Source organism: Magnolia sinica, chromosome 3, assembly GCF_029962835.1.
Source record: "Magnolia sinica isolate HGM2019 chromosome 3, MsV1, whole genome shotgun sequence".
Lineage (NCBI taxonomy): Eukaryota > Viridiplantae > Streptophyta > Magnoliopsida > Magnoliales > Magnoliaceae > Magnolia > Magnolia sinica.
In genome coordinates, this window is record NC_080575.1 from 33,884,171 (window position 1) to 33,956,259 (window position 72,089).

The 72,089-nt window shown below is 39.9% G+C and overlaps 1 protein-coding gene and 2 non-coding genes across 3 annotated transcripts; 2 read left to right on the plus strand and 1 right to left on the minus strand.

The window, feature by feature from the left end:
- The first annotated feature begins 3,702 nt into the window (after positions 1–3,702).
- On the plus strand, positions 3,703–3,811 carry LOC131241781 (small nucleolar RNA R71). Its single transcript, XR_009169347.1, has one exon. It is a non-coding gene; the product is annotated as a small nucleolar RNA R71 (small nucleolar RNA).
- A 5,667-nt stretch (positions 3,812–9,478) lies between these two features.
- LOC131239802 (amine oxidase [copper-containing] zeta, peroxisomal) lies at positions 9,479–48,572 on the minus strand. The gene is made up of 12 exons (XM_058237674.1): positions 48,192–48,572; positions 39,439–39,548; positions 38,985–39,290; positions 34,786–34,898; positions 34,361–34,691; positions 34,031–34,246; positions 33,697–33,933; positions 28,217–28,402; positions 24,047–24,187; positions 16,046–16,314; positions 14,843–14,924; positions 9,479–9,796 (listed from the first exon to the last, which is right to left on the minus strand). The coding sequence occupies exons 1-12, from the start codon at positions 48,412–48,414 to the stop codon at positions 9,677–9,679; spliced, it is 2,334 nt and encodes a 777-aa protein (XP_058093657.1). The 5' UTR covers positions 48,415–48,572; the 3' UTR covers positions 9,479–9,676.
- Positions 48,573–54,964: 6,392 nt separating this feature from the next.
- On the plus strand, positions 54,965–55,071 carry LOC131241600 (small nucleolar RNA R71). The gene has a single exon (XR_009169161.1). It is a non-coding gene; the product is annotated as a small nucleolar RNA R71 (small nucleolar RNA).
- The last annotated feature ends 17,018 nt before the right edge of the window (positions 55,072–72,089 follow it).

Sequence of the window (72,089 nt, forward strand, 5' to 3'; positions counted from 1 at the left end):
TTCTAAGGGACAATCCTCCCATTTTTTTTACAAAGCTCACAAGCTTTGCAAAACTCATAAGTGTCTCTGAACATAGTGGGCCAATAAAAACCTCACCACGGGATTTTGGTCGTGGTCTTTTTTGGCACAAAAGTGACCACCACAGGCCTGAGAGTGACAAAAGGAGATTATGATATGATATTCATTGTCCAGCACACGTCTCCTCAGAATTTGATATGGGCAGTATTTGAATAAATATGGGTTGTTCTAGATGGCATAGAATTTCTTTTTATCTTGTGCAGTCCAATGTATCGGCGTGAAACATGTGGCAAGATAATTTGCAATATCAACAAACTAAGGTAATTGAGAGATTTTAAACAATTGTTCATCTGAGAACATGTTGTTTATTGGTGTCGGCTCGAGGGAATCGGATATGACAAGTCGAGAGAGATGGTTAGCCACTACATTCTCTACTCCCTTTTTATCGCGTGTTTCAATGTTAAAGTCTTGGAGTAGAAGGATCCATCTTATCAAATGAGATTTAACATCCTTCTTAGAAAGAAAGTACTTAAGCGTCGCATAATCAGAATAGATAATGATCTTGGATCTGATCAAGTATGACCTAAATTTGTCTAAGGCGAACACTATGGCTAAGAGTTCCTTTTCTATAGTAGAGTAATTCATTTAGGCAAAATTTAGAGTTCTTCTCGCATAATAATTCACATAAGGCTTCTTCTCATTTCTTTGGCCTAACACTGCCCCAATAGCATAGTCGGATGCATCGTACATAATCTCAAGAGGAATGCTCCAATTGGGTGGTTGCATGATAGGAGTGATGGTCAATATATCCTTGAACTTAGAGAAAGTTTTCTGGCATTCTTTGCGCCATGCATATGGAACATCCTTTTGGAGGAGATTAAATAAAGGATGAGTGAAATGACTAAAGTCCTTAATAAATCTCCTATAAAATTAAGAGTGTCTTCAGAAGGAACACACATTACATATACTTTTGGGTGGAAGTAGGTTAGAGATTAAGTCAATTTTAGCATTGTCTATCTCGATTTCTGTGGATGAAATTATGTGTCTAAGAACTATTCCCTTGGGAATTATGAAATGGCATTTCTCTCAATTCAGCACAAGATTTTTTCTTCACATCTCTTCAGTACATGTTTAAGATTTTCAAGGCAATCGCTGAAGGATGGATCGAAGACAAAGAAATCATCCATAAATACCTTTAGATATTTTCCCACCATGTCAGAAAAATGCTCAACATACATCGTTGAAATGTAGCAGGGGCATTACACAGTCCGAATGGCATCCTTCGGTAAGCAAAGGTGTCAAAGGGGCATATGAACGTGGTCTTCTCTTGATCTTCAAGGGTTATCTCTATCTGGTTATAGCTCGAATACCCGTCCAGGAAATAGTAGTAAGAGTGACCATCTAACCTTTCTAGTATTTTATCAATGAAAGGTAAAGGAAAGTGCTCTTTCCTTATAACGAATTCAATTTCATGTAGTTAATGCACATCCTCCAACCAGTAGTGATTCGAGTTGGTACAACTTCATTATCGGCATTGGCTAAGATGGCGATTCTGAACTTCTTAGGAACCACATGTGTTGGACTCAACCATTGATTGTTGGATATAGGGAATATAATACCCACACCCAAAAATTTCAAAACATCACCCTTAACCACTTCCTTCATGTTTGGATTTAAATAGCGTTGTGGTTGTCAAGAGGTTTTCATATTATCCTCAAGATGAATACGGTGAGTATAAATTAAGGGGTCAATTCCCTTAAGGTCCGCAATCAACCATCCAAGGGCTCCCTTATGCTCTTTGAGAGTAGCAATAAGCATATTCTCTTACTCTTTCTCAAGGTGGAAAGAAATCACCACCGAATATATCTCATCTTGACCTAATTACATATATTTAAGATCAGTGGACAAAGACTTTATGTCAAGCTTCGGTGCTTTGAAATTAGATGGTAGAGGCATCATATCAATTCGAGGAAAATTCTCAAATTGGGGCATCCACCAGTTAATTTCACGTACCAGGGTCTCATTAAGCAAGCTATCCATCTCCTTAATCATGTCATTATCCAAATCAGGGGAGAGGGCCAAGCATGTCTCCAAAGTGTCAGAGTATAGAGTCAAAAGTGTTCTATCTTCTACAAATGAATCGATCATGTTAACATGTGGGTATCTTCAACATCCTCTGGTTCTTTGCTCATATTATAAAAAAATATTCAATTCTAATGTTATTTTCCTGAAAGATAATTTCATAATTACATTCCTACTATTGATTATAGTGTTTGATGTAGCTAGGAATGGATGACCAAGAATGACTTATCGACCTAGCCAAGCACGTCCTCGATCATTCCTCTCGATACATAGATTAAACAATCAGCAAGTTGAAGTGTGGTCCTGGTGGGTTTTAATTCACCAAACCCAAGTTGTTCGTATGCCGAGTAAGGGATTAAATTCACTCTCACTCCTAAATCAAGAATTGTGTGCTCAATCCGTTGGTCCCCGATTGCACAAGAGCCCGTCGGGCTACCCGGATCTTCATACTTTTATGGCACATCTTACTTTAAGATGGCACTCACTTTTTCAGTCAAAAATATTTTTCTTTATATATTTTGTCATCTTTTGGTAGTGCATAGATCTTTCAAGAACTTGACATATGAGTCAATTTGCTTGATAGATTCTAAGAGAGGAATATTAACTTTCACCTATTTAAGCACCTCAAAAATATATTGAGTGTTGCTCAGAGGTTTATGTGAAATCAACCGGTATGGGAATGGTGCAACTAGCTTATACTCTCCCTCCGATTCTTTCTCATGTGAGACGTCACTAATTCTATCATCTTTCTTAAACTCTTTCAAGTCCTTAGGCTTCTCAACCCTCGTCGAGATGGTTTTGTCAATCATTTTTTCACTTCTAAGAGTAGTGATAGATTTAGCTTGTTCCACATATTGGTCTGAAGAGCTTGGGTCACTTATTTCATATTGTGGTTTCGGATTAGATAAAGGTTGGGCTGGAAAAGTCTCTATCTCTCTAATCATTAAGTGTGACTCAATCCTTTGAATGGATTTGTTAAGGTCCTGGAATGCTTGTAAAGTATTATGATTGAAGAGCTCTTGATTTTGAATGTGTTTGAGAACCGAATCCTCTTAGGATCTGTGCTAATTTTTATTGGCCGATTGAACATTCCTCCAATTGAAGTCGTGATGGTTCTTCCAACTAGAGTTGTATGTATTTGAGATAGGGGTGATGAACGGCCTTTGATAGTTGTTCATGGCATTTTATTGCTCATGTGATAACTCTTGAAAAGCAGGAATGGTAGGACAGTTCTGTGTCAAGTGTATGTTACTAGCACAATTACCACATACAACTTCAATGGTCTCTTTAGGCTTGACCATCTCTACTTTCTTTAGTTCCATGGCCTCGATTTTTCTTGTAAGATTTGCCACCCTTGCACTTATGTTGTCCTCTTCCCGTAAGACGTATATTCCTCTCTTTCCTCTTGATTGATTGGGCATAGAAGTCGAGGCTTTTGAGGAGGTGTCCCATGACTGTGCATTCTCGGTAAGTAGATCGAAATAGTCCCATGTGTTATCGGCCTCTTTATTCATAAACTCCCCATTGCATATCATCTCTACGAATTGGCGCATGAGCAAAGTCAGTCCATCATAGAAAAAGTTTATGACCCACCATATGTCATAGCCATGATGTGGGCAAGAGTTTATAAGATCCTTGAATCTCTCCCAACATTAGAAGAAGGTCTCTTCCTCTTTTTGGGAGAAGTTCATGATCACTCTCCTCAAAGTGCTGGTCATGTGAACTGGGAAGAACTTTTTAAGGAACTCTCAGGTCATCTCAGGCCAAGTCCCTATTGATCTTACTCGAAGGGCATGTAACCATGACTTGACCTTCTCTTTCAAAGAGAGGGGAAATAATTTAAGCCTCACAATATCATCGGACACATTCGAGAAGTGCTAAGTCGCTACAATCTCATCGAACTCTTTGACATGTAGGTATGGACTTTCATAATCAAGTCCATGAAACTTCAGAACAAGCTGGATCACTCCCGATTTAAAGCCCACATTTCCTACATTGTGTGGAAACACTATGCAGGAAGGTGTACTTGCCCTCCCTAGTTGGATATAATCTCTCAATGTTCTTGGCATAGGAGCACTATGCACCTCATTCTCATCTTAGTGTTCCTCAACTGGTTGGTGCGGTTGATTCGCAGCCATTGTTTCTATCAATTCAGGTGATCTTAGATGATGTTTAATCCAGTGATAGATAAGCAATCCTTCGACCAATCCTCATTCACTTTAAGAGTTATAGAGTGTTGTCACGAACCCACTTGGGCATAAAACACTCTCAGTCCTCAAGTTCCAAAACTAAAAGCTAAGAAGAAACTATAGAAATAAGAAATCAAAAAAGAGAAGTTGGAAAGAAGTTACTGAATCAGGAGTGTTGTGTTAGTTGCTACAAAACAGAAAAACATACTAGTTCTAAACATGCAGCAGAAACAAATCATAACCCTAGACTAATTCCAACACTAATCAATTTCAGAAAAATGCAATTGAAGTCCCCAGTAACAGTGCCAAAAACTTGTTCACAACCCTAAGTGTAGGGTTGCATTGTACTAATAACTCGATGAGGCCAAGGTCGAATCCACAGGGACTTACCTTATACGTATTCTGAAAATAACTAAAACTAGTAATCGAAAATCTGAAAATTTAGAGAGAAATTGTTGTGAATTAAATCTATAAAGTAATAGAAACTAGAGGGCTAAGGATCCACTTGTAGCTATTTTGATTCTACTCTACTTGATTCAATCAAACACAACTAGAATCAAAGTCTTATTCTATCGAGTTGGAAGATAGAGCAGTTAAATTATAATATGGTGCTGAACTTCATTGAATTAGTTCACACATGAAGCACCAACCATGCCCATAGACGATGCTGGATGATGAATTTTATGAATCACGAATTTTACAGATCACACGATTACAAAATAGATAAGAAGATATCAAAAGCTTCCCAAGAATCTACTGTAATTTCAGACACAATAAATCATAGAAAACTGAAAATATTCATTCATTCAAAATAGAAATCAATGAAAGTTCAACATAAACTTGAATCAAAATAGAATAAGCATCAAAATAAACTACAAGCTTCACAACCAACCAAAAACATGATTAAGCTAAAACTCTTAAAGAAAAATATGAAAAATTAAGGAAAAAGAAGGAACTCCTTGGAAGATACTACGCCATTTGCTCTACTCCTCTAATCATAATTCGTGTTTAGAATCCCTTGGAGAGCCTAAATATATAGGCTTTATTCGACCAACTTTAGAAACTGTCTCAATTTTATGCACGCTATGCACATTCAATGGCACTTCGATATCATCGAAGGTTGGAGTTCAAGTTGAATTTGAATTGGAAACTTCGCATTGTTCGCACTTCTTAAGTCTTCGATGTCATCTCTCGATCTTCAATGTCATTGAAAATCTCCTCGATGCAATCGAAATTGGTCCAGAACTGTCCAGTGAGTTGAGCTTGAAAATTCAGAAATTCTCTATGTCATCGAACTGACTTCGATGACATCGAAACTTGCCTTCGATGGAATCGAAGGGTATTTGATGGAATCGAACTTTGCACCCAATTGTCAAGCAACAAACTTGAATTTTTACTAAAATCTCGATGTGATCAATCGTTCTTCAATGACATCGTACACTTACTTTGATATAATCAAAGTGTGGTCGATAACATCGAATAGTCAAGTTCAGCAACTCGTGAATTTCTGTACTTTGCAAATTTGATTTTCTTCCTTCTTCACTTAGTTTTCTTGGATTTTTGACTTTTAAAATCTTTAATCTTGGCCTCCAAATATGCAATCCTTGCTTTGGCCAATCTTGAGCATCAAATCCATGCTTTTAGCATCCGTTTCACCTAAAGCTCTGGAAATCACCTGGCAAGACAAACGTGCATAAATATATCAATTAAGCGCTATTATGTTCATAAAACTAAGATATAGGCAAGGAAAAATATGCAATATTTGACACTCACCAATACCACACAAACTGAAAGGAAATTTTTATAAGATACCTATAAGACTAACCATACTTTATAGAATAAGATGTTCAGTAGTTAAGGAACAATATGTTTATTTACTAAAAGCATTGGAAAGATTATTTTATTTTTATTTAGAAAAAAATTATAATAAATCATCAAAAACATTAATTGATTTTAATGTTGTACTAAAAAATAACCTGTAATATGAGCTACACTATATGTAGCGTATCCAAATTATCATGTAGCATAAGCTACATGCGACTTAAGCTATTTTCATGAGCCATGTAGCGATTAAGGCTAAGCTACTAGCTATATAATATAGCCATTTAAAACCTACCTGGGAGTAACACTAGTAGTTAACAAGATGAGGGAAAGTAAACTTGAATGGACATAACTCAATGCACTCTACATTGTATTATGAGAACAACATATGATTGCATATTGAACACAATAATCCATTTTTCTCGTAAGTTATCATACTTTGGTAGGCTTCTCGGCCATCTATGAAATAGAGTAATTTGGTAGGACTCCATGCATTTGATCAAAATACCTAAGTACACCTCACAACTTTGAAACTTTTCATCAAGACAAATAAGCCAAGATTCACTTTCAATGGATAAAATGATGGACACTTAAAAGGTGCTTGGATCATAAGTTACTTTACATAAGCTACTTATGCCTCGAGTAGCTTATCTTGTTTCTATTTATTCAGCAAATAAGTACATTTAGTAAAACACATACATATTAGCTAAAAGGTAGAAAAGTTCGTTTGATTTCCAACATCACATAAGTACTTACTCCTCAAGTTTGTTCGATCCAACCTTAATATCCACCATCCATCATGTAGGCCCCACCTTTGATGTGAATGTTCATTATGTTGGGCCCACTTTGGCCTTGCCTTCAATGTGAACCGTCCACTATATGCACCCTACCTTCAATATGGACCATCCACCTTGCGAGGCCCACCTTTTATGTGGGCTATCCATCAAGCGAGGCCCACCTTCGATGTAGGCCATCCATTATGCGGGCCCATCTTTAATGTGGACCATCCATCATATAGGGCCCAAATTTGAAGTGGGTCGCCCATTAAACAATGCCCGCCTTGGATGTGGGTCATTCATCATTAGGGGCCAACTCTCGATGTAAACTGAATTTAACAACAAAATTCGTTGGATTATGGAATCGTGAAGCATAATTTTTTTTTTCAAGTTCGAGTATGTAAGATGAAGATAAAGATTTCAAGATGACAATAATATTCCAAATGATTGTGTGCTGATCTGAGATGTTTATTTTGATTTTCTGTCCTCATGTGCGGACTACTTTAATATGGGTCATATATCATGTGGGGCCCACCATCAATGTTATTGTCATCATGTGAGGCCCAACTTTAATATCAACCACCCATCATGTGGAGCCCACTTTGGATGTGGACCGTCCATCATGTGGGGCTCACCTTGGTGTAGCCCATTCATCATCAATACCTTTGATGTGGATCGTCCATTATGTGGGGCCCACCATCAAAATAAATTATCCATCATGTGTGGCCCACCTTCAATGTCCACCACCTGTCGTGTAGAGCCCACCCTTGATGTGGACCTTTGGGGCACACCTTCGATGTGGGCCATTCATCATCAGGGTCCAACCTTTGATGTGGACCATCCATTATGAGGGCCCACTTTCAATGTTATTGTCCATAATGTAGGGCCACCTTATATATCCACCTCGCCTCATGTGGAGCCCACCTTTGATATGGACCATCCATTGTGTGGGCCCCACTTTTAATATGGGTCATCCATCGTGTAGGGCCCCACTTTAGATGTGGATCATTCATCATTAAGGGCCTACCTTTGATGTGGACAATCCATTATGTGGGCGCACCTTAACGTGGGTCATCCATAATGTGGAGCCCACCTTTGACGTGGACTGTCCATCATGTGCGCCCACCTTTGAATCATGCGAGGCCTCCTTTGATATGGACCATCCATCACATGGGGGAGAGAGAGAGGATAAAAGAAACTGATGGAGATAACTTTCATCACGTTACTTTATTTGCTTACCAAACTAACTTCAAAAAAAAAAAAAAAAAAAAAAAGAAAAAAAAAAAAAGAAAAGAAAAAGAAAGAAGAGTGTTACTTATTAGGTGGTATTCATACGGGGATTTGTGTAGTTTATGTCCATAGAAGGTGAGTCTTTGTTGGGCGTACAGCCCGAGAATAATTCCCCACAGCACAATGCAACTTAATTCTTGAGTCACAATACTATTCCTACCATATTTGTAGCCAGAGGTTACAGGAATATCCCCCATAACCCCCACATCGGTCCTTGCTGTATCAACTATGTCCTTCCGTGTTCCCAGCTCATTTACGAGGAAACAGCAGGGTTTAGCAACCGAGGCCACCGCTGGAACCTTCCTAAACCCCACCATCATGTTTACATGCCACCCGTTGACAAAGATGTAAAGAAAACACAACAAATATTCACCCTCATCTGAAACATGTTTCTTGTGGTCTGGCCCACTTCGATTTCGAATCTGCCTGATTTTTTACATCACTGCTGGCACAGCCATTGGACTAAAGTGGACAGACATAACACAGACATCAGTGGGCCCCCCCTTGCAGCTTAGGGCTTCAAGTTATGACCTTTCACCCAAACATTGTAGACTTAAAAGCTTTTTAAGGGCCCCTTTGGTTACCACCAAATAAGTTAGTAGATAACTAACTTATTTGAGATAAGTTTAGTTTATGATCAATAATAAGAACCTTTTTTTAAATAATTTTTTTATTTAAAGTTACTTCAAGTAAAAATCAAGATAAGCTACTTAAGGCTCAAGTAACTTACGGATCCAAACGCCTGTACGTTGGTAAAAGTAGAACAACCGACCACCCATCAGGCAAAAGTCCTGTTCTCCCGGTTCTTGTAACCAGAAGCGGATTGCCTGGTGACCCTGCTATCGCCTACCACCAGGTGGGTCCACCTGGATGTTGGTGTTTTATTCACACCATCCATCTGTTTTGCCAGCTCAATTCAAGTCATGAGCCCAAAATTGAAGCATATCCAAAGCACAGGTGGACCAGACCACAGGAAACGGTGGGGCCGTTGAAACCTTCCTAGGGCTCACAGTAATGACTTCTGTAGCCTCAAAGAAGTTTTCAACACTATGCGTTCAATCTCCACTGTTTCCTGTGGTGTGGTCCACTTGAACTTCCGATATTCTTCAATTTGGGGCTCATGGCCTAAAATGAGCTGGCAAACCAGACATCATAGTAGGCCCTACAAAGCCCTGCCAACATGGATCATCCCTCATAACCTAGCTTTAGCAGAGGCTAATCACGTGCCAACACAGTCCCACCCAGAGTATTGATCCCCAACCCAAATCAGCAAGCAACCCATGTGATGTCACAGAGGAGCAATTGCTAGGCAAACAACTAAAGCATGAAGCATCAATCCAAGTAGTTGGTTACACAAAATAACATGGAGCCACCATTACTAAGACGCAACCATCAGTGCTAAAACTTGCCAACATGCAAACCAATCTGTCCAAATTATTCTTACATGTACCAATGTTTAACGCAAAGGGAGCAACAAAGAGATATAATGTCGATTGATCCTCAAAGTTTTGCAATCAAACCATTCTGTATAGGCTTCGTTATCACGCTGTCCTTGATATCTATCTCACTGGCACTGGGTGGAACATCCACTGCTGGGGAGCAGTTGAAGAAACCATGAGGCTGCACAAGCAAAACCAAACATGTAACATGATTGTAGATTTTTCTCCATTTCACTTCTTATGCATGTCTACATGTATAGCGGAGCATGTGATGTTCACGCATAAGATGCAAACATCATGCCGCATGACATACCGTGTACAATGAAATGTTGAAAACAGATATGCAAAGAAGAAAGATAAATGCTTTGCAGGCAGAGATAAATTGCGGGAGGAATGTCCACAAAAGGCTCACACACCATAATCAAGAAGCCTCTTGGATTGAGAATAGAAGCAAGTGCACCAATATTCACGAAAGGGAATAAAGGCTAGAGAATAGTTGCTAGATTCTGGTCAATATTTGCCTCTTGGACAGATGGTTATGGGGTTCTTTTAAGGGTGTTAGCCTTTCCTCTGTGCAATATGACCATAAAAAGATGTTCCTCATCATGCAAGAACAGTTTAAATATATTTCTTTGTAGGTTGGCATTAGAGAGGCATTGAAGTTAAACTATATTCCTCATCATGCTTAATCCAAATTATATTAAACTATTGCATTTTGAATATTTTCATTGAAAGAAATTTTGTTATGAATACATAAATAGAAGAACAAACAAGACAAACAAATCATATCAGCAAGATCATGGATTGACCATTAGTTGAAGGATTCTTCCATGTATTAAAATCTCCTGCTTCAGAATCATGGATTTGTATTTCATCTTGGATTCTTGTTGGATCCATCATTCCCCCTCTAAAGATTCACAGTTCCAAATCCTAGGAACCGCACCAGGGATTGGCATTAAGCCTATATCTTCTGGCATTTGTTATAGACAAGGCATATACAAGAAGAGGTCCCTATTGCGTATGTTGTTTGCAGATATTAGTTTTGATTGACAAGATGAGGAAGGCATGCATGCAACTAGAACTATGAAGGGATGCTTAAGAATCTAAAGGTTTTTAAATTAGTTGGACTAAAACAGAGTATATGGAATGCAATTATAGTAACAATGGGAGTAGAAACAAGGAATTAGTTGAGATGCTGACCAAGAACCCCAAAATGACCATGTTTATCTTGGGTCGGTAATTGATGAAGAATGGAGAGATCAAGAAGGATGTTGCTCATAGTTGGGTGGAAAAAGTGAAGATGGGCCTCCGGAGGTTTGTGATTGTCATGTATCAATCAAACTAAAGCAGAAGTTCTATAGGATAGCTATAAGACCGTCCATGCTTTATGGAGCAGAATGTTGAGCACTTAGGAATAACATGTTCCTATGATGAGCATTGCCGAAACAAGTTGAGAAGGATGAATGGCAAGACGAGGAAGGATAGAACTAGAAATGAATGCATAAGGGGGGACTTAGAAGTAGCATCTATAGCAGCAAGGGAAAGTAGACTCAGATGATTTGGTCATGTTCAACAGAGACCAGGAACTGTACTGGTTACAAGTGAGTGAGTTCAAGTTGGAAGGTTCTAAAAGGCAAGAGGGAGGCCCAAAAGGATGTCGGTTGAGGTAGTAAGAAAAAACTTAATGACTTTTGATATGGTCCTTGAAAGAGTGAAATGGTGGAACAGGATTCATGTTGGTGTACCTGACCCCAATTAGTTGAGATAAGGCTTAAATGGTGATGCAGTGGTGTGCCATTATGGCCATTACAAAAAATTGATCCGTAAAAGCTATTACGGCCCCCGTAATGGCCCATTACGCCCCTCGTAAAGGCGTAATAGCCTCGTAATTGAATTATGGGGCCGGTATAGGTTTTTCGGATTTTTTTTTCATTGAAAAAAGAGGTTTTTACTTACAGCCCCCGTAACGGTTGTTACACCCCGTATTGTAAAGGTAACGTTGGTGGCCATTACAGCCACCGTTACCATTATGGAATACCTTAGATGCAGCCACACACCTCCTTCCTAATGCAGGGGCATTTTCACACTGGGCTCAAGTGGGGTCGCTTGTTGGATGCAGGAGCACACTTGGGGTGGGTGACCCATGCGATTTGGGGCCCACGGGAGAGGTCTCGTGTTCGAGACTCCTTACTAGGGGTGATTAATGCGCATTTCACGCCGGGCTCGAGTGGGGTAGCCCGTGGGATGCGGGGACACACTCAGGGTCAGCGGCCCATGTGATTTGGGGCCCACGAAGGGGGTTCGGCCGAGGTCCTAAAACCCATGAGATGTGGGGCCTGGGCTATAAGATAAATGGATTAATTCACCATACTCTAACAGTTCGAGCTTTTAGAGCAAGTGGTTAATTGTCCTGCATCAAATTGGTATCAAAGCGGGAGGTCTCGTGTTCGAGACTCCTCACCGGGGGTGATTAATGCACGGGCATTTTCACACTGGGCTCAAGTGGGGTTGCCTGTTGGATGTGAGGGCACACTTGGGGTGGGTGACCCATGCGATTTGGGGCGCACGGGGAAGGTCTCGTGTTCGAGACTCCTTACCAGGGGTGATTGATGCGCCTGGGCTATAAGATAAATGGATTAATTCACCATACTCTAACAGTTCGAGCTTTTAGAGCGAGTGGTTAATTGTCCTACATCACTTCCTCCCTCTGTGTGGGCGCGCGCGTGTCTGTGTGTATGTGCGTGTGAAGGTCTCAAGTCCAACCAGTTGGACTATTAAGTTACAGGCCGGCCAGCAAATAACTTTTAACCTTTCATGGATGTACTACATCCAACTTGTCCAATAGGTTGGCCCCATCATAAGGATCGCCTTTTGGAAAAGTCAACAATGGACACTTATTGAGTGGACAATATTTGTGTTTTTCTATTTAGCAATGGCTGGGAATTTTTTGTATGGTGAGCCACTTGTGGTCCCTCCCTCCATCCCTACACACATACACAAACCCACACAGTCGATTAGGTCAACCTCCCGAGAGCTCACACAAGGTCAAGCTCTGTGCTCTATGGGCCCCATAGCGATGTGTGTCAGACATCCACACCATGTATTTGGTAGGTCCCCTCTAGCCAATGTTTTAAGCATCAACGATATCGGCTGATATATCCCATGATATATCTCGTGTCCCACCTGTGCAATACGAAACGCTCTAGTAGTGGGATATATCCCACATGTTCGATCCAGTGAGCATTTTCAATTTTTGATCCTTTTTTTTTCTATAAATCATACGTTAAATCAATGTTAAATTGTTACAAAACCAGGATTTTCATGTTTTGCATGAAAAATCATGGATTGGAAGCTTCGATTTCGGGATTTGGAAGAGAAAGGCTGAGTCACAGAAACTTGAAAAAAAAAAAAATCCTAAATTTCTCAATTTTTCACAAATCGGTTGCAATTTGTGTCCAAACAAAAAATCAAACATGTATGTAACCTGATCTAGTGATTCTTCTTTTGCTTTTGAATATATTGCTTGTATTTCCACGTCTTCTTAAATTTATAAATTATATGAATAGACTTTAAATATACTTGCATGAATTCAGTTAGACAACAAATAGATTGGGACCGCATATAAAGAAAACATATTATGTGCACTTGTTTTTTATAATGTTTTTATTTATAAGTGTGTATTGATGTTTTTTTTAATAATCACTTGAGTTTCATTGAAAAATTCGACCAATTTCCCTATATTTCTAACAACAACGACCGACATAACTGATATATCCCATGTGCTAACCGATACATATCTATATCCCAAGGGTGCGATACATAACGCGATACCGATATTTCGAACATTGCCTCTTAACTTATAGGATTATCCCAAAAATCAGCTATATCTAGAACTCATGTGGGTCACACCATCTGAAATCATGTAAAATCAAGCCTAAAACATCTAAAAGCACTTGGTGAGGCCCACCTGAGTTTTAGAATGGCCTGAAATTTAGTGACCACTTATACAAGTGGGACACACAACAGATGGGTTGGATGAATGAACCTCATCTCAGTGGACCCTATAAACAATCAAGAAGGTTTCGATGGGTGGGGATCCACTCTCAACTTCTATTTGCGGTGTGACCCACCTAAGTCATGGATGGGCCTGATTTTGAGGCCCATGGCCCAACATGGAAGAGTGCATCTGATTGATGGGGTGGATGTCCGACACACATCACAAGGGCCCACAAATCTAGACCTCATGGGAAGCTCCCATAAGATCGACCTCATAGTGCCTTTTTCCCTATATATAGATGGATGGATGGAGAAGGGGGGGTTCTGCTGCAAACCAGATTGTTATTCATGTTATGTGCAAGCAAATACCATAGGGTTGGGTGGGCCCCACCATAATGTGTATGTGAAATCCACTCCAACATCAGATGCGTCAGCCAACCTTAGGCCTGGAGCCCAAAATTCAGCCACATCCATGATCCAGGTGGACCACATGAATGAAAATAGCATGCAGGGGGAGACCCACCCTCCAAACTGTTTCCTTTGGCGTGGCCCACATAAATCATGGATAGGTCTAACGATGGGGATCCCAAGCATAACTTTTCACAAGGCAGCTGATGGTAGTGGATTTCACATAATCATTACAGTGGGCCTTGTACCTCTCCCAACTGTTTCCTTTGGTGTGCTGCACCTGAATCATGGGTCAGCCTGATTTTTGGTCCATAGGCCTAAAGATGGATGATGCAACTGATGGTCGGAGTGGATTGTACATACGCATCATGGTGGGCCCCATAAAAAACCAAGCCCTCAATTGTTTCCCTTGGTGTGGCCCACCTGAATCACAAATCTGCCTGGTTTTTTTAGTACAACCTAAAACGCGATTAGGCACCTGACGGTTAGAGTGGATTTTGGAAACACATCACGGCGGGACACACCCAAGCCACCACTCCTTTGCTCGCAGAATCCCTATTTTTGCAGTCTCGCTCGCAGAAGACTGCTGGGCTATTTCTGTCTACACACACACACATCCACCATAACCAGCAGGTGTGCCCGACCCTCTGTGGGACCCACCATGCTGTACATGACATCCGTTCCAACCAGTATAGTGTTATGAAATTGACCGTGTTCTTTTTATCAATTATCAACATATGGATTTATTTGCTAAAACTTATGTAACCATTCATATAGAGCATATGAGTGAAATCCAGATATGAAACTGAAGAGAGAAAAATACCATAAGCATAAATCCAATGCGCTCTACTGGCATGACTGGCCAGTCTTCCAAACGAGGAATGTGTGTAATTCCAAAGACATACCTGCAATGAAAGGCAAGTCATGAATAACATAAACTTGCATGAAAGGGCACGAATTCCAAGCGGTAAAAGTCAATTTAGAGTGAATTCAATATTACATGAACTTGAAAACAGATCTTTCTTGTTAATTTACAAATGCTATTAAAAGGTACAAGGAATTGCTAGATGCACAAATCGCACAGCCCGAAAGCTCATAGAAGAGGATATGAAACTAACTTACAGAAAAACAGTAGCAGAAAATAGATTCTACAAGCCTGAGAATCAGCCTAGAACAGCAAGATAAGTACTGAAATTTTCATATTTCAACGTGCGCAGGCGCACATGCGCGCGCGTGTGTCCGTGTGTGTGTCTATAAAGGTTGGTCATCATGATGTCCTTAGCATGGTCATACAAATGCCGAAATTTTCTTTGGTCCCTCTCTTGATATTTTATGTTCCTCTCAGTTTTCCCTCCCTTTTGAAGGAAACTAAACCTCGAGTTCTTTATCACAATCCCAAGAATTAGGTCACATAGGCATCAATTGGCCAATATGGTCACTTTGCCATTGGATATTTACTCCATAATGACTGTTCTTGAGAGAAGACACAAACCCATCAATTAAAATAACAATACCAACTTCGCCATTACTCTATCGTTTCTTTTTTTTTTTCAATTCCTTTTGTTCAAGAAGACGGTGAAAAGAAAATTGTTGTTGCAGAAACACAAAGCAACATACTGCACAACATCATTTGGATGATTTATGAACATATGGTGATTCCAACTAGATTGATAATGTTGGAATGTGCAAAGTTGAACATTAAACTCATCGATAATAGTCCCTGCAAGCTATAAAAACTTTGCCTTGTCATGGGACAAACCTACATTTATAGGCCAAAAACCACCAGGGTACTATTCATAAGTTTCTCTTAATCGAAGAGTGACATTTGTGTTCCCAAATGGGATTATTCGAATTCACATCATGAACAACATCAAAGAAACAAGAATCAGAATTAAACTAAAATAAAATTAATAAAAATAAAACCAAGAATAAAAAAAGACATAAATGTTGCAAACATCACAAGGCAATTGAGTGAAATAAATTACAATCTGATAATAATTAATGGAAACAGAAAAGTGGAACTAACCAAAGAACAACATCAGATTCCTCAAGAGGCCGATTCTGCTTAACCCAGGTAGTGAGTCCCTCATTGACCCGTGGATTTTGATTAGGAAACTCTCCTCCAGGAAACTTCTCATCACGTGAATACGCTGTGACCCAAAGATTGTGCTTCAAGAAAGCAGCTCTCCTCAGAAAAAAGGCCTCTGGACCAGCTAATGGCAAGCAATTTGAACCAGGAACAAGTTTATAGCCTGTTAGCTGACCGGTTCTATTGACAGCTCTTGTGTTCCTGATCTGAATATATAAATTCCAGGTATTTTGGATCAATCATTACACTCCAAATGTATAAAGTATAAAGTCATAAAGATAAACATTCTCCATTTTAATTCACTGATGTCAAATAAAAGATAAAAAAAGCACAAGATCAAGCATACTTTTAATCATGAATATAATAATCATGAACTAACAGAAAAATAAGGAACACCATACTGGTTTGAATGATGAAATAATACCAAAATTCAAGATGTGTAACTGACTAGAAATAGAGACTGGCATTCCAATCATTGAACCAGTCTCACAAATACACACAGTCACACACACACACCCTTAACAAATGCATGCTAAGTGTCCATTTGTTTTCAAAACATAATTGTCCACTACTTTGGGACATTTCTACATTATTTATGCTTGAAAATACCTAGACATGGAACAAAAAAAAATATTAATAGAATGAAGCATAGAACACTTTTGAGAGATACACAATAGTATACAGTAAGTTAACCAGTCTCACACACACACACCCCCTTAACAAATGCATGCGAAGTGTCCATTTGTTTTCAAAACATTATTGTCCACTACTTTGGGACATTTCTACATTATCTATGCTTGAAAATACCTAGACATGGAACAAAAAAAATATTAATAGATTGAAGCATAGAACACTTTTGAGAGATACACAATAGTATACAGTAAGTTCACTCATCTTTTCTTTCACTGCATCTCTATTTTTTTTTCCCTTTTCGATCTCAGAAGTTTCAACTGAGGCTTTCCCCTGTACTGGGCTTATGGTCAATATGGGCTAACAGAACAACAGAACTTTTCATGATGTGCCCAGTCATCCGACAGAGGTGTTTATGAGAGCTACTTTGAATTTGTTGCTTTGGCCAACACTTTATAGACTTTATAGACCTTTGTACATTGTCCTCTTAAGCATTTTGACTTCTTGGAGAGTAGAGTCCTTGTATTGGGAGTGATAATTCCTCATCATTACCCTCTTTGTAGTTTGTCTTTTTCTTTTCGGAAGGTCTCTCTGTGTAATTTCTTTTGGAGAGTAGAGTGACCCCTCCTCCGTCAACTCGCACATCCCAGCCATCTTTTTGCAGGCCTCTCCTCCCAGCATTCAGACTCTTCTGCCAATTATTCAGCCTCCCATGTCAGTCCAGAATCAGGCCTCCCTTCATCCTCCTCTGCACTCCGAGACAATCCCTCTCTCAGCCAACCTGCTGCTGAACTCTCTCCCCAATGTTCAGCCTTATGAGTGACCTGCCCAGTCTCCTGCGTCAGGCCATCATCTAGACTTCCCTCATTTTTCGCTGCAAGCTGGGACTGGCTCTTTTCTCAGCCTCCCCCCAGGTCAGCACATTGCTGCTGGCATCTCTCCTCTCTCCCAGGCCCTCCCCCTGCTATCAGACACTAGTGCTGCCCCTCCATCCACCCACGCTGCCAGCTGCAGTAGGCCCTTCCCTGGGACTGTTCCAACCCCATCGCCCTATCTCCCCTCTCATGCGTCCCCTGCTGCCACCTCTGCTCAGGCTTCCCTTCATCCAGATCCACAAGTCGAAGATTTAAATCATCTTTTATGCCACGGGAGCATTGCCACCTCAGTCTGGAGCCACTTCGCCCGTCTTTTTCGGTTGCCCCTCAAGCAGGATCAATCTATTCAAGCCAGAATCCAGCAATGGACGCTAGCAGCCTCCTCATCTTCCCTTCGCCTTCTCCTTAGGGGCTCGATCCCTCCAATTTTAATTTGGGAAATCTGGATGGGCAAAACGGGGCTAGATTCGAGAACCGGATCTTCAGGGCAGCAAACACCATCCAGAGGATTTCCACCTGGCTTATCGAGATTGGCTCTCTACTCTCAGACGTGGATCAATCGGTGTGGCATGATCTCGTTTACCGAGGCTTTGGTGCTACTCATTATGCCCCCTCGCTTCCTGTCAAGGCCATCATTATCAGATGGATAAGACCTCCAGATCAGTGGGTCAAGCTGAATATCGACGGTTCTGCTAAGGGCAACCTAGGTGCCGGTGGTGGGGGCGGCATATGCTAGGATAACTTAGGGAACATGCTCTTTGCATTTCACAACCAATACGGGGTGGTTTCCAACATGGTTGCGAAAGCTCGGGCTATGGTTGATGGACTCTTCATTTGCAAAGATATGGGCCTATCGTCCATCATTGTTGAGACGGACTCCCAAGCTCTCTTCGACGCGGCCTCCAGCCCTACTGCTACCTACAGCTAGAAACTTTGGCACTACCTGCTTTTTATTCATCAGCTTTCAGGGGCCCTCAATCTTCGATTCTCCCACGTCTTCCGCGAAGGAGATTCCGTCGCTAATGCCTTTGCCAATTTGGCCAGCAGCGATGCCCCAGATATGAGGTTTCTCTCCCCCTCAGGCCTCCCCCGTCACATTAAAGGGTCCTTGGTTCTTGACAGAGCAAGGATGGGCCAGGTCAGACATCGTAAGGCTAAGAAAGGTGTGGGGTAAACTCGCTCCTTTCCCGCTCGGTTCGCGCCTGCCTCCCTTCATGCGGGCTCCCCCTCCTGTCCCCTCTCGCGCAGGCAGCTCATGTTGCTCTCTTTCTTCCCGCCTGGCCTCTCCTTTGTTTGGTTTTTCTGCTCTAGGTATATGATAGTCGAGGCCCGATTTATCTTTTTGTCCATCGTGGCCCCGCCCGAATGGTTGTAAATTCATCTTCATCAATACAATGCGGGTGGCAAGTGCCCACCTTCCTTTAAAAAAAAAAAAAAAAAGGTCTCTCTGTGTAATTTCTCTCTTTTTCTTTGCAATAAAATTTCAGTAGTTTTTCAAAAGAATTGCCTTGTAGATAGTGAATATAGACTTGAGAATATGCTTTATTTGTAAAAGGCAGGAATTGGTTCATTGCTTTATCATTTGTCGTATGAGAGTGAGGTGATAAAAATGGCAAACAACAGCAAAGGAAAAAACAGAAAAAGGAATATGCGAAATCCCTTCCACTAATAGAATGGTTAATCAATCCCCCTACAAAAGAACCATCCGATCAAACAGATTTGAGATAAGATTTTCCAATAGCAAAGCTTTGGCAAGAACTAGAAATAAAAGAATATGTTCAGAATATGTTTTCTTGTAGAAGGGAAAAGGTTGGAGAAGAAAAAGGAACTTTGTGGTGTAGTTGTGAACTTTTCTCAGAAGCACAAAGTGCAAAAATTCAAAGAACTGAACTTCACTGTCTATGTCGTCGACCACCGGATAATGACATCAAAGACAGTGTTCGATGACATCAACCACCGGTCGATGACATCGAAGCATCACATCAAAATCGAGTTTGGTTGTGGGACAAATTGGATGCAGCTCTCAATAACATCCAAATATCCGTGGGCCCTGATCATCTGCACTTTGATCGCCTTTCAGAAGTAGCAACTGGCCTATTGGAAATGCCTACTTCCGATAAAGAGATTAAGGCTACAGTGGGATAGCTTGGGGAGGGGATAAAGCCCCCGGACCAGTCAGTTATCCCCTTGCCCTCTTCCAAATGTTTTGGAATGTGATCAACATAGACGTTCTTGGGTTCATTAAGGAATTCTTCGAGAAGGACCAAATCCCAGCCAAACTTGGAGCTTCTTTTATCGCATTAATTCCTAAGATAGGAGTGGAAGGTTTGAAAGATTTCAGACCTATAAGCTTAATCAGAAACCCTTTTAAAATTTTGGATAAGGTGCTTGCTTCAAGATCAAGAGGGGTGTTGGGAACTGATCCAAGGGGCTTTTGTGGAGGGGAGACAAATTTTTGACAACACATTGATTGCCCATGAGTTCTTGGACTCACGTTTCAAGGAAAAGAAACCTAGAATCATTTGCAAGCTCGATGTGGAAGTTAATCATTCGGCCACATATGATGAAGAAATAGAAATAGAAGAAGATAAAGTACTTAGATGTGGATAAAGTACTAGTACAAACAGATTACGAAGAAATAGAAGAAGATAAAGTATACGTCGAAGAAGGAAACGACTCTGATGATGGTGGTGGTGGTGGTAATCACATGCCACAATAACAACTAGATCAATGTATATAGTACTAGTGTATTACTATAGTAGCCTATGTTAGTATGTTTATTTTTTATATTTCATTATTTTGTAAGTTGTGCTTTTCTTGTAAATTATATATGTAGATTAAGTTGTAGGTTGTAAGTTATAACTTGAAAGTTTCATTTATCAATAAAATTTCTATATTCGAAGTTTTTAATAATTAATTCTCTTAATGCAGTTGGTTGATTGTTTTGTAAAAATTTATGTAAATATAATATAAGTAATTAAACATATAACTTAATGAAACACTCAAAGTCTTAAACGAACTTGAAACAAGTAAAATAAGTTATCTAATCACCTTAGACGTTTTCCCTAATTTTTTTACATTTTTTTTTCAATTTTCCCTTTTTTTCTTTTTTGAATATATTTGTGCAATCGCATATTAATTTTTTTCTGAATATATGTGCTCAATTGCATATGCCCATAGCATATGTTGGTCGCACGCAATCGCATACGCGATTTGACAACATTAGCAGCAAGCTAACCTTAATTAAGACAGCCTTCTCCAATATGTCGTTGCACTTCATGTCTTTATTCAAGTGCCCTCAATTGATGCATGTGAGTTTGAACAAGTTGAGAAGAGATTTCTTTTAGAGAGGTTCAGCACAAGATAGCACGTTCGACCTTCTAAGTTGGGACAAGGTATGTAGGCTATTGCCCACTGCGGTGCGAGTGCGTGATCTCTCTGGCATGAACTTAGCTCTCCTCAGGAAGGGGTTATGGCAATTTGGAACATGGGAAGGGGCAATGTTGTCAAATCGCATATGCAATTGCATGCGATCAGCATATGCTGTTCGCATATGCGATTGCACAATCGCATATGCCATGGCATATTTATTTTTTTTCAAAAAAAAAAAGAAAAAAAAAGAGGTAAAAACTCCTCTAATTAGTACACATGATTGGATTGGGTTATTTTACTTATTTCATTATAGTTTTGAGTGTTTCATTAAGTGATATATTTAATTACTTATATTATATTATATAAATTTTAACAAAACAATCAACAAGCTACATTAAAAGATAACTAATTATTATAAACTTCGTACAAGGAAATTTTAATGATAAATGGATAACTTAAAACAACTTACAAGTTATAACTTACAACTTAATTTACAAAAAGTAAGCACAATTTATAAAATACAAAAAATAAACATAATTGAAATAATTGTAGAGAGATTAGAGTAAGAAAGAAAGAGATGTAAGAGAGAAAGAGTAAGAGATTTAGAGCTATAGAGTAAAGAATATTGAAAATGGAGGGGATATGAGTGCCTAATTATAGGCAAAAGTTCTCCAATTTGAAAAAATAAAAAATATAAATATAAATCTTCCGCTCTTGGCTATTGGGAAATATGCAATCGCATCACATACTCGCATATGCGATCGCATATTTATCACATATAAAAGTATGCCATGGCATACTTGCCAGGATCGCATATGCCATCATGGCATATGCGATTTGATCAACAGTATGCGCATATGCGATCGCATTTGATAACAATAGGAAGGGGGCTTCTGGTGGGAAATTGTTGCTAGCGAATTGGGTGACTAGAAGATTATCCTTGTACAAAGCTTCTCATATATGGAAATCGATGGTCGACCTTCTAGGGCCATTCGAGCACAGTTTCTATCTCTCTGTTGGGGACGACTCTAGAATTAAGTTTTGGGAAGACATTTGGTGTGGGAACTCCCCGTTTTGCATTGAATTCCATAACTTCAGCTCACCTTGGCACCAAATGGGAACCTATGAGTGGTGGATTGCTTTTCCTTTAGTGGCTTATCCATATGTTGGTCCCCTCTGTGTAGAAAAAACCTAACAGATCAAGTGAAGTTGACGAGTTTATCTCTCCTTTCTCGACCGCCTGAAGTTGGTTTACCCTGGGGGGGTTGAAGCTATTTTAAAAGATGCTTTGCTCCGGAGAAAGTGCAAACCAAGAGAACCTACCACTTTTGATTTTATGGTATGCCCCCAAAGGTTGCTGCTTTCACTTGGTTGGTGGGACTGAAAAGAGTTCTCACAATAGAAAACCTCTAGAAGAGATCGCTGGTCAATCCTAATATGTGTTGCCTTTGCGAGCAAGACACTGAAACCATTGATCATCTTTTCATTCCATATCCTTTCATGATCAAAGTCTAGGAGCAATTTTTTAGCCGTTTTCAAGGAGCACTGGATTGTGACAGGTTCGATTAGGGACCTTCTTTGGGCATGGCATGGGGGAGGCAGGAGTAAGAGAGACATCTTTGTGGCATATTACATTACTGGCTATATGGTGGGTCATTTGGGGTGAGAGAAACAGAAGAGGTTCGTAATTCTTCTTCTTTTGACGTATTGTGGAATCTATTAGATTGTTGGTCTTGGAGTGGCTTGCCACTTCCACAGCTCTGTTTAATATCGCTGCCTTTTTGTGCTATTAGCAGCTCTTGGCCTCTGTATTCCTTTCCCGCCAAGCTGTTGCTTGCAGGTTTCTTAATAAATTCCATCACCCTTCAAAAAAAAAAAAAAGAGAGACAATAAAAAGAAAACTGATTTCTTAAACTTCTCCTGGTGGCTTCAATGCATCCTCAAACATTGAAGGGGGGAAATCCCATAAAATCTTTCATAAAAATCTCAGCTAAACATGCTCTCCCAAATCAAATCAAGAATCTGCTGAAAACAATCAAAACAATGATCCATCGCTTAATTGAAGTGAATAGTGACACAAATAGTACTTTCACCAGAAAAGAATCAGAAACTACCTTCAGATCTCCAAGTATCTAAGGACCCTAGCTCTCATACCATGAAAACTTGAATATATTTCAAGAGTGGATACTACTATCATGTGAGCCCTAAGGCTCATGTGCATAAGTGAAACAACAATGACAATTACCCTTACAACTTCAACATACAATATATCATGTAACACTCTAAAGATCGCCCAACCATAAATTCCTAATCTTCATCATCCATCATCTTTTCTTTAAATAAGCACACTATTCATCATCTTCTCTTCATTTCTTCTATCGTTTTCTTCTCCTTCATTTCCTTTTCTTCAATCTGCTCTTGGTTCCATTTAATGTTAATTTTTTTCACCTACAAGGAAAATCTCGAAATCATCGAGGAATTGTGGGTAATAGCAGAAAGGGCCCTTGTTTATTTTTCATTTCTATTGAAAGGTAAAAGGGTTAATTGTCAACCCATTAGCTTCTTTAGAATTAAAGCTAATAGCTGACATGAATATATGAATGCATAGATTTCTACGAAGCACTAGACTCATAATAGCATTCTTCAAATCATAACTGACATAGGAGCGTATGCAACAAATTCTCTGGCTAAAGTGATATTTGATCATGTTGCTCAGCAGGAAGATAATAACTCAATCAGAAAACTCATTTCTGGCAGAAAATAAATCAAAGAAAGATCAGTCTAGTAGCTGGCAACAAGGATAAAGCCAAAAGACCAATCCAGTTTTATTGAGGCAGGTAAGCACAAATTACCACGAATATTGAAGAAACAAAATATGGTAGATATACAATCAAAGGGTAAGATGAGATCTAACAATGTATGCAGTTTTGCAGTATATGACATAAAATGATGCCTCATCATACAAATGGAAGGGAAAAAAAAATAGTAATTATTCATGTCACATAATCAACAATGCAGTTTCTCCAAAATAACCTCCACAAATAGGGTAGATATGCCTTACAATCCAGTGACGAGCAGACGAAGGATTACAGTCACGCATAGCTTGCAGCTCAGACCTGAGCAGCTTTTCTTCAGCATAGAAAGCGTTATTATGAATATTATTCTGCCCCGGTTCTTCAACTTTAACATTCACTTCAACCACCTATAAAAATGAGGGTGATATACATTCATGATCATGATGTTGACAACATAAAATGGTGTAAAGGAAGTACACAAATTAGGAAGGTTTAAACAATGCATGGGTAAAAACTAGTAAACACTGGAGGATTTATTCCAAAACATATTCAGGTATTTAAAAAAGAAAAAGAAAAGAGAGAGGGAGAGAGCTGTGGATATGGGCAGTCCTGTTTCAACAACAGATCCATCATATAGACCTCTAAGAAACCAAAATTTCTGTATACTTCGAGAGGACACATAGCACATCAGAAGTAAACATCAGAACCCCATTTCTTCCAAAACGCTAATAAGCTAAATGAAATACAGGAACATAAAACAATACATTCCTACATTCCGAGCAAACATTTAAGTCCAATTTACTCCAAGATAACTATAAGCTATAACCTATACCTAAAGACTGAAAAGGGCAAGGAAACCTCTTATAAGCATTTGCATCTCAGATTTCTTTAAAATAATAATGATAATAATAATAACAATAATAATCGCCCTTAGCCGAAATCTGCAAAGTCTGAGCCCAAGATGTAGGCAAGACAGGGACACAAATAGAAAGAATCTACAGGTTTTTATTCAGGCTTGCACAGAAATAATCGAAAAGAGCACAGACACAAACATGCATGCATGCATACATAAGCTTTGAAATGACATGCGGGATGACCTATCGCCCTTTTTGAACAATTCACTCATTCATGCTAGGAGCAAAACATGGTTTAAAATCACGCCAATCAGATGATCCTTAACATCCGCTCAATGGCTTGGAAAATGGACAGTCAAGGTTGAGCAAAGAAACAAAATAGGTATAAACATCATCTTGAACATCTATTCAAGATTGAGTGGAGTGTTCGTTTGATGATTCTAACCATGTAAACAATGTTCCCAGGTCAGCGATATAGATATAGGGCGTAATATAAAAATACATGGTAATGATCAATGTTATTGATGATACTACCGATATGACGATATCACAGAAATAATTTTTATAATCTTGGCGACTGCCCTTTCAAATAAAATACACTATCATCAATGCATAGAATAGTATCAACATTACCAGCGTTAACACCTGTGAAATTCCAGAAACTAAAAAAGATCTGGTTACAAGACTAGAACACCTCCATTGATAGACCAGATCAAATAACAATCAGAGATGGTTGGGACACACAAACTGAAGCTATATTTAGATATGGTATATCTGGTATCAAGTTGGTAGAGAATGGCAGCAGATGGCAGATCTGGCCACCTCAATAAAAACAGCATCAACAACAATACAGTTGTGGTAGTGTTCTCTATTTGCTCTGTGATGACCAGGAAACAGTACCAGATTTGAGGAAGCTGTTGCAGATCTTAAGTGGTGCCGCCAGAGATCATCTGAGTTCGCACAACAAATTGACAAGCGATGGCAGAACCAGTAAGAGACACAAATCCAGTAACAATAAATGAGTACTGGTGGTAAATGTGTCTGGGTAATGACTAAGTTGCATTGGATGGACCCAATGGATGAGTCAGAAGGCACATGTGGCCTGGCTAATACAGATGGCCTGGTTTACTACAAGGGTCCTTTCTGGATGAGAGAATACTTCGTGGAAATTTGCACCTCTCACAATAAGGTGGGATCTTTTGAAGTAGAGAATAGAAAGATTTCCGATAATACAATGAATCCTTTGAAAAAAAAAATTAGGGATATGATCATGAATTTTATTGTCCAGTAGCAGAGGAATTTCTTGGTGTGACTACTTCCTTCTTAGGGATTGAATTACCATTATGGATACGAACAAAAGGAAGCTTGTGCTTAATTGGGTTCCTCATATTAGGTATCAGAAACTAAATTTAGATGGCGGTTCCTTTGATTTTGGGCATCACCATTGTGTGTGGGTGGGCAGGTGGAGGCAAAAATTGTAATTTGGATGCCCTTTTGCAGTATGTGGGACTCCAAGATTTACAAATCAGAACCAAGAATTTTTCCTTTTCATTTCTTCTTCTAGGGGATTGTCAAAATAGTCTCCTAATGTTAATTAATGAGGGCATCGTCAGTTTTAGAAACTTGGAGACCAATGCTGAACCAACTGATCATCAAATAAGGGACAAAAGGTGGTTATGAGTCTTGTATATGGAACTATGGCATACTATTCTACAAAATGCAAGTATCTTTGATTCCTATGATAGGAAACAAAACCCAAGAAGCGAGACTAAATTCTAGAAAGTTAGGGGTATGGCGTCTCTTGGTCTTTCTCTCATGGTGCAACTCCACATATATCTCTTCTTCCTTTCTTTCTTCTCCATCTTTCTCTATATCTCTGCAGTTATTAAAGTGATTATCAAAGTTCATGGGAACTAAAGGTGAGGAACTGAAGGCCTAAACAGTGTACATAAGTTCCTTTCACTGCAATTAAATTTCTGTTGATTAGCACACCACTATACTTCATTCTTAAAGACATCAGCTACATTTCCTTTGAATGTCTCTTTTCATCATGTACAGAGAGAGGATGGAGAGGAGATCAACTCCATAGTAAAGACAGAGATGAGAGGGTCACTCATTCGTTTGGTAACGTGTTACCTTTATATACTTTTTGCCCTGGATAAACATTCAGGTGTGTTGGTTGCACCAAATATCATGAAATTTCAAGATATTTTGCACCAAATTAGACAGATTAATCATGAAATATCTTGAAATTTCATTACATCTGGTGCAACCAAACACACCCTTAGTATTTTACCGGAAAACAAAGGGACAAAAGAAGAAGAAAGAAAGAAAGAAAGAGGCTGAAAATTCAGGTTCGAGCATATTGTGAAAATGTGCTTCTTTCAATTTTATTATTGTCAGATTCATCCTACAAACTTCCTTGTTTCATTAGCTGGTAACCAAAACAGTTTTAAGAGCAAGAAACTAATCATCTGTTGACTGATAGGCAGAATGTATGGTTTAGGGGTTAAGACTTTTGAACAGTGATTTTGAAGACAAGAACAATCAACATGATAATATGCACTGATTTTTTGGAGCTTACAAGAAATTGTTGAATGACTAATTCAAAATTTCAAAGCGACGACTGCTTGCAGAAATGAGCACACAATCAACCATGTCAACTCAATGTAGTACTCCGTATGGGGAGTGGATGATGAGAAAACACTCAACTTGAGTTCCGCAACATGGTAGAGGCATAGAGCTAGTGAGCAAATGATTGAGCACGATATCTAGCTCAAGATTGATGTATTCGGAGTTCAAAGGGCAAGTCATAAAGAAGGTTTCTCAATTAGATCTCCGTGTTAAAAGTTCTTCAACCCTGTTGATTCAAAAGTCAAGCTTGTGGGAATGAAGCCTAAGAGTCACACGTCAACTTGGTGGCAATAACCACAAACATAAATAATCAGTCAATTAAAACAGACAATTAGTAAGTCGTAACTAGTAACAGATGTAAAAGGTTTTAAAGAAAAGCCTTTCCCCAACAAGGAAGTGACAACAGGAAACAGCAACAAGTAGCAAATTACAGTCTAGGAATATAATGTTTGTTGCAATCTGAAAATTTTCACATATTTTGGATCCTATTAGACCTTTAACTGACCCAGGTTTGCGAATGTTGGTTGGTGCTACAGTATTAGTGCTTTGGGTCAGTCCTAAACTTACATGTGGGCTACTCTCCAAGGCATCTTTTGTTGCTCTCATTCCTCAAATACTTTATCAATGATGCAGTTAAAGATTAATGCTGATGCACAATCAGCCCACTTTAGTTCTAATCTGATTGCAAGAAACAATCCTGTAATGTCAGACTAAAGAGTATCTAGAAAATCAATCCTTAGGCTTTATGAAGCAAGAACTAGTGTGTTCCTTTTCTCAATGCAAAATCTCACTGAGGAGAAAGCTGACAATATTTTGTAGTAGAAACTATCACAATATGATGGAAACAAAAACAGAATCACAAAATATGAGGAATATATCAAATTCCTTTTCGCATATATCAAACTATAGACAAATTGAGGAATATCCTATCAATTCATAGTAGCACACCTGATTGAATGTTTCACCAGGCCTACAATCCACTGCCATGTCCATACGAGCAACAAAGAAGTGTTGATGGACTGGTGCGTATAACCCAGGAGCAATAGTTGTACCATATTTTCTAGATTCCCCAGGTTGCAATGCTCCTAAGCTGAGTATTCCAGTGAGTTTAACTTCAGCTTCAATTTTGCCATCCTGTGAGCAAAGAGTACATAAGCATCCTCTTTAATTTTATATAACATGGATGGATAAAAACAAGAAACATAAGTGAAAATAACTAGCATGAAGTGTATATAAACAACAAGAAATAAGTGCATGTAACACCTAGTGAATGGAATCCAATTGGAAAAATCCGTACATCCTACTACAAATATTTCTGATTCAATATGCAAATACTCTTTTGTTGCCGATGTATCTAAAGCAAAAGGTGCAATCCATATCAATGAGCTTTTAAAAGCGTATACTTTAAATATATAAGCGAAAAATTATGAAATTAAATAACGAGAAAAGGCTTTTCATTAAGGATATCTCCGCTGGTTACCAATGTACCAGCAGGCGGATCTAAAAGCCGACCCAGATGTCAGATTAGTTCTGGCATTTGATCCAAGGTTAGATCTTCACAGTAGCAAGAAATAGGGCAAGTTCTTCAGATGGGAAAATCCAACAATCAGAGCATTCAAAAACAGAGAGCATGATGATTGGCATAAGTGACAAGATGGATCAGCTGATGCAACTGATGTCATGTAGGGGAGGCAAATCAGGCAAGAGATTTACGTAGTAAAGTGATAGATGAAGCACAAGAGCATGCAAGATCTTCTAGTGCTGAACGAAGATCAGACTGATCACCACTGATGATATCATCAATGCACAAATTCAACAATCGAGATGATGATCAAGGTGTGAAGATCGAACTATCCAAATTCAATAGTCAATGCATATGGCGCGGTTCCTGCACTAGATGACGAGTGTTGAGAAGTTCTTTAAGCAGAAAGATCACCCCAATCAAAACAAAGTCAAGTTGGTGGCAACAAAGTTGATATAACACAAAATTATCCAAGTTTCCACTCACACACCTTTCAGAATTTCTATCAGATCTCAACGCCAGTATGTCAAGAATATGTGCTATTTATCATGTTGGAAAGGTAACTTGAAGAGCTAACAAACAGTTTAGATTGGAGCTAAAATCCCAAATTATTTAAAAGATGAGGTTGGAACATCACCCTTCTTTTGAATCTCAATTTCTAACCTTCTCCATGCACCTTACCATTTTTTAAATCATCCCTTGATGCTTCGAGATTCGATTGGTTTGTAACAAGATTCATTTCACAGTTAACTTGTTGATCTAAACAATGGTATAAGGATTTTAGAAAACTGTTAGCAAAGATGTGAGAAGATTACGAAAAAGCAAATGGAATATGAAGACTACAAAAATGCAATTTTGTAGGGTGCAGAAATGATATCTCCGTGTCCCATAGATGTCATAAAAATGAAACATCCTCTCCTCTGGGACATGGAAATGGGATCTTCGTGCCCAGGTATCTAGAAAATAAAAAGGGTGTGTACCCTAACTTAAGGGGTTCGTTGGTTCAACGCCGTTTAGAGATGGTCTGGGGTTGAATATGAAACTCAAATGAGGTTCAAAAGGTCGTTTAACACTTATTCTTCTTCTTTTTTTTGTGTTGTGGTGGGGGTTTTTTTTTTTCCTTTTCTATGTTGGGTGGGTGTTGTTCTTCTCCTCTTCTTCTCTCTTTAATCTATCATTCTACAAACTCTAAACACCGAATGTTAGGATCGTCACTAAAGCGTGATTATGGGTCAGTAGCTTATTTATGGTGGCATCTAAAATATAGACAGTTCAAATTATTAGATCCTCCATGAGGGCCTGCAATGGGTGGTGACACATGCTAGATCCAGTTCCTTTAGAAGTCTCTGAACTGTGGAATGAACTTATTAAATAAGGGTTGCGGGCAGAGCCCACCATGGTGTGTGTATGAAATTCAACACGTCCAACAGGTCACCCATTATTGAACTTGTATGCCCCAAAAATTGGGTTGATCCAGCCATTGAACAGGCCACCGGGATAATTTTGAGGTTGTTGGGTGGTTGTTCATTGTTTTCTATGGTGTGGCCCACCTAATAATCAGGCAGGCCTGAATTTGGATAATCTCATCATCATAGTCAGTCCCAATTAATGTGCATTTTAGCTGGCATATGCACAACACGGTGGCCGTGCATAGGCAATAGTGTAAGCAAGTGAATAAGAAAATAAATAACTTTCACACATAGGCGAATAACTTTTTTGTAATTTTACTCAAAGGTGAATAAATTGTAGGGCTGTCAATGGGCCAGGCCAGAGGTTGGCTTAGGCCCAGATTTTGAATTGTTCAGGCTGGGCCTGACGGGCAGGCCCTATTCAAATTTTTTGCCTGGCCCGAGCACAACCCATTGACAGCCCTAATAACTTGTTGAATAAGCTTACCCTAGAAGGGTCATGCATGGGGTCAATTGCGGTGCGTGGATGACATCCAACCTATCCATCATGGTTTCCCCCATCATGCCCAAGCACAACCCATTGACAGCCCTAATAACTTGTAGAATAAGCTTACCCTAGAAGGGCCGTGCATGGGGTCAACTGCGGTGCATGGATGACATCCAACCTATCCGTCATGGTTTCCCCCATCATGAAATTAAGACACCCCAAAAATCAAACTAATCCAACCATCAGGCCGCCATGTGAATTTGGAGGTTTTTGGTGGTTGGCCATTGTTTTCTATGGTGTGACCCACTTAACAATTGTATAAGTTCGATTTTTTAAGACATCCCAACATCGTGTTCAGGCTCACTTACATTTGATAATTTGGTTTGAACTTCCTCATAAAATAAATCTATGTTTTATAATTTCACCATTAGGCATTAACAACTGATGTCTACATATGCATCCGAATTTTTGCTCTCAAACTTTTCAAATAAAACCATGTCATGCCTGAACAACTGTCTCCAACTTTTTGGTGTTCCCATATTTTAGGGCTGCCATATTTTTAAGCGTCTATATAACTTTTGTTGTACAAAATTTTTGCCATATGGCAAATTGCTAACTATGGGTAAGAATCTTCAACTATAGCCTCCTTGTCTACTGCAATGAGAAAGAGGTATTCTAACCTCTCACTCAGCAAAATCCTCACACCACAGATCATTCCAAGAGCTAACATACGCATCATCGCCTACCAAAAATCTCATAATACTACCGCAGACTGGCTGCATAGTAGAGCTTGCCCCCCAGATCTGGGGCCTTTTCTTCTTAGAGCCACATACAACATCCCAGCCATTTTTGGACACCCCATATTTAGCCTCTAATATGCTCTTAATAAGAGAAATCTCCCCATTCCCAAATCATCAACAACATTTCCCCATCATCACAATATTTATGCATCTAATGTATCCAACTCCTATTCCCCCCAAGCACCACTGGTTTGCATACCTCCTCCCACAGAACTAGATGGAATTGATGGTGCTCCAAATTATTCCATAATTTTTTATCTAGATGGATTCTAAATGCTTCATGCATCTGAAGATGGAGATCAAGTCTATAGAAATCCTGGCTAAAATTGCTTTCAGCATGGTAATTCAGCAAGCTTCATAAGGAATCTTTCTTGGACTTTTCCCCATCCAATGGCCTTTTTTTCCACCTTTCAACACAATATGAATACCCAAGAGCCCCATATCACCTTCAACACTGCATCTGATATCTGTTGCAACTTCCACAAGGGAGTCTTAGCCAAGATTTATGCCTACCAGCTAACTTTTAGCAATATTTACCTTCAAACACGATATTAATGAAGCATGTCAAAATATCCTTAAACATCTAAGCATCTTGAACCGAGCATCTCCAAATAGCCATGTACGATCAGCATAATGGACATGTGTGATCTTCAGACTGATGTAACCCACCTGCATTCCTTTGACAAATCCCAGATTGCAAGCTCTTTGCAGAAGGAGAGACCTTCCCCAACAATAGCATACAGGAGGGGCAACAGCGGATCCCCTTGTCTAAGGCACCTCAACGTTTGCAGAAGCTGTTAAGGGACCTATTGAATAGTACAGAGAAAAGCCAACTGAACACAAGCCGACATCCACCGGACCCACTTTTGACTGAAACCCATTTGCCGCAGGAGATCCAATTAAAAGGCCCAATAGACACTGCCATATGCTTTTTCAGTGTCAATATTAAGTAAAAACCCTTTTATCTCCATGACCACGTTTGGAGAACTCATCTACCATCTCGTTGGCTACTTTAGAGTTCATGAAGTCCTTCAATATCACTTTCTATCACAAAAGTCATCTCCATCGCAGCTCCATCTCTTTTCCTTGTTACACACTCTTCTCAAATTATGTTTGTGCTGTGTTTGTGTTTCTGTGCGTTTATTTTCACCTCTCCTAGTAAATTTTATGCCAATCAGTCCCTGGTGCAAGTAAGGAAGGGTTAATGTAAGGAGTGGCAGCTGATCATCAAATTTTCGCCAAGCAATCATGAGAAATGCCGTTTAAACGGGACTTCATAAAATGGACCCAAATAATTGGACTATAGCTATAGCTATGGAGATGATGTGTGTGCATGCGTGCGCACATATCAATTCCTTTTATAGGGATCTTCACTGTAGGACTACTACTGTTCCTAACTAGACCAAACTAATGGCTACTCGAAATATCCTAATCCTATAAAGCCATCAGGGTAATTTCAGATATGAAACAACATGAGTATGTGTATTAGATATGGCTCAACCATTCCCAAACATATCAAAGACATAATTAAAAATATAAAATCAGATTTAGAAATTGTGTACCAATATATAAAAAATAATTTAGCAATTAAAAATACCAAAATAGCCCAAACCCAAATAGCTAGCTATAATGATGATTACGGTGGCGAATTATAAGTACTAAGATATTAAAACACTATAATGATGATGATGGTGATGAAGTAGAAGCACTAAGATATTAAATGCAGGCACGCTCACACACACACACACTATAAAGACGATGATGAGACGAAGTAATAATACTAAGATATCGCACACATGCTGACAGCAACGAATTAGAAGACATAAGATATCGCACACGTAAGCGGATGCACGCACGTACAGTCGCAAAAGGGTATGGTGCTGATCATCATGATGAAACTTGCAATCTGGCTTTTTTTTTACTCAGGTTGGCAAATTCATCAGGTGATGGTTTCGCCGGAAGGATCACCTTCTTTCTCTTGTTATTGGGAACTCAGTTCCATTCTTGATGTTCATCTAGTTCCTTCTCAAATAAATTTTCTGGTGCTGATTCTAGAAAAATGATGATGAATGATGATGATGATGACGAGAGCAATATATACACCCATGACCCCTTACTCAGATAACAAAAATCGTACACATAAACCAGGGCTAACAATACAAACAAATTCATTTAGTGCACTAAATTCAAAGGAGAAACTCCAGACTTGCCTGGTAGAAATGCCAATAAAATCCATACTCATAATTAGCCACAGTACATATAAATGACACTGATAGCCGTCTGGACCGCCGTACTTCAGCTAAGCCAGTCCTCCAATCTTGATGCTTCCATAGGATTCCATGATCTTCTTCATGCAAACAAACACAATTCTCAATTGTCTCAACACCTCCGGTGAAATTTGTAAAATGGGCATCGAAATATTTGATGTAGCCTAAACAGTCACATCCCTGCAAAGCTAAAGTCATTTCAGAAAGGAAAGATATCGGACCATGAGTAGAAGGAACCAATTACTAATGGAAAGGACAAAATGTGCAGAATTTTGACCTTTTTTAAGGAATGTGCATTTTTACCCAGCCCATCCTCTCCTGCATCAAATGCATTCTTCCTGTAATGTGGCTCATTTGGATCTCCATACGGCACCACCATCTCAACAAAACTTAACCTGTGGGCCACGGATCTTCGACCCCGACTACCATCAATATATGCAACAGAGTAGATAATCAGGCCCTCCCTAGTATTGAAACCGATTCGGAAATTCCACTGTTCACAGGACATCCGATCATGAAAACCTTAGTAGGAGGTTCTTAATTACAATGTAATGCGGGTAATTAATCAGCGTGTCAAACTGCCAGGAAAACAATGTGTAAAAGGTACCTTCTGCCATTCCACAAAATGGCCATGGACACGAAAACTTGGACCTTCAGGCTGAATAATCTGCAGGGGTTTCACATCACTCCGGTCAACACCTCCTCGTGTTTCTCCTGCGGTATAGTTTCTTAAAGGATCAGCTGGAGGTAGAGGAACCAGTTTTCGATCCTCAAACTCGACCACCAGCATAGTTTGCATATCAACAAGTACATAGATGCCTTCAACTGGGCGTGCATAACCATTTTCCATTGGGCAGTCACTCTCAGTTCTACAGAAGATAAGCGGTTTAGCAAGTCTGCGACTAGGAGCATCAGCCTCACCATGATAACCAACACACCTGGGAAAAAGATTTGAAGGAATTGTAAATAAGAAATCAAGACCTAAAATCCCATCAACATTTCTTCACAGAATAACAAGTAGAATTATCTTACCAGGCATCAACCATTACAAGATCCATATCCTCAATACCCCTCTTTTTCATCGCCTCTCTGAATGGAGGATAGTCCTTAACCACAGCTTCACATTCAGCATATTCCATGGCATCCTGTAGTTGAAAAACAAAGAGAAGAATAATGGATACTATACCTGATTATTGACAGACTAAGACCATTTCTGTGAACAAATCCTGTAGCCTACTTCTGTTTCTAAACGAAGTTTCCAAGAAAAAACAATCAACAAAAGTAATAAGAAAAAATAATCATTTGCCCAAAACAAGTGAACAGTAGGGATGTATGCACAAGCAATATTTAATGTAGAAACATGGTCATTAAAAAGCCAGAAACTTGGGAACAAACAGACAACCAAAATGCCAAAAGTGATATACAGATATCAAGCCCATTTGTGTGTGTGCACACCAGCCTAGTCAAAGAATAGAACAATAATATACCATGCCTGTCTGTTCCATCTCGATGGTCCTGCCCCCAACAAAAATTGCTTCTTTGGATACTTATATTAGCAATTTATTAGGACCAGTGGGAATACAGGAATAGTGATGTAATCACAAATGAAAACGGAACTGATTACCAATATTTATCCAACAAGTCAACCAAATCCCCACTCCCCCACTGCTTGACATTAAAGGCATTAGTTGACTGAAACCCAATTTCCAAGAAAAATCATAACTATGTACTTGAAGAGGCATTACATGTCTTACCAGTTCTGCATGAGATAAAATATGCCAACCTGATGACTAAGAAACATCTCAGAGGTTAGCAAGCATCCAACAATTATCGGTTCGATTAATGAATAATGTATCGATGGTATCAGACGATCTTAACCCATCACATATGGGTTAGCAAGTATTCGTAAAATTCCTATCTATCAATAATAACTCATCCATACATGCCAATATATCCCACTATTTGCAATATTTGACAAATAAATCATCAAAAATTAGAGAGAAAAATTCAGACGAAATACTTCTGGAGATTCTCTTTGTAGTTGTCTTTTAACAACTTCACTGAAGTTGTTTAACATCAAAACACAAAGTTGGTAGAGAAATCACAGTTGTCAATAGCTAATGTTGTCAAAATCGTGTGATTTATGACCCATAGGTTCAAAATGCAAATCCCAAAAAACTGTAACAGGATCATATGAATTATACGATTATCAAATTGAACAGTACGAATCATAAGATAATTGTAGACTGTAAACGGGACCCAAAATTACATTTAAAAAATTCATTTTTATACATTTTTTTCTTCTTGTTGTTTACCCTTTTGCTTTTAAAACATGTAAAAGGCCCTCCCCTACTAAGAGAGAGAGAGAGAGAGAGAGAGAGAGAGAGAGCGAAGATTTGGATGCATGCATTCAAGGGCACGTAGGAGTAGCATAAGATGAGGGAAAGTAGACTTGAGCGTTTGGTCATGTGCAATAGAGGGAGTGAGTGGGTGCAAGTTGAAGGCTCTAAAAGGGCAAGGGAAAGGCCCAAAGGACATGGCTGGAGGTAGTAAGGAGAAACTTGATGACCTATGGTCAAATGAAGTTATGATCCTTGAAAGAGTGAAATTGTAGAAAATGATTTATGTGGTCGACCGCAATTAGTTTGAATAAGACTTAGATGATGATGATGATCAATGTTTTTCGTATCGTTATCACGTAATGAATTGCGCCCTTGGGATATAGATACATACCAGTTATCGCATAGGACATCAACTGTATCGCGTAATTTATCAGTGAAGTTGGAAAACATGGGGAAACATTAGGAAATTGGTCAAAATTTTCAATGAAACTTTAAGGACTGTTAAAAAAAAAAAACCATCAATACACACTTAGAAATGAAAATATCACAAAAAACAACGGCACATAATAGGTTTCCTTTGTATAGGGTCCCAATCTATGCATTGTCTGACTGACTTGATACAAGTCTATTCAAAATCAATTCATATAATTTACAAATATAAGAAGACATGGAAACACAAGCAATACATTCAAAAAAGCAAAAGTAGAAAAGTAGAAATATACATATGAATGATGTGTGTGGTTGTGGTTTAGACCCACGTAGAGTAGCGCATACATTAAGAGTTGAATTTTGAAAAAATATATATATATATATATATATATATATATATATATATTTATATACACTATGAAATGGGGGCAATTGACAACTAATCAAAGTGGAATTTTGAAATATACATATACATTTTTATATTTTTTAATTAAAAATTAATTTTCTTTCGAAAAAAATCTCAAATTATCAAGAATCACCAGATCGGGTTACATATTTGATTTCATGTTTGGACACTAAAATTGCAACCGATTTGAGAAATTTTTGAGAAATTTTGAATTTTTCCCAATTTTCCACAAATCAGCCAATCTTCCCCAATAGCCTAAAATTAGTGTACATAGTGATGATTTCATCAAACATTCTTAAATACTCAGCAATGGGGGCCAATTGACCACTGATCAAAGTGGAATTTAAATTTTTTTTTTTTTTAAAAAAAAAAAAAAAACAAACAAACAAACAAACAAACAAACAAAACAAAACAAAACAAAACAAAAACAAAAAAGAAATTATATTTTTTATTTGAAATTTATTTTTTTCCGACAAAATCTCAATTAGCAATAATCACTAGATCAGGTTACATACATGTTTGACTTCATGTTTGGACACTAAAATTGCAACCAATTTGAGAAATTTTTGAGAATTTTTTATTTTTTTTCCAAATTTCCACAAATCAGTCAATCTTCCCCAAAATCCCAATATTAGAGTGTGCGTAGTGATGATTTCATCAAACCTAAATACCCAATTGACCATTGATCAAAGTGGAATTTTAAATATATATATATATATATATATATATATATATATATATATATATATTATTTTTTATTTTTGAAAAATCCCAAATTTACCAAGAATCACTAGATTACATATATGTTTGATTTTGTGTTTGGCCATTAAGATTACAACCAATTTAGAAGAAACTGGGAAATTTTCAATTTTTCCCTATTTTTCCGCATACCGACACCGTATACAATTCTTAGTTGCCAATATCATGATATGTATTAGTTTTTTGGTGCATATTGATGGGAAATGGATGGTTGATGAGTTTTTTTCAATATTTTTCAGATTTTTTCAATATGTTAAGAAAATCAGAGATTACAATTTACGCATTGGCTCTCATTTTAAATGTGCATTAACACCTCACCATGGATGGCACATGCACCAAAAATCCCCCAAATTGGAAATCCTAGTTGTATATTGGTCTCTTTTTCTTGGTTTGAACATTTACACTTGGCATACTCTCTCTTTCCCACCTATTTTTTTGACCACCTGTCGAAGGGTTAGGCTTCTTTCTTCTTTCTTTCTTTTTTCTTTTTCTTTGTGGTATGCACCATCCATAATGGGGGCCCATAACATCAACTCTTTGGATCATTGAACAATGGACCCCAATTGCCCCCACTTATACAAGCCTTTTGTCTCAGGCATTGTATAATAGCTCATCCATAAGAACCAACAGAAAATTTTAGGAAGTAATATTTACTAGGCCATATTCTTCTTAGAAGATGTAGAATGAAGAATTCATCCCATTTAGAAGTCTTTATTTGCTAAAGTAGCTTCCATATGCACGCTTTATGCACTAGACACAGCAAGTTAGCACTGCTTCAGTTAGAATCAGGTGATCATAGCAAGTATTAAATGACCATATATGAACCCATTTAAGAATGTTCAAATGACTAGCATGACCACAAAATTAGACCATGATCTCTAGAATTAGTTCTGGTTCTAGCTATCATAACTATTGGCATTGCCCAATGTTACAGAAGAAGCACAGTTATGTATGTCTGCAAGTATTCTCTTGACCAGCATTTCAGATACTAATACTATCTACCACAATGAAGGTATGTTGTACGACAGACATAAATAACCAATGACATGTTATTATACAGATGATTTACTTTTGTTCCTTGCCATTTAGACATCCTTGGGTCTAACAAGCAGAATGGCTTTTGCAAGGAGTTCACTGGTCAACAACTGCAAGCTCCAGGGAAAAAATGCAGCAAATGCAGAGAGAGAGAGAGAGAGAGAGAGAGAGAGAGAGAGATCGATCAGTTGAGCAAATGCAAAATTGATTAAGTTAAGCTTGAAAACAATTCCATGCAATGGCTGTAGAATAGCAAATACCATAGGGGGTTGAACATCTGGAACAACTTCTGATGAAATGACCTTCCCCCTGTGATGGCCGCCTCGAGTTGCTGCATGTACTTCTGATAGTTCAACAATCCAAACACTCGTCTCATTTGATCGCTTGTTATAGACCACAAGTCTAGCCCGCCTTGCAGGAAGCTTGCTCGGAATCACAGGTCCCCCTTTTGTTCTAGGAAGTAGTGATGGCTGGAATGGAGGGAAAAAGTATGCATCTGCTAATGCAACAACATGTTTATCAGGTTCCCACAACACCACTTCAACAAACCGCATGCTATCTCTCACCTGAAAAAGGCAAAAAGGCCAAAGACTTCAGTCTTGATACTGATCATAAGCATAAAGAATAAATGTTGAACCAACTCCAGGTATTAATTCTTATGTGCAGTATCAAGAAAATCTACATATCAAATAAGAATAAAGTGCAGTTCATAACCTCAGGAGTGGCTCCAGCTGCCCTGACAGTTGCCACAGCCACTGAGATTTCTGCAGCGGACAAAGGATCCAAAGGATGGCTCGTCTGAGCTCTCAACATGATCGGGAGCCCTGTATGTACATAATAATGAAGAAAAATCAATAAATGCAAGAAAAAATAAATCTTGAAAATGGTGTAATAAATCAATAATATGAGAAGCAGAAACAGGAAAGGCAGCTTGCAACCAAAACAGTGTTTCACTGCCTCTCAGGATAGCACTTTCTTCACTGGAACCATATAAAACCATCTACCAACTAAAAATCATTAGAAATACTGCCACCTTTTGCCACAAGCAGTAATGAACTTGACAAAAAACTAAATATCAAGTAACTTCGGCAGCTATATTATCACTTTTTTGTGGAACTATGCTTTTAAAAATACAATCTATCAGAACTAAATATGTGTCCCATCTTGTAAGCGGCTTCTAATTAATGGGATAGCTTACAGACAAGAAAAAGTGATGAAAATTTGTATGTTATGCAGCATCAATGCATGAAAGAAGGAAAAAAATTGTGGGGGGGGGGGGGGGGTTGGGGCATCCGGAGTATGTTGCCAATGTAAATTAGCCATCTTTTGCATGAGTCAAATGAACTGAGATCCATTCTAAAGCAGTGAACAGACCAGTTCTCTGTATCAGGAAATCCCTTTCCTTATTGTGAGTGTTGAGTGTTGCATTTGTCAGAACTCAGAATGTTGCATTTTCTATATTTGACGCATCCATAAAGGACAAAAGACTAGCTGCAAAATCACAAATATGTCATTATGCTAGTTACACAGAAAATAATCTAAACAGAAGGGGGAAGGAAGTAGCCATTCTCAAGCTGTGAAACAGTAGGGAGCCAGAGCATGACGGATATTTCAAGGTAGAAGCAGCAGGAGAAGTGGCACCTTGGTTAGAAGGTTCATGCAACGAGGCTTGTCATGTATACGGCTTATAACATTTGCCTAATATATGCCATAGCATTGAACAGTGTTCGCAATATCGATAATATCGGCCAATATTATCGATATCGCACATCTACGATACAAAATCGGTGAGTAATAGCAAAGAAAAGCTTAGTTTCCTGAATATCGGTGATAGTATCAAAAGATAGTGCAAAGTATCGACGATATCGCGATATATCGTGCGATATCGACGTTTTTTTTTCTAAAGCCTTTTACAATGTATCAATGATACCTGTCGATATCGACAGATATCGTTGATGCCTCGCAGGAAACGCACGCTGCCCTTCCCAAAACCCCAAAAACCGATTTTTTTTTTTTTTTCCCATTTTTTCTTCAGATTTCTCTCTTCTAATAGTAGGTGGATTACAGTCAATACTCTGCTTGGATTTGGGAGAAAAATTACATTTGAAATCATAATCAAGACTTTCTTGCATTTGAGGCCATTTCTCATTTGGTGAGTAATTTTTCGTTTTGATCCTTTTTTTCTTTAAATCATATAAAATGAGTGTAAAATCATTAAGAAACCCTTAATTCTTCATGTTTTCCATGGAAAATCAAGGATTTCGAGATTTGAGCGTAGGTGGCCCGATTTGGGGAAATTAGGGAAATTTCAAATTTTCCCCAATTTCTCCGAAATTGCTTGTGATATTGCACTCCAAACATGAAATCAATCATGCATGAGACCTGATCTATTGATTTGTTAACTTTTTTTAAATTTTGGAAAATAAAATTTAATTTTTAATTAAATTTAATAAAAAAATATTAAAATATTAATATCTTTTCAAAATCTCCCTTCACCACTTGTCAAATGAGACTAGTTTCAACGTATTTAGGAGTGTTTAATGAAATGATGATCATCACATACACTCTAATTTCGAAACCCGAGTGTAGGTAGCTCGATTTGGGGAATTTTAGAAAAAATTTAAAATTTCCCCAATTTCTCCCTAATTGCTTGCAACAACATGAAATCAAGCATGTATAAGTCCTGATCTACTGATTTGTTAACTTTTTTCAAACTTTGAAAAATAAAAACTATTTTTTAATTAAAATTTAATAAAAAGTTAAATATTTTTTTTCAAAATTTCCCTTCAATCAGCTTTCAAATGAGACTAATTTCGAAGTATTTAGGAGTGTTTGATGAAATGATCACCACATACATTCTAATTTCGAAAGTCAGGTGTAGGTGGCCTGATTTGGGGAAATTGGGGAAAATTTCCCCAATTTCTCCGTAGTTGCTTGTAATGTTGCACTCCAAACATGATACCAAATAGGTATGAGAATTGAGCTACTGATTTAATGGATTTTTGTCAATTTTCAAAATAAAAATTATTTTTATTCAAAAAATAATTAAAATTTTAATTTTTTTCAAAATTTATTTTGGATGTAGTATCTTGCCTTTGTTAAGAGAATGTTCTTTTGCAGGTAAAATATGTCAAGAGGAAGAGGAGGGAGACAGTCTGATAAATGTTATGAATTCAATTTGAATATAGTTGTATTAGTTCAGTTAGACACCACATAGCTTAAAACCCTATACAAAGGAAACCTATTATGTACACTTTTTTTTAGATGTTGTGATTTAAAAGTGTGTATTAAGGTCTTTTTTAACAATCCCTAAACTTTTATTGAAAAATTCAACCAATTTCCCAATGTTTCCCCATGTTTCCCAAAAAGTGGGATAAATTACCCGATACAAATGATATATCCCATGCGATAACCGATACATATCTATATCCCAAGGGTGCGATATATAACGCGATACCGATATTTCGAACACTGGCATTGAATAGATAAGATTTGCACACATGTCATATTAAATTCTAAACTGCGTACTGTATGCATATTTTTACTGGACACATCAGCAATGAATAAGTCGACCACTCATCAACATTGCAATGTCAGCTAAATAGTAGAGATTTGGAACTTCGTCGGCATACACATACACTTACTAGAAGTAGAGGTTTTCTTTTTTTTCTTTTTCTTTTTTTCGAGAACTCCAAAAAGAGAGTGCATACAATGAAACTCCAATATAATTGTTTCCTGTTGGTACATTTATGCATGCACAAAGCTAATGAAGTACGAGCTACATTTGGCGGGACTTGTCCACCCATGAATAATGACTCGAGTATATTTTACTTCAATATAGCCAGAGTTCTTCCCCATTAAATAGTATAAATACTTAACCCAAATATTTCATCTTAAAGGGGATACTCATTAGTAAATGCAACAGGTTATGGATAAGAATATTTTGTCATGGCCAGCATGAGTTTATCCACGACTTCTTTCAAAATGACGATTTCCCAACACCGGCTATAATAAGCAACGTAAGGATCTTACACAACACGTGTGAAGAATATATTTTTCCTTCAGTCCATTCCTGCCGAACCACCTCATGAGGCATCATGATGATATAGTCGTATTGAAAACCCTCACTGAGGCCAAGAGTGGCCAGGTTTTAGAAGCCCAAGCCCAATTATCATTAGGGCCTAGAGATCAAGCCTGAGAGAGAGAGAGAGAGAGAGAGAGAGAGCTCACCACGTCAAGGGTGGCAGGGTTGGAGATGACCTTGATGTACCCAAGCCTTACCCAATTATCAATCAGAGAGAGAGAGAGAGAGAGAGAGAGAGAGCTCACCAAGTCAAGGGCGGCAGGGTTGGAGATGGCCTTAATGTGCCCAAGCCTTACCCAAATATCAATGACTCTAACTTCCTTTTTTCTGAAAGGTAACACTACCAGGGATTGAACCCTGGAGGTTGGAGCATTCACACACACTACATTGTCTCTGCCAGCTCATCTAACAAGCAAGAGACATCAATCTGATTTTGGAATGATGAAATTCAAAATTGGCTCCTGGATGGTCTAATTTGAGATAAGGTACGTTTTCTAACTGCGTGCACATCTTCTTTTTTTAAGAGTTAACTGCATGTGCATTAACCACCAAACTCTGCCAAAATATTAAATAACTCCCAACAATAAAAGAGAGATTCATGTGCAATCTCTTGTATGTGAACTTTCAAATACAATGCTTGCTTTCCCACCAACATGTAACATCCAAGCTGAATATGGGCCATACCATAAAGATCGTCGAGGGCGAAAACCAGGATTGTCCACTCATCATGCAAGATACACTGTTGAAATCAATGGAAAACCTATACTTTGACTCAGTTTGTGGTGGTTGCCCACCTAATGCGTCGATTGGTATGATTTTTGCCACAATTTATCTTCATGGTATGGCCCACCTTTTGCATGGCCTGATTTTCCATACGAGTAACATGTTCAACGGAAAGAAAGCTCCGTATCATGTATGTGCTATCAAAATCAATGGAAAACCTATGCTTTGATTCTGTTTATGTCTATGGCACACCTAATGAGCGGATAGGTATGATTTTCGCCACAGGTGATCTTTAAGGTATTATCCAACTTTCGCATGGCTCGGATATCCCATACAAGTTACACGCTCTTCTTTTTCCACCATTGAGATAATGTTTCCAACCCTTCGGTCCTATCTTGTCCAAAAATGGAATGAGGGTATCGGGCTTCTACTTTCCTGCAAAAGAAATGAGGGAGGAAAGAAGCATGGTTGAGAAGGAAGAAAGAGGTGTCTGTGTGACATGGAAGAAGAAGGCGCTTGTTCAACCGCTGGCTGAAAAAAGAACTTTTTTGTTGCAGAATGCCAAAAACAACCTAATAAACCCAAAACCTATGCACATAGTTAGTGGTAGTTATGTCATTTAAGATCTAAAATAACTTTTCCAAGCATATTTGAACGATTGACAAGCCTGGGAGGATAGGGCCAGCCCCCCAACCATCTTTATCCCTTTGGGCCTTAGGAGCTAGCATGGACCCAATCTGCGGGCCAAGCGTTACTAAAGGACACAAGCCTAGAAAAGGTCAGGATGGACCAGCTGAACCAGATGAACTACCCAGGGCATTGCTAGCTGTATAGAAAATGCTTCTAACTTGGCACAGTTTATTGAATTTTAGAACCCTGGTCAGTAGACATTTCATGGTATTTTCTTAGTCGATTTCTTCAGCTGCATTATGGTGTTTGAATGGAATATGAACACTCAAAAGCTGCATATCCCAGTCCTCACTTGAGCACTTAATGGAACTAGCTCTGGTTCTAACTCCTTGCCACGATTACTACTAAGTCAAACATTATGGAATTGGCTTGTCGTCCATCCCTGTAACATGTGGAGTGTTGTGGGCAGCCCTACTAATATCATGGCTTATGTTAGCATGATTAGTACCAAACTGTCAGGTTAAGGTCCTCTCAAGTTCTCATCTCCAGTAATGCAAATTAATGTGCTTCGTTGATACATTGAAAGGAATTCATCTTGTATTGGATTCATGTTTCTAGCCCACCCATGTAACATCAAGCTTTATACGGCTAACATCAAGTTGTTTTGCTAATCCAATTCATCTAAACCAATATCCATGTAAAATTTATTGTTGAAACATCAGAAAACCTCCAGCCAGTACTACAACATGGCAATGTAGATGTGTGCTTTTTTCTTTTACAATTGTGCATCCAACAGTACGATCGGTCCTCGAATCGGGCCTGAGCAGATAGATTTTGGGGGCCTAATAATCAACTGAATACGTAGGTAGCAGAGCCCATCCTTTGAACATTGGTAGAAAATCTTTGTGATCAGAGCATGGATAAACCAAGGTTGATGTCTGCCAAGAAGTTGATCATAGAATTCTTGCAACAAACCTGTTAAAAGCTGGTTTTGAGAAGGCCAAGATGATAACGATGATGATCGTGTATTCTTCAATTATTTTATCCCAGTGCCAAAGTAGGAAGCAGTCCTACACAGTTCTACATTTTTTGGTACACAGTTCTAAATAATCAGCAGGTAGGAATATTCGAATGATTCCACCTTCATGTGCTCCTAATTGTATCATTTATTGGTTGTAGTGCAAGGTATGCTGTAGCCAGATATCCACCACACCATGTATGTGAAAATCATCTTCTCCCCCTGGTGGAATATGAATGGGATTTGGTCAACTTTCTAACCAGACAGAACCATAGAGAATCCTTTCTCTATGCATCTCATGGAGAAGTTGCTTCCGATCCAATTCACCAAATCGAACATGTTTTGTGTGCTGGAACACGCATGCATGTGTGTGTGTGTGTGTGTGTGTGTGTAACTTGTGTTGTGTATGGCTATGTGCATTAGAGACCAAGAACTGCGCCGGTCAGACAAAGTGTGTTTGTTCAAGTTGAAGGCCATAAAAGGGCAAGGGGAAGGCCCTGACAAACATTTTGGAGGTAGTAAGAAAAAATCTGACAACATGTAGTTTAACTGAGGATTATCATCATCATCATCATCATCATCATCATCATCATCATAATCATAATGCATATATTATCATCATCATCATACATATATATAGAGCTTTGCTAAGAGCACACGGGTGTGCAACAAAGCTCATGTACACACCCCATGTGCCAACATGGCAGATAGGTGCGAATTCCAATCCAATCCATCCATTGGGTTGGTCTGACCTTCTACGTGCTTTCCCAAAAATAAATCTGGTACACTCAGAATGCAAGCCCCAATATTGGAAATAGGTGGATGGGTTAAAAAACTTCAACCATTTTTCAGAGCCATACATTGTTTTGCAAACTGTGGCCCACCTGACCAGTGGATCAACCTGATTTTTGGGCTACAGCATCCATATAGTGCTTCCTTTATAATGGATGGATTAATCTTGGAACTACAATGCAATGCTAGCACATGTGGTGTGCACATGAGCTTTATTGGCCATGCATGCACACTTAGCAAAGCTCGTGTATTTGTGAAACACTCAAATCCAACTGGTTGGACAAAATAAGCTACCACCCACCAATGGATAAACTTCCAACATGTCAAGTGCATGAGACATCCACCTCGTCCAATAGGTTGGCCCCATGATGATCACCTTGTGAAAAAATCAATCCCATCTACTAATCAAGTGGGCAACAACATAGAAAGTAATGTCTAGCCACTGATCAATAACAAAATAAAAGTGTGGTCCGCCTTAGAGTGGATGGGGCTGATTTTCACACAAGATGATCCTTGTGCTGGGGCCAACCTGTTGGACAGGTTGGACGCCGCACACATGACATAATGAAAGTTATCCACTGGATGGACACACATGACATGGTATGTGTATGGCATGCAACCCATCCAAAAGGTGCACCCCACCAAGATGATTGGAAGCCCCAAAACTCAGGCCAAACCAACATCAAGGTGGATCGCACCACTAGATGATGGGTAGGCCCTACCTTGCCATTGGGCAGAAAATGGAACAGAACAAACTATTATAACATAAATACACAAATAAGAAAGGAAGAGGATGCAAAAGAAATATAGCAAAGAAGCTTGTAAATTGCCCGCAAGTCAATTCATTGAAAGCACTTTAAAACTAATTTTGTTGAGCTTGACCATTTTGTAATCATTGGGCTAATTAGGTCTCTTTGAGACTCTTACATGCATTTTCCTTTTATCCTAACCACTGAGTAGTCTCTCCATATTGAGAAGTCACCTTCTTGTAGGAGTGTCCTATCCTTTGATTGGTATCTCATGTTGTAGGAATGCTGATTGTTGGTGACCCACCTCATTCACAATCAGGGCTCAAGAAAGTAAAACACTAGCGTGGCTACGTTTTCCCTGCACCTAGAAGCTTCCCCGTTCTTTACCTTGGCAAGCTTCCCTTTTTCTTTACCTTGGCAGTTTCTTGGCATGCTTGTTCTAGTATTGCTCTAAGGAGTGTATCCGTAGAGGAATAAAGATTTGAGTTTGGCATTATATACCATGCATGGTATCCAAAAACGGTTACATAACAGCTGTTACATAACGGTACCATTACTGAATACTTGATCCTGTAGCCAGAGTATCCACTGATTCCACACGCATTATAGCGGTGATATTGCTATCTCAAGGATGCTATCGTTATTGAGAACTCATCCTTCATTCTTTCAATGTGTTTTCTAAATTCATCTTAACAAACTACAAACTACTCTCCTACAACAACTTGTACATTTCTGCTGCAACATACCAACTCAGACATGCTTATATTCACCATATTTACCAAGAGAAATCGTAGGCAGAGCATTAAACATCTTTAAGCAATATTTAAAAAATAAAAAAATAAAATAAAATAAGGAGAAGAAGAAGATTGCTGCAAGGCTGTATAAGCATCCATCCTATATAAAGAAGAAGGCAAAATAAAATAAAATTAATTCGAGATGAATTTTTCTTTTTCGAGGAATAATGACAAACTTTAATTGTCCGAACAAGATTTTATATATAGGAAAATTTCACCTAGGAACCGTTACTCATGAGAACCCATCCCTTGTTTTGCATATATGCGACCCAGGCCATACAAACCCTTAACTTGGATGAAGGGGCATGCAAAAAATCAGGCTCTTTTGCATGTGTGTGTGTGTCAGACACTTCCACAAGAAACACATCTATCAGGGAATATTTGGCTTGGGTGGTCCCTCAACTTACCAGGGAAGCCAAAAGATTTGAAAAGACCCTACGATGTAATGTGCCAATGAAGATCATCTCAATTGCATGATCTTCTCCTACTCCTATCTCATTTAAAAGCATCATCAACTTCAAAGCTAGGAATTCATCATTGCAGCATGGAAGACTGGCCAAACAATCAACAAATATCCAGATGAAATATGCGGCAGAAAAGAATTTCAGGACCAATAAATAATTCATCAACGGTTAGAATTGCAGAAACAGCAGTCGAGACAGCACAGGCATCTTTACCTTTGGGGGGTGGAGGGTTGGCAGATGGTTCAGGGAGGGCATCGACAGGGCGGATCATGGACGAGAGGGCGGCAGTGCGCTTATCATCACGGCGGCCCGTAGTGGCAACACTCCAGTCCTGCACGATGACATCGGTGGCCACGGCAGATGCAGCCTCACGGCGCACAGGAGGAGTGGGTTTGTCGATGCAGCAGGACGTCGTTTTTTCCGCAGTTGTGGCCATTGTAGGGGGTTTGCAAGCTCACTAAATCCGCCGTAGTAGCCCTCACTACAATCTGACATACAGCAAGAGTCTGTACGACGATCTCTCCCTTCCACCCTCACACACCTCTTTCTCTCTTTGAAACCCCAAATACAATGCCCTAGAAAAAAAACAAACGAGAAGGAAAAAAAACAAACGAGAAGGTTGGCGACAATCTCTCTCTCTCTCTCTCTCTCTCTCTCTCAACAAAACGAAGAATCAAGAACCACGAACTCCCATCTCTCTCTCAGCAAAAGGAAAAACCAAACCCAACCGCAATGAAAAAAGGATCAAAGGAAGGGAGTGCGTGGTTTTCGGATTTCGAGGGCTTCGTCGGCCTCTCTCTCAAATGCGGAAGCCGGCTGCTGCTGATTTTCTGCGTGGAATTTGGCTGGGCGAGTGCGTACCTTTTATAGCGAGGTGTTGGATTTCACGTGCATTTTTTTATTTAGGTAAAGAAGCTTTTTATTATTAATTATTTAATAAAGAAAACATGTGATCTGATAAGCGATGACTCGCCCGCCTACTTTTCGATGTGTACTCGCCTTCCCACTTTGTATTTTTGTCAAGGACTGGGCCCCGGTTTGGTTCGGGTTGTAATTTTATTAATAAGTTAACCGACGGACCTGAACCGACTACAACTTTTGGGGGCGTTATGAAAATGAGTCCGTTCATGACATCACCTTTTTATAACCGTCAAAATTCGGGTGTAGCCTGATTTGTGCCGGGTCTGCCAACTTAGACCATGTTCTATTGAAGCAGGGTGAAGTTAGGGGTCGTTTGGCACCATTAAGTTGGGACAGGGTTTGAGGGGATGGATCCCCCTATGTTTGGCATTATAAAGAAACTGGGGGTTTTAAATCCTCTGAAAGAGAGGGTTTGAAATTCAAGATGAAAGCATGGATCGCATCGAAAATCCTTCTGCATGTGTAACATGTGTATCACTAGCATATTAATCTATGGGTTATGGCTCACTAATGACATCTCAAAACAATCAAATTATCAATTACATTATTATAACTACTCTAATATGATGATCTACGCCACGCAAGCATTGCCCATGTAAATCAATGGTTAAAAATCATTGGTTAGTTACTCTGAAGTGTTCTTGTGCTTGTGGCTCGTCCGAGACTTGGAATTTCATCATTTTTGGGCAAATTATATATTTCAATGGGCTTATTACAGCCATTATGTCAAACATTGCATATGTACACTAATTACGTATATTAAAATTGATTTAGTAATTAAATTCAAAGCCTTATAAATATACTATACATAGCTACTTTTGAATTACAAGGGATTCTGAATTCAAAGTGCCCAACACAACAGGAGGTTCTGAATCCAAAGGGTTCCAAATGCACGCCCCCAAATGGGCCCAGTTTTAATAGTAGTGTTATATATCAAGAGAAATGTTCCCATGGTGTTAGAGCATTATAATGCACCTAGTTGCATCTATTACTTAGGCAATCTGATTGTGTGATTGAAACTTTCTATTATGTCTAGAATACATTTTATGGACTATTTTACAAAAATTACACTGATTGGATCATCCAAAGTGTTTATGATTTGTTCTTAATTTTATAGTTGTCCTTTTTTTTCCAAATCATTGTGGGATGGTTAGGATTTCCTGACAAAAGAATCATTGATTGATGAAATTATTGATCTGGCCTGTTTTGTGTAAATGACCCAGACCATGCGAGTTAAAGGCTAATTATCATATAGGTTAGCTTGTCAATATAGCACATCATTTGCATGATAGCTCATAAAATCTATGTTGGACCTAACATATGAATGAATCAAGCAATTAAATAGTCTAAGTATCCCAACGCAACTAGGACCATTATAACATATATTGCTATTAGGATGCTACCTTACTTGATTCAAGAAATACAATTGGAATTAGAATCTTATCTTATCTAATTGGAAGATAAAGCAATTAAATCAAATTTCTAAACTTTTCATTGATCTAGTCATCGATGAAATAGTATTGTGATGATTGGAAGGGCTTCCATCATCTTACCATGCCTGGGAGATGATGACGAACAACAGGATTTACCAATCTCACAATCTCAAAACAGGAAAGAAGATATTTAAAACCATCACAGCATGTATTGTAATTTGAGTCAAAATAAATTATAGAAAACTGAAAATATTCCTTAAAATCAAACTAGAAATCAATGAGGTTGAAGAAAAATAAGAATCAAAGATAGAAAATCATCCTAACACACTATAAGCTTCACCTCGTAGCCATAGCTAAGAGGTTTAGCCAACCATAGACATGATTGGATCTAAATCTCCTAAAGAAAACATTAAAAATAAATAAGAAAGAAAAACTCTTGGAAGGCTGCTCTACCCTTTGGATCTGCTCCTTAAAACATAATTTATGCCTAGAACTCCTCAAAGAACTCATATTTATAACCTTTTTCCGACCGTCTTTGAAAACTGTCTCAAATTTACGCAATTTGTGTAACACCTTCGATGTCATCGAACAGCCTTTGATGTCATCGAAGGTAACTTGAATCCGAAAGTCGCGTCTTTTCGCACTACATAACTATTTATATCATCGAACATACCTTCGATGTCATCGAACAATCGTTCGATGTCATTGAAGGGTATTCAAGTAATCAAGAATGTGTCCAGAGTGTTCCAGCCAGTTGCTCTAAAAATTCATAAAAATCTCGATGTCATTGAACTGTCTTCGATGTCATCGAGAATTGCATCCAATTTTTCTAACAACTAAACTCAATTTTCATGTAATTCTTCGATGTCATCGACCCGTATTCGATATCATCCAGTACTTGCTTCGATGTTATCGAACGGCGGTCGATGACATAGATAATGAAGTTTAGGTTCCGTGAATTTCTGCACTTTCGACTTCTTTCCTTCTCCACTTAGTTTCCTTCAATCTTAGGGTCTTGAAATCTTCAATCTTGGTCTTCTAAGATTCATCCCTTGTCGTGGTGATTCTTGAGCATCAAATCCATGCTTTTAACATTTTTTCCAATCTAAGATCTTAGATTTACCTTGCAATACAAACATGTATAAAATATATCCATTAAGCATTATCATGTTCATAAAACCAACATATAAACTGGGGAAAATATGCAATATTTACTACTCAACACACCCCCCAACCAGCATTTTGTTAGTCTCGAGCAAAACATGAGTGACATAATCTTCAATTCTTAATGTTTAAACCTCTTTCTGAAAACAATCTTTTGTACAAACAAGTATGAATGAATGTAACTCAAAGAAGCGAGAGTGAAATTTTGAAAATCTAGAACCGAATCACCCGAGCAATTAATCAAATAGGTTCTTTATCAATCACTTAGGAGCATAAGTTCATGTATCAAGTTTTTCCAATACTTAGTGAATTCCAACTTACTTTTCATAAAAGTACCATCATTTCATAATGTTAGCCATGCTCATCACCTCAAGATTGATTGAATAATCAAGTGTTGATTCTGAACTTATTCTCTTTTTTTTTCTTCTTATTCTGGTTTTTTATTTTATATCGATGGTCACTTTTATTTATTCATTCTTGTCACGCCCCGAACTCGAAAATCGAGCTCACAAAATTCTCGATCGCCGAATCCGGCGTCGACAGCCCCCGTGGAACCCCATTCTCGGCTCCCGGCACCCATACACCAGGTTCCGATCCTGGGATGCTAGAAGGAGGATTTCCATTCATCAATTTAATTGTAATGAGTATAACCATAAGCATAACCCACGAACAATAACCACAAGAACACCATCACAAAATCACTATGATCAAAAACTTTTAAGTACAATATGTCTGAAAGGAAATATAAGATAATACAAATAACAGAAACTCCAAAAGCTCGACTGCACGCTCCCGCTGCTACTATGCTACGACTACGTCCTGGAGTCACCTGCACGCATCAATCGTGCATAAGCTTATAGAAAGCTTAGAGGGTGGTGTAAGTGTGCGCGCAATATGAACGTGCTCAGAATGCAAGGTCAGAGTAATGTGGAATCATAGTAATAAGTACATGAATAAAATCAGTCGTACCAAGGCTATGCGGTGCAAGATATGAATGCTATCTGCCATAACACGGCCATGCGATGCAAGATGCAACTCAAGCATGTCAATCCTTATCATATATTAGTACAGTTCTCATTCTGGATAATCATCGGGGTTTAGTACACTCCAAGTGGCACTGCCGCTTTCCTAATCGCATAGTCCAAGTGAGCGTAAGAAACCTCACTATCCGCCTGGCCAATAGTCTGCCAATACCTATCCGGCAAGTCGATAGTAGACCCATTCACAAGCTAGTCAAACTCAGCCTAGTATTGCCCCCTACCCTCGGGCGAGTAAGGCCACACATCTTTCCAACCGACCACGACACAGTGGGAGACATGGCCTCCTGGTATTCGGCCCTCGTGCGCTCATATATCCACTCGGTCTCGACGTTGGAGTCATCCTCTAGTACCATCGAGTTTAGGAATTTTCACCCAAGGACATCTATGGCACACATATGTTAGAACCAAACATTTTCGGTATCCAATCCAGTCACCCACGATGTGTCTATGGAGGCTTTGGCCCTGATGTTGCTAGGGCATACAATAATCATGATCACATAAATGCAAGTGCATGAATCATCCTATCAAACATGCAACAATCTTGTGCGCGTCGCGCGCTCATGTAAGGTAACTCCGCCTATTAATGAGCTTATAAACAATCCGCTCAAAGGCATATGTTATGATCAGTCACTCGTCAATCAGACATACATATGATGCATATGATCATGAATCATGAATCCATACTAAACATGTCATAGGGTGATGGGCTTGTGCATAACGAATATGGGCCTAGACGGCCTACTCACTACAAGTATGGGCCTATCAATGGGCCTTAGGGCGAGTGATAATGTGGACATTTAACCAACATCATCCTACAATGTGGACGTCAAACCAACATTGCTTCCAAGGCACGGCTTGCCATCGAGATCATCACAAGAACCACGGTGGAAACACATTATAATAGGTCTTATGTATATCCCATTGGGCCTCGACCTATGGGCCTCCAATACGTCAAATGGGCCTTAAACCATGGTCTCATATATATCAAAGTGGGCCTTAGTGGGCGGGCCACAAACACATTAAGATGGGCCTCAACAATGGCCTGAAAATAATCTCCAAAATGGTTGGACGGTTGGGATGAAACTCATGCATCATGGTAGGTCCCATAGGGATGGAAGGCATAGATAAATCACATACTCCATGGTGGAGGTCCACACTGATGAAAGGTGTGGACACAATACATACATAAGTGGGTTCTAAGTAAGACCCACCATAATGTTTATTTTCCACCCAACCTAGGGCCCAACATAATGTTTATTTGCAATCCAACTGTTCATAAGGTCACGTGGACCAAGGTAGGGCCCACTGTAATATTTATTTATCATCCAATCTATTCATAAGGTCACATGGACTAGGGGAAACTAGGGCCCACTGGAATGTTCATTTGCCACCCAAACTGTTTATAAGGTCACACGGTCAGGGGGGCCCACCGTAATATTTACTTGTCATTCAACCTGTTTATAAGGTCATGTGGACCTGGGGGTGGGCCTGGGGCCCACTGTAATGTTTTGGTGCGACCAACCGTTGGGGAAATGGAGCAACTGGCTTTTCTAGAAGTTCCGGTTCTAATTTTTGTGGGGCCTCACTAGATCCATTATTGTTGTCCTCTTCTAGTTCTTGAGGCTTTTCGGGCCTAACCGGAAGGGTTTTATCAATGATCTTCCCACTCCTAAGAGTGGTGATGGATTTAGCGTGCCCCAATTGATTTGAAGAGCTGGGATCACTTGTTTCATATTGCGGTTTAGGATTGGGGAGCGGTTGTGCAGGAAGCATCCCCTTTTCTATAACCGTCATACGTGAATCCATCTTTTGCATAAAGTCTCGCATTGCATGGGTCAGCTCTTGCATGGAATTTTGAACCGGTTCTTCTTGAGGTTTCCCCTGATTTGGATTTTGATTGAAGAAACTTTGAGGGGTAGCAGTTTGTCCATTTCTCCAACTAAAGTTTGGATGATTTTTCCAACCAGGATTGTACGTATTAGAGGTTGGTCTATTGAAAGGTCTTTGATAATTATTTACGGTATTGGATTGTTCATTCAACACTTCTCGAAAGGCAGGTATTGTAGTACAATTTTCAGTTGTATAAATGTTGCAATCACAGATGTCGCAAACACTTTCATTAACCTTATCCTTCTTTCCTTCCATGGCCTCAACTTTCCTTATGAGCGTAGTCACTTTACACTTGAGATCATCCTCTTCTTTCAAGAGATACAATCCACCTTTCTCCTTTAATTGAGTCAGCCTAGACGTGGTGTTCGACTTTGGGTAATAGTCCCATGATTGTGTTTTTTCAGCAAGACTATCGAGGTAATCTCATACCTCGTCAACATTTTTATTAATGAATTCTCCATTACACATCGTCTCGACCATTTGGCGCATGGAAGATGTCAGTCCATCATAGAAAAAATTTGTAATGCGCCACGTTTCAAAGCCATGTTGTGGGCATGAACTGACCAAATCCTTGAACCTTTCCCAACATTGGTAAAATGTTTCATCCTCCTTTTGGGTGAAGTTCATGATTACTTTTCTAAGGGTAATCGTTTTATGATGTGGAAAGAATTTCTTTATAAATTCCCTTTGCATATATTCCATGTGTCAATGGATCTAGGACGCAGTGAATGTAACCACGTCTTAGCCTTCTCTTTTAAGGAAAAAGGAAAGAGTCTCAGCCTGATTGTGTCCTCAGACACATTTTGAAAATATAAAGTGGCTCTGATCTCATTAAACTCTTTCAAATGTAGATATGGTTCTTCAGATTCAAGCCCATGGAACTTAGGAAGGAGTTGGATAATCCCTGGCTTGATGTCCATATGTCCTGTATTTTTAGAAAAAATTATGCATGAGGGCGTACTCACCCCCGCTGGTTATAAATAATCTCGTAAAGTACGTGGCGAGGGTGCTTGATACACCTCATTCTCATCCTGAATGTCCTCCACCCTAGGTTGGGGTAGAAGAGGTTGGTTTTCAGCCATCACTTCAATTAACTCAAGGGATTTCGAGTGGTGTCTAGTCCTGCGATGGATAGTCAGCCCCTCAACCAATCCTCCTTCAATCAAGAGACGTCGAGTGTTGTCACGAGCCCACTTGGGCATGAAACACTCGCAGCCCTCAATCAAATTCGAAACTTAATCCTAAGAGAGGAAAAGAAAATCTAGAAAGAAAGAGAGAGTTGGAAAGAAATTACCAAATTGAAAGCCCTAAGTAATAACACCTGCAAAGGAAAACAAAACAAGTCAGTTTCTAAAGAGAAGGTCTAGAATTAGAAAATCCTTAAAAATGAAGATAGAAACAAACCAGTTTCCAAAAAGAAGAAATTCCTAAAAGAAAGTGAAATTTTCTAAAATAAATTAGGAAAGTCCTAAACTAGAAAGTAAGTTACTAAAAGAGATCTGAAAAATTGAAAGTAGAGAAAGAACTTACCGAATTTAGAAATTTCTATCTTGAAGGCCTACAAAATAGGAAAGTTAGTTTCTAAACAAAAATTCTATAAGTAGAAAATTAGGAAACAAAATTAGATTCTAAAAGAGTTAGAATTAGAAAGTTACTAAAAAAAACAAAAATAGAAAGTTAATTTCTAAAAAGGAAAATAACTAACCTAGTTTCTAAAAACAAAAGATGAAAGTTTCTAAAAATAAACTATTTCCTACAAATAGGAAAATACTGGAATTAGAAAATTTCTAAAATTCAAACCCTAATTTTAAAAGTAGAAAAAGTAGAGAAATTAGGAAGGAATTACCAGTTTAGAAGTTATTTCAGGATCCTACGAAACAGGAAGACAGGTTAGTTTCTAAAAATAAAATAAAATAAAAACCTTTAACCTAAAGTTAGTAAAATCCTAATCCTAACCTAATTCTAAAACTAGTTAATTTTAGAAAAATGTAACCGTCAATCCCCGGCAACAGCGCTAAAAACTTGTTCACTCCCCAAGTATAGGGTTGTGATGTAGTAATAAACTCGGTGAGACCGAGGTCGAATCCCAAGGGACTGAAACCTGTACGTAATCTGAAGCTAACTAGAACTAGAACTAGAATGAGATGAAATCTAAATCGAGTGTGATTTGAGGAATAATGATGAAATAATTATCTAAAACTTAAAGAATTCAGGAAAAGGAACTAGGGATTTAGAGGATCCACTTGTAGAGATTAGGGAGATCTACAGTCGATTCATGAACTCAACTGGACTTTGAGTCCCATCTTCATCCAGTTGGAAGATATAGCCTGAAAATCAATTCTTAACTTTATTTAATCTAGTTTTCAAGAGATCAGACGGGTGTGAGTTAAGTGGATTCCATCACAAAACCATGCCCATGAGACAAAGCAACCAACAGAATTAAACCAATTCACAGCCAATCTGAGTGACGTATGAATGTTAGGAAGAGTTCCGTCATTCAACCATGCCCAAGAGACAATGGTGAACAACAGGGTTCCTAAATTCATAAATCCTATAATGCTAAGAACATGCTCAAAGCTATCGCAGATCTATTGTAATTTCAGTCACAACAAACCATTAAAAATTGGAATTATTCCTATTAACCAATAAATCAATATCAGTTTAGTTTAACATAAATCAAAGCTATACATGAATCTAAACCATAGAATCGTTCCCATCACACCACAAGCTTCACTTCTTAGCCCTAGCTAAGAGGTTTAGCCCAACATAATTGGACTAGATCTCACAAAAATAATAATAAAAAAAACAAATAAAAACTCTAAAAATAATACTCTGTCTGTCTCTTCCACGACTGCCTCCAACTGCCCGTCCAAAGCTTAGCTCCCCTCACATTCCTTCTCTCTCTTTCTTATAGGTTGATACAGTCGGCTGAGAGTTCTCACGTACAAGAGGAACGTGTTGGAGTCGGTGCTGAAACGGCTTTCGCAGCAATAGCCGCATAACTCCTTTATGCAGCTAAACTCGGGGACTCAAAACTCCTGATTTCCTTGCACTTCGTCCGTGAAATCAACGTCTCCTGGGACGTTTCTGGCTGATCTTTATGATGGACGGTCCATATCTGCCATATGATCAATGCCCATGATCATATAATCGACCAAACAGCGTCGGTTTCGGATGTTGAAACCAACTTGCGCACGCTGTTTACGCTGTGGAGCTCGGTGGGGTCCATGGTCAATGTTGCGTGAGACATCCACTTCGTTCATCAGCTTCATGGAGAAATTTCGGTAAGATGGATGGTATTTGGACATCTTTTGATGCGGCCCATCTGGCTCATCATGTAACAAAGTTTTGTCGTCCATCCGTTTTTCACCTTTTGTCCGCCATGTTTCAAACCAAGATCAACTAGATCTTGGTCTAAACCCTCCTATAATTCGAATGGACGGTTCTGATTGACTTTATGGACAATGAGTGGGGCCCATAGCGATCACCCGGAGCCTCTGTTGCGAAACAGAGCCCGCGAATTCGCGCCGTGGAAGTCGGTGGACCCATGATTGACGTCGGTTGAGAAATCCACACCTATTATTAAACTATACTCGAAAAACAAAATGGAAATGGCTAGCTTTTAACTAGATTTGGTGTGGCCCACGTTGTTTTCTGTTCTGCAGTCCGTCTTGGGTTTGAAAGGTGATTTGCCTGTCTGTACGTACATGGTACCAAAAGGAAAGCTAGGCAACGGTTTTGGCCACCCTCCGGAGCATATGGACGGCTCTGATTGTCAAAATATATGATGGATGGGGCCCACTAGCAAAGAACGGACAGACAGCGTCCGTCCGCTATCTTGGTGCAGGAGACGAGTTGGGTCAGCCTGGTTTTGACCGGGCTGCCTGACCAGTGCACGTCCAGTGCATGTGTGCTATGCACATGCACCATGTAAACTGGGTCTCTACTCGATGTATATGAGAAATCCACACCATCCATCTTGTTCCCCATTTCATTTGAACCGTGGGGACCGAAGTTGAAGAGTATCCGGACAGCGGATGGGCCCCAAATCAGGGTTTTATGGACTGATCTATCAGTTTAGCCACTTCCATGAGGATCCAATGGCTAAAATTTGACGTATATGGTTAATTTATAGTCCTTAGGACATGTATGAATTTTCGAGCCAATCAAATGGCGAGAACTATGTGATCTTGCATTCTTCACCAATTTCGGGCCTCTTTAACGTGAATGGCTTGATTTCCTCGGATCCCTGGCATGTAAATTCTTTAGTCTTGGTTCTCTGGAGTGCGTCCCTTGCTCTGGTGACTTCGGAGTGTCAAATCCACGCTTTTGATACTATTTTTCAGTCCACGCTCCTGATTATATCCTGCAATAAAAACACAATTAAAATATGACATTAAGCATTATCATGTACGTAAAATCAAGCAATAACTGGGGTCTGATATATAATATTTGACCCTCAACAGGGGGGCACCATAATATTTACTTGTTATTCAACCTGTTTATAAGGTCATGTGGACCTAGGGGTGGGCCTGCGGCCCACTGTAATGTGGTTTACAAATCCAGTCTACCCATTATGTGTGTCCCACTTGGCTGAGGGTTCAGACCAAGTTTCAGCCGCATCCAAATTTCAGGTAGGCCCCACCAAGTGATTTTATATGTTTTAGGCATGTCTTCACATGATTTTAGACGGCATGGCCCACCTGAGTTCCGTATACGGCTGATTTTTGGAATATCCCATAATTTAAAGGGGACACCTAAAATGCACGGTGTTGATGTTCGAAACGCATCACGGTGGGGCCCACAGCTGGGCCGTGAGGGCCAGCTCGTCCGTCCGCTAGGCGCAGGCAGCGCCTGCGTTCGCTCTGCAGCAGCAGCGGTTGCTGCTTTCTTTTTTTAAAAAAATCTATTTTTTTACAGATTTTCCTAGGTGGGGCCCACATCAACAAAATCCACTTTGACCATTGGTCCCTACGGCTCAATACAAACCTATTAAGTCCAATATTGGATGATTTTTGATGTACAAAAACACCAGGGAGTGTTTCAATGGTAGGAACACTGTTTTCTATACTATGGCCCGCCAGAAAACCAGATCAGTCTCATTTTTCGGCTCAACGCCTAAAATGATCTGAGGAAGAGGATGGATGGCTTGGATTAAGTACATGCATCAAGGTGGGACTTGCATAAGTGGCCCACCCCAAAAGCACCTTTTTCTTCTCTTCTTTTTTCTTTGTTAGCTTATAATTACACACCCTGTCAATACACGCACTCCATGTTAGCTACCCCTGCCTCACGTCCAGCGTCCAGAGACGCTGGACAGCTAGGATAGACACAGCATCATGGTGGGTCCCACATGTACGTGGCCCACCTACACTTATATACATATATAATATATATCTTATATTATATATATAATATATATCATATCATATATCATATATATTATATAAAATATAATATATAACAAGAAGGGCATTGGATCCATTTCAACAATGGATGGTGTGGATCATCACCTACAACAGGGTGGGCCACACCGTCTGATGCTGATGGACAGGGTAGATATAAAGCATTTTGGTGGGATCCACACCATCACAATGGAAAGAGAGAGAGAGAGAGAGAGAGAGAGAGAGAGAGAGACAAGAGAGATGGTGATGGAGGGGAAGGACCCCGTGTAAACCTCGTATCCTAGACCGTACCGTTCCATAGACTTCCGAGGTCTTTCTGGTCGAATTTTGGCAATCTTCGATCCTTAACCAGCATTTACGCGTGACCTTGCTTCACACGCCGTCAACCGGAGTCGACTCAACCCGAGACTTGTACCCTACTGACCGCGTCGTCGCCGCGGTTCCAATGCCGCGACTCGAGCACCGATCTGATACTCTAGCCAGGAGATGTGGGCCAACGTTCAGTGCGAGAAAAACGCCACGCGTGCGAATTATGAGAGAATCTCTATGAGATGTCACATCAATCAATTAATCAATCAATCCCATCATGTCAAGTACACATCACCTCTCACCCTTCCCCAAGCAACCCCTAAAGTCAAAAGTTTCTTACACAAGCCATACTTTTCTTACACAAATTACCTCAAAAGTCAAAAAAGGGCTCTTACACCCATCACTCACCACATCCTTCACTCCATTACCCATCTCTCTTTACAACTCTCTCTCTCCTTCATTTTCAAATCACAATCCAAGCAACCCAAAAACCTCCATACGTCCAAGCTCTTCTACTCCAAGAGAGCCACAAGTGTGGCCCACCTTTCCTACCCTTTCATCTCTCATCTCAACCATGCAAACCTCATCTCCTCCACTAAGATCGAAGCTAAGGAGCAAAGGAAGCAAAGGGATCAAGAAGATCGAACGGTGGGTGCTTCTATAAGCTAGTTTTTCTTGTTTTCATGATGGGCCAAGTGAGGCATACCGATCGATGGTATGGATCTCACTTTGGACCCTAGGTGTGGCCGATGGCCCACCTTGATCCACATGATCATTCCATGATGGGGCCATTCTCCATGGACCCCATCATGATGTTTATTTTCTTTGCATGGCTAGAGGTCATCTAGACCTTCCATTTTGGTGGAGAAGGGATCTCCACCGTTGATCTTTAATTTGTTGGGCCCACATGTTATGGGACCCACTTGATGTATGATTTAGTGCAAGGGAGGGCTCATAGTGGCAGAGCCCTCCATTACGCGTGTCCCACTCTCTCTTTCTCTCTCTCTCTCCTTTTCTTTTTCATTTCTTTTCATGTGATGATGTGGCCGTGTGGCCCACTCGGATGGACCCCGCCATAAGGCATGTGTTTGATCCAAGTGATCCATAGGTGGGGGCCCACTTATATGTGTTGTATCCACACCATCTGTGCATCGGTGGCTCACCTGAGCAAGGCCCACCTTGAATGCTTATGTCATGGCCAAGTCGTCCAGTGTCCAGAGACGCTGGAAGTGAAGTGAACCAAAGATAAGCTTGATTCAACAAGCTTTTGTGTGGACCATGAGTGTAGGCCCGACCTAAATGAATAGTTCTAATCCAAGCCATCCATTTCATTCTCCAGATTATTTTAGGCGTTGAGCCGAAAAATGGGGCCAATCTGACTTTCAGTCGGCCATAGCATAGTAAACAACGTATTTTTCGTTGAAACACCCTCCAATGTTTCTATACGCTGAAATATGCTCAATATTGGGCTTGTTTTGCTTGTCTTGAGCCATGGAGGGCCATTGGACGGAGTGAATTCTCAAGATGTGGACCCCACCTGTGAAAAACCACAGGAAAACTGGAAAAAAACATAACACAGCAGCCGACGCTGCTGTGTCAGAGGCGCAGGCAGCACCTGCTGCGGGTGGACGGGCGGACGGCAGCAACCCACGACCCCTGCTGTGGGCCCCACCATGATGTATATCTGTCATCTAACCCGTTCATTGGGTGGGCTACTCCCTGAAGTGGACCCACTCCAAAAATCAGCCTAATATAAAGCTCAGTTGGCCCACACCGTAGGAAATAGTGGGATTGAGTGGCTGCCATTAAAATCCATTTTTTTTGGGTCCATAGAAGTTTTAATCAATATGAAAATTGTTTTTCCTATTCAGCTAGGTCTGTGGGACCCCATCAATGGCTTGGATGGCAGATACACGTTATGGTGGGCCACACGTGTGGACCCCACCATGAAGTAAGTGTTTTATCTACCCCGCCTGCCCCTGTACACGGATACGCCCGTGCAGCATGGGCGTAGCATGGGGGTGCAGCCTGATGTATATATCCTCATCATCCACTGTTTGGACGGTGGGGCCCACCATGATGCATGTGTTGCATCCCAAGCCGTCTAACCCTTTTTAAAAAGCCATTTTAAGGCTCGAGAGTATAAATAAGGCAAATCTATTTATCAAGTGGACCACACGACACCGTGAGCATTGAACGCCTACCATTGAAATCCCGAATTCTGGATCAACAAGAAATTTGTTTTCCCTCTTAATTCGGGTCCGTGTGACCTTATGATCAGATTAGATGATAAATGAATGTTATGGTGGGCCTAGGGATTTTTTTATGGTGGAAATCATTGTCTCCACTCATAGTTCGGTGTGGCCCACTTGATATGCATGAGGCCTATTGCTGTGGCCCATTGATGTGTACGAGGCCATTACTGCAGCCCATTGATGTAGCCCACATGCTGTGTATTTGGGGCCCTTGTGTTGGGCCCACCTGTTATGTATTTAAGGCCCATGAGTGAGGCCCAATGTGATATACTTTCGACCCATATGATGAGGCCCGTTATGATGTATTTCCAGCCCATTTGGTCAACCCGCTATGATGTATTTCTGACCATGTGATGCAGCCCATAGTGATGTATATAGGGCCCATATATTGCGGCCCATGGTGGTGTACATGAGGTCCATGGGTGAGGCCTAATGCGATGAATGTGTGGACCGATGTAAGGTGTGATTTCACTATAATGCATGAAACGATGTTTACGTAGGCCACTCCTTGGGAGCGATGTTGGTTAAATGGACACATTGATAAACAATGATGGTTTAATGTATACATTGTGACCTTCCCTTAGGCCTTATTCGGCCGATTCCTATTATTGAGGCCGATTCTTGAGTATCATGATGTACACATCATCTGCATGATACATGCCCATACACATCATCTGCATGTTTGTTATGAGATGTGGTTGACCATTGCATATGACATTGGGCAGGTTGTTATGAGACTCCTAGATAGGCGAAGGTTATCTCACATGAGTGCACGATATGCACAGGATTGATGCATGACTGGATTGTATGACTCATGCATCTTGCATTGTGATTACTGTACGCCCTAGCGACATCAGGGCCGTAGCCTCCACAGGCATATCGTTGATGGCTAGATAGGACACCAGAAATCTATTACTAGCATCAGGCTGTTATAGATGGCCCTGGGTGAAAATCTATAAACCCTCTTGGTACCAAAGGACGCCTCAACGTCGAGACCGAGTGGATACATGAGCGCTCGAGTGCCGAATACTAGGAGGACGCGTCTCTCACTGTGTTGTGGTTAGTTGGGAGGGGGTGTGGCCTTAATCGCCCGAGCACAGGGGCATTGCTAGATTGAGTTTGACCAGCTCATGAATGGGTCCGCTATCATCGTGCCGAATAAGTATTAGCAGACTATTGGCCAGGCGGATAGTGAGGTTTCTTACGCTCACTTGGACTATGCGGCTGGGAGAGCGGTAGTGCCATTTAGAGTGTACTAAACCCCAGTGATGATCCCAGAGATGAACAATACTGATGTGTGGACTTATTGAGTAGGAGTTGCATACTCATTCATTCATTCATTCACTATCCACTCAAGTTGGTGGTGCACAACTATTTGTTACGTATACCTTCGCAATGGCCAGAATTTCGGTTGTGGTGTGCAACTAACCTGAGATCAGGAGTTTACCACATTGAGTCTGACTATCCAAATTTAGGTATGAGACTGGTTTGGATAGAAGTCCCTTGTGATGGACCCCATAGCCTGCGATACTACGTACTATCATCCCGACTTCACACTTCAGTATGGTCATTCCATTTGCACCGCATATTGCATTACATTCGCGGCATATGACATTTTGGGTTACCTGTGTTTCTGCATTTATATGGTTTAGATATAGCAAATGAGATTTGACTCTTTATGGCTCCTCATTTGTATAGTTGATCTGTATTACGTAATCTGATATTGTTCCTCGTTGTATAGTTGATCTGTATCGCGTATTCTAATATTGTTTCTTGTTTGTATAGTTGATCTATATCGCGTATTCTGATATTGTTCCTCATTTGTATAATTGATCTATATCGCACATTCTGATATTGTTTAACTCATGGACTTGTAAGTATTTTCGCTTACTCTAATAACATATGATTCATGACCTTGCGCCTATTTTGACATTATATGATTATGACATTGCATTGAATACTTGACATTTACTTTGTGCACACACTTACACCACCCTCTAAGCTTTTATATAAGCTTATGCACGATAGATGCGTGCAGGTGATGTTAAGTTACAGCAGCGACGTTAAGCTTAAAGTATGCAGCTGTCTTCTAGAGCCTTGATTTTTATGCATTTTCCTTTCAGCATTTTATTCAAAATTTATATTAGTGGATATATGATGATGATGTTGCTTTTGTGATTTGGGTAAACTTGTGGTTATGCTTCTCATGAGATAAATGTACATTGGAATATCCTCCTTGTAGGATCCCAGGATCGGAACCTGGCATATGGGCATTGAGAGCCGAGAATGGGGTACTACGGAGGCTGTCGGCACAGGATTTGGTGATCGGAATTCCTGTGAATCCGATTTCTGGGTTTGGGGCATGACAGAAGTTGGTATCAGAGCATAACTTGGGAATACCTGAGGATAACATCACATATCCGCTGATAGATACCCTATACTCTATGATTGTAGAGAACTTAGAATGGTTAGATCCCCATCTTCAGAAAACTTAGAGATTTTCTGATATAGCTCCCTACCGTTGAGATTATGAGGCTGCATATTATTCCTATTTCGATCATCTCTGATCTGGGATCCGGAGATTAGTAGGGTCACCATAGTGTTGATGATGCGTCTTGGGAGGGCGAGGTTGAGATTAGATAGTGCTATCTTCATTCTTTTTTAGATTGATTGAGCCTTTGCACATATACTTCATGATGTTTCCTTTTCCCTTGTTTGTTCTATAAATTTCGAGGATAAAATTTTTATTTAGAGGGGAGAGTTGTAAGACATGCATCCTAGCCAGTATCGTTCCATAGGCCTCCACAGTCCTCCTAGTAGAATTCTGGCAACCTACAATCTGTTATTGGAATTAGCGCGTGATCCTGAGTCATGTATCATATTCCAGAGTCGGCTCAACCCAAGACTTGTACCCTTGCGACCGTGCCGTTGCTGCGGTTCCGACGCCGCATCTTGCTCGCCGAGGTGATACCCGGGTCAGGAGATGTGGGCCTGCGTTCAGTTCAAGGAAAAAGCTGCATGTTACAAACACCGAGGGAATCTCTAGGACACATTACATCACTCCAATCAATGTCAAGTACAACCACCCCTCTCTTAAAGTCAACTCTCTCTTTTAACTAAGTACATTCACCTGTCACTCACCATCCCCCTCCCCATCACTCCATCACTCACATCACCTCCCCCTCTCTCTCTCTTACACCTCTCTCTCATTTCTCTCATTCTCCAAAACAAGCAACCCACGTCTCAACCCCCCATGAGAAGCCATGTGTGGCCCACTCCCACCTCCTATCTCCACCATCTTAAGAACATCTCGACCATTGAAATCATCCCCTTGGAGCCCTAGATCATGTTGGTGGTAGAAGGAAGAGTCTATGATCAAAGGTGGGTGCTTCTTTCTCTCCCTCTCTCTCTCCCTCTCTATATCATTTTGTGTGATAATGTGGCTGTGTGGTCACCCGGATGGACCCCACTATGAAGCATGTATTTGATCCCAAGCCAGTTGTGAGTGGGTTCCACTTTATATATGTGTTGTATTCACACAATCCATCATTTGGTGGCCCACCTAAGCAGGGCTCACCTTATGTTCGTGGTTTGCCCAAACCGCCCACCGTCCAGGGACACTAGACGTCAAATGAAAACACAAAATATTAGCTTTTGTTGAAAGCTTTTGGGAATGGCTACCCATGCAGGCCCACCCTGATGTATGAACCCAATCTACACTGTTCATCCCTTTTTCCAGACCATTTTAGGCGTTGAGCCAAAAAATGGGGCCAATCTGACTTTTTAACAGGCCATAGCATAAAAAACAGTGGCTGTCACTGTTAAAAACCCACACGATGTTTTCACACCCAAAATATATTGAATATTGGGCTTGTTTTGCTTGTCTTGGGCTAGGGGAAGCAATGGACGGGGTGGATTCTTTCGATGCGGGCCCCACATAGGAAAAACCCCAGAAAATCATGTTTTTTTCAAAAAAAATAAACAAACATATACGCAACAGACACTGCTACTGCCAGAGGCACGTTGGCAGCTCCTGCGGCTTGTAGGCGGGCGGATAGCAGGGACCCACGGTCCCAGCCCTAGGCCCCACCATGATGTATCTTTCTCATCCACACTGTTCATTCGGTGGGCCCTTTCCTGAAGTGGGCCCCCTTCAAAAAAATCAACCCAATCTAGGACTCAGATGGTCCACATCATAGGAAATAGTGGTGATTGAACGGCTGCCATTGAACCCTTTTTGGGTGCTATAGAAGTTTTGAATTAATATGAAATTTGTTTTTCCTATTCATCAAGGTCCGTGCAACCTTATCAATAGATTGGATGGAAAATAAACGTTATGATGGGCCCCACGTGGGACCCACAATGATGTATGTATTTTATTCGGACCATCCACGGCAGTGGACGGTGGACACCACATGTATGTGTTTTATCAATGCTGTCCAGGCAGTCGCTGGACGGCCAGTAGGCCCCACCATGTCTATGTTATATCCAACCGTCCATCTATCTGGTGGGCCACACATGTGGACCTTACCATGAGGTATGTGACCAACCATGATGCATGTGATGTATATCCTAGCCGTCCTTCATTCAGATAGGATGAGACCCACCTAGATGCATATAGATTTTATCTGCACCGTCTTTGTATAGGACAGTGCTGGTGCTGTTGGACGCACCTAATGTATTTGTTTCAACCCTACCATCCAAAATGCTTGGACGGTGCCGGATAGTGTTTGGGCGGTACTGCGGACCCCGCCTTGATGTATGTTTCGTATCCACACCGTCCAGAGTGTTTAGACGTTGCTGGACAATGCTCGGATAGTGCTTATGCACCTAGGCAATGTTTGGATGGTGCTGGTTTACATGGACAATGTTTGGATGATGCCGATTTACTTGGGCAATGTTTGGACCGTGCTGATCACATTAGTGAGCCATGTACCCCTATGATAGTGTATAATGATACACATGCTGCACTTGTAACTATTGAAATAATTTTAGATGTAGTTCAAGCTCTCACCCACATCATAGTGGGACCCACCGTGATATACATATTGTATATTCACGCTGTCCATTCATGTAGCCCCTACATAATGTACGTGTTGTATCTACTTCGTCCATCCATTTTGACGTGGGCCACACCTTGATGTATTTATTGTATCCACATCGTCCATCCTTGGACATGGGGCCCATCTTGGCGATGTATCTGGCGCACCATCCAGCATGGGACAGTGGGCCTACCATGATGTATGTGTTTTATTGATGCGGCCCACTTGTATATGAGGCCCATTGGTGCGGCCAAATGATACGACCCACTGTGATGTATATGTTGTATATTCACACCATCCATTCATGTGACCCCCACGTGATGTACGTATTTAAGGCCTAGAGGGCGAGGCCCGATGTGATGAAATGAGGCCTATTGATGCGGCTCACTTGATGTATTGGCCCATTGGTCTAGCCCATTTGATGTATGTTGGCCCATTAGTGCGGCCCATTGATATAGCCCACATGCTGTGTATTTGGGGCCCATGTGTTGGGCCCACCTGTTATGTATTTAAGGCCCACGAGTGAGCCCCAATGTGATATACTTTTGACCCATATGATGAGGCCCGTTATGATGTATTTCTAGCCCGTTTGGTAAGGCCCGCTATGATGTATTTCTGACCATGTGATGCAGCCCATAGTGATGTATATCGGTCCCATGTATTGCAGCCCATGGTGGTAAACATGAGGTCCATGGGTGAGGCCCAATGCGATGAATGTGTGGACCGATATAAGGTGTGATTTCACTATAATGTATGAAACGATGTTTACGTAGGCCACTCCTTGGGAGTGATGTTGGTTAAATGGCCACATTGATAAACAATGATGGTTTAATGTCTACATTGTGACCTTCCCTTAGGCCTTATTCGGCCGATTCCTATTATCGAGGCCGATTCTTGAGGCCGACTCTGGTTCTGATTATCAAGGCCGATTCCGATTGTCGATTCTGATTTTGATTGTTGAGGCCGATTTTAATTGTTGAGACCGATTTCGATTACCAAGGCCGATTGTCGAGACCTATATGATGTATATGCGACCCATAGTTAAGGCTCATTGTGATGTGTATTCGGCCCATGTGATGTGTATACAGCCCGCGTGTAAGGCCTAATGTGATGAATAAGAGGTCTATGTGATGGGGCCCATTGTGATGTATTTGATGCCCATGGGCAAGGCCCATTGTGATGTATTTGAGGGCCATGATAAAGCCCATTGTGATGTATTCATGGACCATGTGCAAGGCCCATTGTGATGTATTTGTGGCCTATGGGCAAGGCCATTGTGATATGCATTAGGCCCATGATGCATGGCCCATTTGATGTATTCAAGACCCATGTGTAGGGCCCACATGTCATGCATTTGAGGCCCGTGAGTAGGGCCCACCTGTTATGTATATGTGGCCCTTGAGTAAGGCCCATTGTATATTAGGCCTTTGCGTGAGATCGTGAGCCCATTATATGTTTGGCTCTATGTGGGCCATTCCTTGGAAGTGATGTTGGTTAAATGTCTACATTGTTGAGGCCAATTATTAATGTCGGTTGATGATATTGATTATGAGTATGTGACATTATAACATCATGATACATGCCCATACACATAATCTGCATGTTTGTTATGAGATGTGGTTGACCATTGCATATGACATTGGGCAGGTTGTTATGAGACTCCTAGATAGGCGGAGGTTATCTCACATGAGCGCACGGTATGCGCAGGGTTGATGCATGACTGGAGTGTATGACTCATGCATCTTGCATTGTGATACTATATGCCCTAGCGACATCAGGGCCGTAGCCTTCACAGGCATATTGTGGATGGCCAGATGGGACACCAGAAATCTGTTACTAGCATCAGGCTGCCATAGATGGCCTTGGGTGAAAATTCCTAAACCCTCTTCATACCAAAGGATGCCTCAACGTCGAGACCGAGTGGATATATAAGTACCCGAGTGCCGAACACCAGGAGGCCGCGTCCCCTACTGTGTCGTGGTCGGTTGGTAGGGGGTGTGGCCTTAACCGCCCAAATGCAGGGGGCATTGCTAGGCTGAGTTTGACCAGCTCATGAAAGGGTCCGCTATCGATATGCCGAATAGGTATTGACAGACTATTGGCCAGGTGGATAGTGATGTTTCTTACACTTACTTGGACTATGTGGCTGGGAGAGTGGTAATGTCATTTAGAGTGTACTGGTGATGATCCCAGAGATGAATAGTACTAATGTGTGGACTTATTGAGCAGGAGTTGCATACTCATTCATTCACTATCCACTCGGGTTGGTGGTGCACAACTATTTGTTACGTATACCTTTGCAATGGCCAGGATTTCGGTTGCGGCGTGCAACTAACCTGAGATCAGGAGTTTACCACATTGAGTCTGACTATCTAAATTTAGGTATGAGACTGGTTTGGATAGAAGTCCCTTGTGATGGACCCCATAACCTGCGATACTGCGTACTATCATTCCGACTTCACACTCAAGCATGGTCATTCCATTCGCACCGCATATTGCATTACATTCGCAGCATATGACATTTTGGGTTACCTGTGTTTCTGCATTTATATGGTTTAAATACTTGTATAGTTGATCTGTATTGCGTATTCTAATATTGTTCCTCGTTTGTATAGTTAATCTGTATCGCGTATTCTGATATTGTTCCTCATTTGTATAATTGATCTGTATCATGCATTCTGATATTGCTTGACTCATAGACTTGTCAGTATTTTCGCTTACTCTGATAACATATGATTCATGACCTTGCACCTATTTCGACATTGTATGATTATGACATTGCGTTGAATACTTGACACTTACCTTGTGCACACACTTACACCACCCTCTAAGCTTTCTATAAGCTTATGCATGATAGATGCATGCATGTGATATTAACTTGTAGCAGCGGCATTGAGCTTGAAGCGTGCAACTGTCATTTGGAGCCTTGATTTTTATGTATTTCCCTTTCAGCATTGTATTCAGAATTTATATTAGTGGATATATGATGATGATGTTGCCTTTGTGATTTGGGTAAACTTGTGGTTATGCTTCTTACGAGATAAATGTATGTTGGAAAATCCTCCTTATAGGATCCCAGGATCGGAACCTGACATATAAGCGCTGGGAGCCGAGAATGGGGTACTACGGAGGTTGTCGGCACCGGATTCGGTGATCGGGATTCCTATGAATCCGATTTTCGTGTTTGGGGCGTGATACCCCACGTTGATATATGTATCGCATCCACGCCGTCCGCCAAGCAGGGCCACCCTACTGGCCATCCAGCAGCAACAGTTTGCTACTCGTCCTTGAGTAGACCCTTAACGAAAGGAAAATGCAAAGATCAGCTTGATGCTGACCTGGTGGGCCCCACACATATGGACCCACTATGATGACGTGCTGGATCCAAACCATCCAAGCAGGGCAGTGGGTCCCAGGCAGCAGGCGGCTATTGCTGCTCAGAACGTCAGCAAGTTGTGGCCCTTGAAATGGCCTAACTATACGTCCTAGAGGGGGGGTGAATAGGACGATTTCAAAATAAAACTTTAATAGCGGAATAAACGAATATGATAACTAAATAAAATAAATCAATTCACAATGCTGAAACAAAAGCAACCTCAATAAATAAGAATTGAGAGGCTGATACGAATTCAGTTCTAAGGACAACCTTACACCATAAAAACCAAGGGTTTGTGGCAGGACAACCTTATTTCTATAACGACCTTTATATCAAAAACTCAAATCGGAGAGGAATAAATAAATAGCAAGGAATTGAAATAAATTGTAGGAATTTAAATCTAAATTATTACAACATTCCCATTGTGCTTGAAATGTAAATTTTACAACATTCACATCCACACATGCATTCCACAAATCTGAATGATAAAAGATATAAAACTTAAGCAAGCATTCAAACTACAAGATAAAGAGTTATAGTGGTTCGTCTGTGTGTACACCAACTGTTCAACAACAGCCACACAGAATGCTACTCCACTCCTAATATCCTCACACAGGGGATATTAGCGTTCACTAACAAAATAGGTTTCATAGGTTCACCTAAAACCTTCACAATTGTGTCTTTTTAACTTGGGCTTACACAATCCAAAAACCCACACTGTCTGAGTTTTCTGGCTCTCCTCAGATAACCACACAATGAGATTTTTGGCGAATCTTAAACAAAAACCAAAAGAATAGAAATTTTACATAAACGTAAAATATATGGATTTCTCCTTTTTGTAGAAGCTCGGTAAAACCAATCAGAGTAGATGTTCGAATTAACGTTCAATGTCCAAACTCACTTTACAATGGTTCTAAGTTCTAATTGATTTTAAATTAAATCAAATGGGCGCAACTCTATTTAATTTTGATTCCAAGAAGAAGGAATACAGCAATTCCTCTTTTCATATAAGATTGGAATATAAGAATAAAATCAAATAAGAAAAGCTAACAAAAAGAATATTAAATATGCACAGCGTAGCTTAAAATGAACAAATTTATCTCAGAGTGGAGGCTTGAATTTTCTTGAAATTAATCGATGAAAAACTCTAAAATTCGTGTTCAATTTATAGATAAAAAGATCACGTCTACGACTGGTCTTAGGAACCCTTCGACTGGTCGTAGCTTCAACGACATTTTGAATTATTAAGCGCGATCTTTGAAAACCATTTTATGAC

What these genes read in the sequence shown, in the direction of transcription:
- LOC131239802 (XM_058237674.1), bottom strand. Translation starts at nt 48,414, where the DNA reads ATGGCCACAACTGCGGAAAAAACGACGTCCTGCTGCATCGACAAACCC. An exon ending in CAGCTGGAGCCACTCCTGAG is followed by an intron (nt 39,291 to 39,438) that starts GTTATGAACTGC and finishes TGCCTTTTTCAG; the next exon opens with GTGAGAGATAGCATGCGGTT. An exon ending in GAATCTGATGTTGTTCTTTG is followed by an intron (nt 14,925 to 16,045) that starts GTTAGTTCCACT and finishes CTTTCATTGCAG; the next exon opens with GTATGTCTTTGGAATTACAC.